The sequence below is a fragment of the Antechinus flavipes genome, chromosome 3, assembly GCF_016432865.1.
Source record: "Antechinus flavipes isolate AdamAnt ecotype Samford, QLD, Australia chromosome 3, AdamAnt_v2, whole genome shotgun sequence".
NCBI classification, from domain to species: Eukaryota; Metazoa; Chordata; class Mammalia; order Dasyuromorphia; family Dasyuridae; genus Antechinus; species Antechinus flavipes.
Window position 1 is genome coordinate 430,630,377 of NC_067400.1, and position 72,089 is coordinate 430,702,465.

Below are 72,089 nucleotides of genomic sequence, written 5' to 3' on the forward strand. Positions count from 1 at the left end.
TGTAAGCTGTTCTTTGTTTTTAAGCCTTGTTTCACTCATAGTTGTTATTTGGATGTGTTACCTCCTTAGTTGTCATGCAACAAACACTGTTCATCTTTCAATTCCATGTTATCTATAAGCAAGTACACATTCTTTGTACCAGTGGTGAATGAAATAATCTTTGCCAAAGCTTTTGCACTTTTTTATTTATCAACCACATAGTGATATCAACCACAATCTTACATAGTAAGACTTCTGCTTGCATGGTAAGCAGATCAGGTTAGGTTAGGGGAAGCAAACAATTTAGGGCATCTTTTTCAGCCCCTCCTTGATATCAATAGAAGAACAGCCTAATTCCTAAATCACATGTTTCCCATCTTAAAGGCCATCAGTTTTTTTTTTAATTTTATTTTATTTAATAATAACTTTATATTGACAGAATCCATGCCAGAGCAATTTTTTACAACATTATCCCTTGCACTCGCTTATGTTTTGATTTTTCCCCTCCCTCCCTCCACCCCCTCCCCAATATGGCAAGCAGTCCTGTATATGTTAGATATGTTGCAGTATATCCTAGATACAATATATGTTTGCAGAAGCAAACAGTTCTCTTATTGCACTTGTTGTTGGAGAATTGCATTCAGAAGGTAAAAACAACTCGGGAAGAAAATCAAAAATGCAAATAGTTCATATTCGTTTCCCAGTGTTCTTTCTTTGGGTGTAGCTGTTTCTGTCCATCATTTATCCACTGAAACTCAATTAGGTCTCTTTGTCAAAGAAATCCACTTCCATCAGAATACATCCTCATACAAAATCATTGTCAAAGTGTATATTGATCTCCTGGTTCTGCTCATTTCACTTAGCATCAGTTCATGTAGGTCTCTCTAAGCCTCTCTGTATTCATCCTGCTGGTCATTTCTTACAGAACAATAATATTCCATAACATTCATATACCACAATTTACCCAGCCATTCTCCAATTGATAGGCATCCATTCATTTTCCAGTTTCTAGCCACTACAAACAGGGCTGCCACAAACATTTTGGCACATACAGGTCAAGGCCATCAGTTTTAACTCAGATTAGAATCTTCATATTAATACAAATAATATTTTAGTCAAAAAGATAAAATGTTTTCTGTTGGAATCCTTACTAACTGCTAAGTAGAGTTGATCTAATCTTACAAGAAGTTGTTTTGGCCAGAACCTGAAACAAGGTACTAAGTAGAACTAATCAAGACAAGGCTTGTGTTCCCACCTTTATTCAAAGTCCACACCTTAAAGCTCTTTGGGCCAGAGAGCACTATGGGAGAAAACCCATAATCCCATTCTTTCAGAAGGTTCACATATAAGGCGAGACAGCCATTCCAGAATACATTTTTTCCTCTTGGCTGGCTGATTGCGCTAGACTCGAGAGAAACGACTCTGCTGCAGAGAACACTTTTGACGGACTTCAGTGGAGCTACGCCAGAAGCCCTCTCTCCGCGGCAAATTGGTGGCTGGGCCCCCCAGAAGGAGATAAGAGAGATCTTCCATCTCTGTTGGAGGCAGAAGAAGGCAGAGGCAGAGGCTGAAGGACAGAACCTTTGGATTTGGAGACATCCGAAGGGCTCTAAGCCTCTAAACCGGCTGTCCTCTGAGAACAAACTCCAACATTTGAACTCTAACATTTGGCGCCCAAGCGTGGGAACCAAGGACCCTACTTTCACTGAAGAAGTCTCCAGTGACCAGGAACTGAGTGAGTACAACCTTTTTTGGCTGAAATGGGACAGATCCTAGGTAAAGATTCTCCATCCCCCACCCCAACCCCAGACCCACCCAAGAGTGGTGCTATAGAAAGCCTGCTTAAGCTGATAGAAGATCAAGGGCTACTTGTAACTTGGGGACAGACAGCTAGACTTCTGGCTACATTAAAACGCACCTCCCCTTGGTTCTTAGAGGAAAAGCAAATCTCTCTAAAAAACTGGGCATTGGTTGGTCAACAGATGTCTGCATATAACAATGAAAACGGTCCTCGTTCAGTTTCCATTGCAGTGTTCTATTTATACAATACAATACAGATGGCCTTAAAATACCAGGATATCCAAAGGGGGAAGCCTGAGATAAAGGAGGAAGACAAAGAACAGATTAATGGCCATATCCCCACAGGGCAGGGAGACTTAAGTGAGGCTCAAGGGTGGGGTGAATCTGAGGCAGCCTCAGCCCCACCTGAGGAGCAGGTAATTGACTCTCCTTCATCAACTCCACCCTCCGGGATGGAGGGAGGAGGGGTAGTGGGGGGGCAGTGACAGCACCAGCACCTCCCCCCCAGCATCCAGCACCTCTCCCCCGGCATCCAGCACCTCCCCCCCAGCATCCAGCTGCTCCTTTGAGTAGATTGCAAAAGGGACTAATTAAGGCCAGAGAAGAAGGGAAAAATGTATTAGAATTTCAACACCACATTTTTCCTGTAATTCAACAGTTTAATTCTTCAGGTCAAGAAAGTAGAAGATACTCACCTTTTGATATAGAAATCCTCAAAGACCTGAAAAAAGCTTGCACTCTTTATGGGGCTACATCAGCTTATGTTAAGATGCTATTGCAAAATTTGTCTTTTGAAATCTTGACCCCTAATGACTGGAAATCGATAGCAAAAATATGCCTAGAACCTGGACAGAACTATTTGTGGCTTTCTGAATATAGTGAGCTCTGTAGGATACAAGCCCAACAAAATATTCAAAGTGGAGTTCATACTGCAATCACCTGTGACCTACTAACAGGTACAGGTCCTTATGCAGATGTCGCAGCACAAATTGGTTATTCTGTAGCAGCATATCAGCAAATTGCTGATAATGCTATCAAAGCATGGGCTTCTCTTCACAATAAAGACGACAAAGGGGGGGCCTTCACAAAAATAACACAAGGGCCAAATGAACCCTTCGCTGACTTTGTGGGACGCTTGCAGACAGCTATCATAAGAACAAATGGAGAAAATGCAATAACAGACATCTTGATAAGGCAACTTGCTAAGGAAAATGCTAATGAGGTTTGCAGAAGAATTATACTAGGACTGCGCAAGGATGCTCCTTTAGAGGAACTCATAAGACGCTGTGCCACAGTGGACACAGGTGCCTTTTATAGCCAGGCTATGATGCAGACTTCCCAAAATCCAAACATGAGAAGACAGAATCCCTCTTGGCAAGGGACTTCCAGAGAGACTCGTAGATGCTTTCAGTGTGGAAAAGTAGGACATCTGAAAGCTCAATGTTGGTATAGAGATAGAATGGGAAGACAAGGTGGGAGAACAAGACCCCAAACCCCATGTCCAAAATGCAACAGAGGCTTCCATTGGGCCTCAGAATGCAGACAGATTCAGGGAAACGGGATGAGGGGCCCAGCCCCAGGGCCCAAGGCAAAAAACACTTGGGGCATGATGGCAGCCAATGGTGCACCCAGAGAGTGCCTAGAAGTCCAGTACCCAGACATGACCAATCAACCAGAAAGCCATATGATGGGAGAAGGGGATTACACAGTCAACCAGCCAGGAAGCAACCTGATGGCAGAAGGGAATTACAATTGGGGAGAATAGAGCTGTATGCAGCTGGGACAACTGAGATACCCCCTGGAGAGGTGAAATCTGTTCCTCTCCAGCCTATGGATCCCTTACCTCCAGGCACAGTAGGCTTGACCATTTCACCTCCTTGTATGTACAAAACAGTGTCCATCCACACACTGATGTGGGAAACTGGGGAATGTGTAGATAATATCCCAGTCACTAATACAGGTAGTCAATGTGTGACTTATCACCCAGGAGACGTAGTAGCATCAGGTTTACTCATACAGGATCCTAATAAGCAGCCTCGTGATAGTCACCCAGGTTCTGACTCCAGACCACAAAAACCAGAAATATATTGGACAGCAACAGTAACGGCTGACCGACCTATGCTCACGATCTATATAAATGGCCTACCATTGGAAGGATTGGTAGACACAGGTGCGGATCGTACAGTTATTAGAGGTGCCAGTTGGCCCAGTCACTGGCCAAAGATTAAAGCAGATACCTATATGTCTGGAGTAGGAGGATCAATAGCAGCTGAAGTTAGTGCTGCCCCTATGAGATGGACTTTTGAAGGCAAAACAGGAGTTTTTACTCCTTTTATAGTTGAAAAAATCCCCATCAATCTGTGGGGAAGAGACGTTTTACAACAATTGGGGTTAAAAATGAGTACTTCGGTTTTTTAAGCAGGGCTGCTGTTGAAGGCCTGCCAACACTTTCACCTATTCCTATCCAATGGAAAACTGATACACCAGTGTGGATAGAACAGTGGCCCTTAAGTAGCGATAAAATTCAGGCCTTATTAGATATAGTACAGAAGCAGCTTGAACAAGGGCATTTACAACCTTCTCTAAGTCCTTGGAATTCACCAGTGTTCGTTGTAAAAAAGAAATCAGGAAAATGGAGGATGCTCACTGATTTAAGAAAAGTGAACGAACAGATGGAAACTATGGGAACTCTTCAGCCTGGACTTCCATCTCCTACTCAGCTTCCTAGAGAATGGCCTCTTTGGGTTATAGACATCAAGGATTGTTTCTATTCCATTCCTCTGGATAAGGAGGATATGAAGAGATTTGCCTTTTCGGTGCCCAGTGTCAATTTAGCTGAGCCTTATAAAAGATATGAATGGACGGTTTTGCCACAGGGTATGAAGAACAGCCCCACTATGTGTCAAATGTATGTTGCTGCTGCTCTTGCTCCAATAAGAAAAGCATTTCCAAAAGTTATGCTATTACATTATATGGATGATATATTGGGTTGTGCACCTGAGGAACAAATTCTAGAAGCATGTCTACAAAAAACCATAGAAACACTAAGATACTACAAACTTCATATCGCTACAGAAAAAATTCAAAGACATGCTCCTTTTCAATATTTAGGATATGAAATATATCCTAAGGCACTTACACTACAAAAACTGTCTTTAAGAACAGAGAGGTTGAACACCTTAAATGATTTCCAAAAATTAATAGGAGATATCCAATGGATGCGTCCAGTATTAGGTTTAACTACCAATCAATTGCAACCCCTATATGACATTTTAAGGGGAGACACTGCTTTAAATTCACCACGCCGGCTTACAAAAGAAGCTCAAGAGACCTTGAGAGAACTTGAACTGGCTTTATCCAATGTAGTTGAGAGAGTAACTCAAAAACCCTTGGAAATATCAGTTTTTGCTACGAAAGAAGCACCCACAGCAGTCCTTCATCAAGGAGACAGTGTGATAGAGTGGGTGAACCTCCCAGCACAACCAGAACAAAGCCTTACGCCTTACCCAGTGCTTGTGGCTAGAATTCTATTAAAGGCCATTAAGCGAGCAGTACAATTATCTGGGACAAGACCTGACAAGATATATACCTTCTATACAAATGCACAAATTAATGTATGCTGTGAAACCATCCCAGAGTGGCAGATTTTATTGGCCATGGCTCCAAATTTTGCACATGGATCTCCATTAAAGATAACCAGACTACTGCATAATTGGCAATGGATTTTTGAGGAGAAGGTTTCTAAGGTTCCTCTTGAAGGACCAACCATTTTTACAGACGCAGCCAAACAAAATATTTGTGCTGTATACTCTCATGATCTAACTGTAAAAAGAGTAGTCAGAACTCCTTTTCAGTCCACTCAGCAGAACGAATTATATGCGATCATGCTAGCTCTCACTTATTACCCAGGCGACATAAATATAATATCTGATTCAGCCTATTCAGTAGGTGTGGTACAAAGAATTGCCACAGCCCAAATAAAATTTGCAGCTTCTAATATATATCAGCTCTTTAAGGAACTTCAAGAGCAAGTGAGAAAGCATCCAGGAAAGATTTATATCCTGCATGTCCATTCACATAGTGGACTTCCAGGTCCTATTTTTGATGGAAATTCAAAGGCAGATAGCCTTTTAACTATGTTGGCCAGTACGCCTTTATTTCAGGAGGCCCAGGAATCCCATTCTAAATACCATCAGGCTGCTCGAGCTTTGCGTTTACAGTTTGGGATTACAAAAGAAGAAGCTAGGAGCATAGTGAAAAGCTGTACAGCTTGCCTTCCCTTCCATGCTCCTACACTGCCTCCAGGGAAGAACCCTCGTGGTTTGAGACCCAATGAAATCTGGCAAATGGATGTGACTCATTATAAATCTTTTGGTCGTCTGTCTTTTATCCACGTTGTGGTAGACACCTTTTCAGGATTCACTTTTGCCATACCAGCAGCAAAAGAGACAGCCCGAGTGGTCACTGAATTCCTCATTCAAGCATTCGCAATTATGGGTGTGCCACAAGAAATAAAAACAGATAATGGACCGGCATATACCTCCAAACATTTTGAACACTTTTGTGCACAATATAAGATTCTACACACTACTGGCATACCCTTCAATCCTCAAGGTCAAGCAATAGTAGAAAGAAGAAACAGAGACATTAAGACACTCCTCCAAAAACAAAAGAAAGGAGGAGCCACGGGTAACCCTAGAGAACTTCTAAATTTAGTTCTCTATACCATTAATTTTTTAATCTTTGATAAAGATGCACTGGCTCCAGCAGACAGGTTTTATAACCCACCAGAAGAGCAGTGTCCAGTGCGAGCAGCTCCACTATCTTTAGATAATCACCAGGTGATGTGGAGAGACCCAGAAAGTGGTGAATGGAAGGGACCAGATAGACTAACTGCTTGGGGGAGAGGATTTGCTTGCATCTCTACAGGTGGAGAAGGAATCAGATGGGTGCCTACGAGCCGCATTCGCCTTGTCCATCGCAGAAAGATGGAGCAGACCCTTGAAACAAAGGAGAAGACCCAAGAAATATCGGGTGGTTCTGTTGCTGATTGTGCTCATAAGAATTATTAGATTCCTGGCACATGAACTAATGGACAATGGAATCCTATTGGACTGTTTCTAGGACTTATGGACATGTGTAAATTTTCAGATTGATTCTTGTTATTTGTTACATTACTACTAGCCTGTGTTATATTGCTATGTGCTCATGTAAATTATGTATAATGCCTCCCATATTGATGGATTTATGTATACCATGTATATCTGTTACAAAGTTCTGGCCCATATTGATGGATTTATGTGTACCCCCTCAGAAACCCCCTATGTTTTAAAACAAAAGAAAGGGGGAGATGTTGGAATCCTTACTAACTGCTAAGTAATTAGAGTTGATCTAATCTTACAAGAAGTTGTTTTGGCCAGAACCTGAAACAAGGTACTAAGTAGAACTAATCAAGACAAGGCTTGTGTTCCCACCTTTACTCAAAGTCCACACCTTAAAGCTCTTTGGGCCAGAGAGCACTATGGGAGAAAACCCATAATCCCATTCTCTCAGAAGGTTCAGATATAAGGCGAGACAGCCATTCCAGAATACATTTTTTCCTCTTGGCTGGCTGATTGCGCTAGACTCGAGAGAAACGACTCTGCTGCAGAGAACACTTTTGACGGACTTCAGTGGAGCTACGCCAGAAGCCCTCTCTCCGCGGCAAATTGGTGGCTGGGCCCCCCAGAAGGAGATAAGAGAGATCTTCCATCTCTGTTGGAGGCAGAAGAAGGCAGAGGCAGAGGCTGAAGGACAGAACCTTTGGATTTGGAGACATCCGAAGGGCTCTAAGCCTCTAAACCGGCTGTCCTCTGAGAACAAACTCCAACATTTGAACTCTAACAGTTTTCTATTTCAATATTTCAAGTATTCAATTGACCAGACAGGGAAATGGGATATCTATCATTCATATGGTGTTCCACCCCAACTCTTTACATATTTAAATTATAATTCTTCTATACCTTAGTAAATATCCTCAATGAGTTTATGTGGCTAAAAAAGTGCATTACATGGTGACTAATTTTCTGTTGATGATTTGTCTCTCTGGATCTATTTAGACATTGGACTGCTCCTTTAATGATAGACACAAAATCTATCACTAATCAAAAAAACTGAGTTCATTAAATGCCAAGTACTCTACTAAACACTGGGGAGACAAAGAAATTAAGATACATGATTTCTATCCTCAAGGAGTTTACAAATAAGGCAACATAAACAGAACTATGAACATATAAAAATATGTTGATTGATAGATTTGATAGATAATGAAAGATATGTATATAGATAAACATGTACACAGTTTAACCGGAAGGCTGTCCCAGAGGGATGATACTAGCAGTTTCAAGGATTGAGGAATGGCAAGATCAAGAAAAGTACCTTGCAGAAAATGATCTTTAATTAAAACATTTCCAATTTGATAGAATCTGATAGCATTTTAGCTTCACTTATTTAGTCTTAGAAAATTTAGAATTAACTCTACAATGAGGCAATAGAATAACATTTTAATGGAATAACTTTTTTTTTTAATTGCTGTATTTGATCTTTGCTAATTTAAGGTTCCCAACCCCATTCTTATCATATTTTACTACCTGAAAGGAGAATATGACTTTCTTAGGCTTCAGTACCAAACTAGTCTAGGAACTGTACCAGAAATTACCAGTTATCCATGCAAGGAAAGAATGGATTTGTTTTTTGCTTGTTAACTGAATTTTAATTTATACCTCGCGTGGGGGTGGGGAACAACGTAAAATTCCACTTTCCCCTGAGCTTCAACTGTTTCTAAACTAATGCCATATGTATCAGAAACTTCAAGAGATTTGTTTATTTTCATGGGTAAGGGGAAAAGCCTAAAAATGATTGAATGACTGGTGTTAAAAATCTTTGGCCTTATCAGTGGTAGAGAATAGTGTTGATGAGGGAGCTTCTATTCCTTTATGGACTGATGGAGTTTGGGGAAAACAACACCAAACTTATTGGCAGAGTTTAAATCGTGCCTGATACTCTCTAATCATATAACTCCAGGTAAATCTCTATGAGTCTTGATTTTTTTCATCTGTAAAGCCTTATTTTAATAGTTCTAATACTTGATTAACCTGAAGGGAAAAGTTGAAACAAACAGACCAACAAGAAATCAAAGTTTTGCTAGTATCAAGGTATGAAGGAGAATATATTTATAAGGAGTAAACCTATTGAATTAAGTAAAATACTTCTATTTAACTTACTAATATTCAAGCTCTATTTGTAACTGAGTGATCTTTTCAAAGTGTTGGATATTATGCAACTGATTCCACCATCCTTCCTTTTTTGAATAACTGTTACACTATTTTGTATAACTATGTTTTGGACATTTTGAGTTTAAGGATGTCTATAGGATATCCAATTAGAAATATAAATAGTCCATTAGAAATGTGAGACTGAATGTCAGGAGAGTAGTAGGGACTAAACAAATAGATCTTAAATACAGCTTCATGGACATGATAACTAAATTCTCCAGAGTTGATGGAATTACTAAGAGAATATATAAGAAGAAGAAAAAAGAACCTAAAATAGAACAATCAAAGACACTCATAGTTGACAGATGTAACTTGGATGAAGATCCAGCAAAAGAGAATGAGGAGAAATCTGACAGAATAGAGTAGTTATGAATAAAAAAATGTACAAAAATATCAAAGAGGAGGCAGCTAAGTGGTGTAGTGGTTAGAGTACCAGCTGTGAAGTCAGGAGGAACTAAGTTCAAAATCTGGTCTCAGACACTTAACACTTCCTAACTGTGTGACCCTGGGCAAGTCACTTAACCTTAATTGCCTCAGGGGAAGTGTGTGTGTGTGTGTGTGTGTGTGTGTGTGTGTGTGTGTATGTACATATGCATATATATCTCAAAGAGAAGAGATTAATCAGTAATGTCTAAAGCTGGAAAGAATAATGAAGACTGAGAAAAGATCATTGCATTTGGCAATTAAGAGATCATTATCCACTTTGGATAGAATAGTTTAAGTTGAACTATGAAGTCAAAAAGCAGGTTGCTACTAGTTAAGAAAATTGTAAGAAGAAAGGAAGTGTTAGCACTGCTTGTAAATAACTTTCTCAAGGAGTTTATCCAGGAAGGGAAGAAAGATATAGGATGCATACTTAGCAAGAGTAGATGGATCAAGTGAGGGCTTTTTGTGGCTAGGGGAAACACAAGCACATTTGCAGGCAGTAGGAAAGCAGCCAAATGACAGGAAGAGATTTTAAGATTAAGAGCAAAGATCACAAAGAGCCACTCTGCTGGAAAAGAAAAGATGAAATGGGATCATTTGGACAAATAAAGGATTTTGTTTTGTCAAGAAGGATCAGTTCTTTATGTGATATGGAATGAAGGAATAGAAGGCATTTGAGTCTGATAATATGAGATGAGGAGGAGATGAGGGAATTCTCAGTAAATGATTTTACTTTTTCATGAGATATAAGGGAAGGTTTTCAAATGAGAGCATGAAAGGGTAGTCATGAAAAGTTTGATGAAGGATAAAATAATTTGGGAAAAAACTCTGAGTTGAATGGGATAATGAGCCAATTAGGGAGGTATAAAAAGATTGTAAAGGTGTAAAAAGGAGTCAAGAAAGGTTATGTAACATAAACTTGTAGTGAAATATATCTTCAAATTTTCATGATTTTCTCTAACTGTGCAGCTATAAGTGAATAGGAATGAACAGAGTAAAAAGAAGTAATCTAAGGTTGAATGAGGTTCAGCAGGGCAAAATCAATAATAAAAAAGCAGGAGGGAGATATGGCATAGGACATAAGAAAAGAGAGCAATGGGATCATCCATCATACAAATTGTTAAAAATTAGATTGTTGATGAAAGGAAACTACTTCAGGAATAATAATAGGCCAGAGAATTAGAAAAATCATGGTGTGTTACAATTTCATGTATATTTTTGAGTATACATATATACAGAGTATATAGTAGAACTAGAAGAATTTTCCAATTTCCTAAGGAAACTGAATCCAAGAGGTATTAAGTGACTTACTCAAAGTAATACAGGTATTAGTTGGAAAAATAGACTTCACTTCAAATTCACTGAGATCATAATCCTTGCTATATCACCCTATCATACTACCTCCATTGTTGGCTTTCAACATAGAGAATTTTCATACTATAAATTACAAAACTATTAAACATTGTGATAACTCCCAGAAAAAATATCAAGGTAAGGAGCCAACTGCAAACTATTGAAAGTGTCAAACTGTTCACTTCCAGAGTCTCTTCAAGGTAGGAGAGAATCATTATAGCTGATGACGTTTCTGACAATGTCACAGGTACAATTGAATATAATATAACACTTACAAAGAAAATATCACAGACCTATGAAACTGTAAAGGTTCTTAGCTTATTTTTGTAAGTGAGGCAAAAGTTACTAGTGAAGCCCAGAATAGATGAGAAAGAAAAGCAAAAGGATATTATAAACAAGTTCATATTTTAATAATGTCAGAACTGAACACTAAATGTGGTATCCTGTGGGCTTCTTGATTGTTTTTGAACAAAGTAATATCATTTTTATGTTTGAAAATATCAAGCAGTCCAGGCCAAAAGTCAAAGTGCAACTAGTCCCCCAAAACTTAGGGATATATATATATAATTTTTCCATTCTACATTGAAATCTAAATTTTACCTTACTGTGAAAAAATTTTCCATTGACATGCAAATAACCTCAAAGGTTGTTTGAATAATGTACCACTTTTAAATGTTTTATCAGAATTTCATGGTAACAATGTTCTTTTTCTTGAAACTAGTAGGAAAATAATTTTATCAATAAGCAAATGTTTGGCAGTAATACCATATATGCAAATTCATGGGCAAAGTACTTACTAAACCAGAAAATATTGAGGTAATATTATTTATCGATGCTTATAAGATTAAATCATTCCATTATCCTACTTCCTTTTTATCCCTTATTCCATCATTAAACAGTGCAAATGTTGTTGATATTATATCTTTACAAAGCATATTTATTAACAATGATCCCTTAAGATAGCTAATGCAAATATTTTTATTTCCATTTTTTTTAGATAAGGGTATTGAGACTCAGTGGAGGTCACACAGTAAATGGAAGAACAATGCATTGAATACAAGTCTCAAGACTCCAAGATCAGCCTGGTTAGCACTATATATGCTTCCTTTATATTAGCACTGGTTAGCACTTTATATGATTCCTTTAATATTAGCTGACATTTTACTTCTCAGATCTGTGGGAAAGGAAGGAATCTATAGCCAAAGAAGAATTAAAGAACATTATTAAATGTAAAATGGATAATTTTGATTATATTAAAATAATTTAATAAATTTTATTATATTAAAATAACAAAACCAATGCAGCCAAGATTAAAAGGGAAGCATAAAATTGAGGAAAATTTTACAACCAGTTTTTCTGATAAAGGCCTCATCTCTAAAATATATAGAAAATTGACTCCAATTTCTAAGAATTCCTTATTTTGTAAATGGTCAAATGATACTAACAGACAATTTTCAGACAAAGAAACTGGAAGTCATTTTATTCATATATAAAAAAGTTCTAAATCACTATTGATTAAAGGAATTTAAATTAAGGCAACTCTGTTGTACTACTTCGCACCTCTCAGATTGGTTAACATAACAGAAAGATAATAATGAATGTTGTAGGGAATGTGGGAAACTTAGGATGCTAAGGCATTGTTGGTGAAGTTGTAAAATGTTCTAACCATTCTGAAGAGCAATTTGGAAGTATGCCTAAAAGACTGTAAAATTGTGTCTATTGTGATCCAACAGGGTCTCTTCTTGGTCTATATCCCAAAAAGATCACAAAAAAGGGAAAAGGACCCACATATGCAAAAAAAAGCTCTTTTTGTAGTAGCAAAGAACTGGAAATCAAGTGGATGTCCATCAAGTGTGAAATGTCTGAATAAGTTGTAGTATATGAAAGTAATGGAATATTTTGTTCTAAAACAAATGATGAGCAGGCTGATTTCAGAAAAGCCTTGAAATACTTACATGAACTGATGTTAAGTGAAGTCAACAGAACTAAGAGCATATTGCACACAGTAACAACAAAATTGTGTGATGAACAAGTGTGATGGACTTGGCTATGTTCAACAATGCTGTGATTCAAGGCAATTCCAAGAGATTTGTAATGGAAAATGCTATCCACATGTGGAGACTGAATATGGAATTTGGAAAAATAAAATACTATTTAAATGTTTTTTTTTCCATTTAAAAAAATCTGACAGAATCCTTTGGGCTTTCCAAAGTTCTTTGTACCTAAAGATTAACCAAGGAAGCAGGAAATATTTATCAGTTACCTATTTTGGCCCAAGTATCATGTTAGGCACTGGAGATACAGAAACATAAAAGAACTTCCTTAAAAATTAGGTAGATTGTGATAAATAAATATATAGATAGAAATACACACATATATGTACATATGTGTTACATATACATATATATCTGTGTGTCTCTGTGTGCATGTATATATCTATATAATTGTAAACATATACATATGTGTATACACACATATATTAACAATAAATATGAGAAACTGGAGAGGAAGACACTGATAGCTAGTGTTCCAGAATGGCAATGTGGGAGGTGGCTTTTGACTTAAGTTTGAAGCAAAAATAGGGTTTCTAAGTGGTAGAGGAGAAGGGAGAATAAGTGTCCTTTACATCCTCTTGGTAGTGAGGTGATCAGTGGAATCATCCAAATGCTACACCTTTGTCAGACTTTGGACTACACCTCTCTTGGGCTCCCCCTAAGATTGATGGACTGGATTGACATCAGGAAGACATGCTTTAATCAGAGGAGTCTCCCTTATGTACTTTCCTATATATAGTCTTTAAGAATGATTATTTGTTACCTTTTCTAATTTCTACCTTTCTTTTAAAGTAATCCTGAACATATAGTAGGTAATGAAAAAACAGAGGAATATTGCAAGTAGTCCTGTACACATACTCACAAGACGGAATGGCAAATGGTTTCCTTTTATCAGAATTATTTAGCAAACTCTCTATGCTTGCCCACATGGCCTGAGAAAAGAGCTCCAGAGTAGAAAATAAGATCTCAGAATCTCATCTTTTCGACAAAGAAAGGGCATTTCTTTGGCTACAGTACTCTCAAAGGTAGTCTTATATGTAACTCCAAGTTCAACAGCTCTGGGATGCAGCTTAAAAAAGGCAAATTTCCTATGGAAATTCTTATGGGTAAATGAGGAGGTCATTGAAATGGTCCTAAATAGTTGAAGAAATAAGGAGAAGAGAATACAAGAAAGGGAATGGTGCTTTGTTACCTTTTCTAATTTCTACCTTTCTTTTAAAGTGATCCTGAACATATAGTAGGTAATGAAAAAACAGAGGTATATTACAAGTAGTCCTGTATACATACCCACAAGAAGGAATGGCAAATGGTTTCCTTTTATCAGAATTATTTAGCAAACTATCTATGCTTGCTCACATGGCCTGAGAAAAGAGCTCCAGAGTAGAAAATAAGATCTCAGAATCTCATCTTTCCAACAAAGAAAGGGCATTTCTTTGGCTACAGTATTCTCAAGGGTAGTCTTATATGTAACTCCAAGTTCAACAGCTCTGGGATGCAGCTAAAAAAAGGCAAATTTCCTATGGAAATTCTTATGGGCAAATGAGGAGGTCATTGAAATGGTCCTAGATAGTTGAAGAAATAAGGAGAAGAGAATACAAGAAAGGGAATAAGAATACATATAAAACTTACTATCTGTCCATCATAGGCGCATTTTTTTTTCAAATATCATTTCAAGGGACTATTGCAATGATATGGTAAAAAAATAACAGGAACTCTACGTGTCTTTTCTTCTTATTACATTGAATTATTTGAATGGTACTTAGAATTGATAGGAAAAAGTTTTCCTTTCTAGACAGTCTCAAGATTATTTCTTTTCTGGGAAAATCCACGCCTACAGAGATATTATGTAGGATAAAATACTCATGGGAATCCAAATTTTTGCATACCTTTATAAGTCTCTGTGGGAAAGAGGAATTTATTGGAATGTTGGTTATGACAATCCAAATTCAGTTCCTTCTAAATATAATTTCAACTGTAGTTGAAACTTAACTTAAAGGGTCTTTAAGTTTGGAGTGTCTTGGTATCTTGGGGAAAACTGAGGCTATAAATAAAATTGTATTGATTTAATTAAGGCTGTCCTGTATCAGAAAATGCATTTATCTTTAGTGTTTATATAATGGCTGGGGACCTTGTTATCCATAATTAAACATGAGGAATATTCAGAAACATTCCCAAGAAAACTGCAGTAAGTACTCAACAGGTTATACTTGCAATTCAATTTTGCCTAAGAAGTCTTTTAATAAATTAGTGGTTATGTTAGTTTAAAGTGCTTTGACCCCACATAGATTTTCAGCAAGAAAAACAGCAAGAAAATTATGTTAAAAGAATGAAAAAGAAACATGTCAGCGAAAACACTAAATTTTCCCTACTTTTCCCACTTTGTTCCATGAATTGTATGTTATATAAGTATGGTCCCTTTGTAGTTTATCCCTCCTTTTCTTATTGTGTTGGAAAGTAAGTGGAAAGACTGCCTCTGGGAGGATTATAAAATGATTGTTTGGGAAAATTCTTTTCCATAATTAAGTGTTTCCTTTAAAGATAAACACCATGTATTATGTACACAATTATACTCCCTTAAGCTCCTGCACCCCATTGGGTAAATCTGATTTCATACATACCATTATTTGCTACACCATTATTTGCTAAATAGAATAGAAATATTATCCAATTCAATATATATCAGGAAAATGTGTATTTAAATGCCCAAAAGCTGCATGAAAAAGAAGTTGACTCTAGCTATCATATGTTTTATACTATCCCATTTTCAAATATTATTCTTTTAAATTGTTAAAGATTAATTAAAACAGTCCATTTTGAGACATTATATATTAAACATTGCCTTAGTCCATATGTGTATTTATTTGTGTTTTGACAATACATAAATGCTAACCAGAAATAACAATGGCTAGGAATTTTCAGCATTGGACAAAGTGATCTCTAGCCTGAATGGTGTACAAATGCATGTATAAATATATAATGATATATAGCAAAGTAATTCAATGGAGAAATATAGCTAAAAGCAGACATGGTGATGGATGAGTAACTCAGACTTCTCTTCTCCATAACAGAAGATGGCAATTACTCCATTAACCCCAGTCTTCACTTCAGTAAAGGTTAGAGCTCTACTACCCTTTTTACTTCATATAGTGCATCAGGCTTTGAATAAAAAGTCTCCTCAGGTCTTCCAGTCCAGGAAAGATAACCCACTCAGTAATGGAGTCCTAGGTATAGCTAACCCAGATAAAGATGAACACCGTAAATGTGGCTTCAATCTCTATAAGCAGACTGTCCACTAGACTCCAGAGACCTCTCACTTTACCACCAAGATGAAAAAGTAAGCATCTGCTATGTCTAACTTTAAGCAATTATATGCTGTAATGAATATGAAATTGAAGAATTAATCTAAATTCTAAATTTTTGTGTAACTTTTGGTAAGTTACTTAAACTTTCTGAGCCTTATTTTTATCATTTATAAAGTGAGAGGGTTAAACCAAATTAATTCTAAGATTATTTTACAATTGTAAATTAGTTGTTCTAGATTTTTTCTACATCATGCAAGGAGAAAAATCTCCCCCCATTCTCAACAAGTTTTGAAGCTGTATGTATATATAATAATGAATGATGAACAGAAGTAAACTATAATTTTATTTCTATTGCCTCCTTATAAGCAGTATAAAGGGTAGATTGGTCATTTGAAAAGTTTAAGGATTTTTAAAGTTTTTTTTTTCTTTTGGGGAAGTTGAAAGCTCTACCATTGGCATTTAAAACAATTTAAAAATAAAGAAAGAAAAGAGCTGAACCAAAAAAATACAATAGAAATTGGCATTGAAGACACATTAAATATTTTCCTTTGTACTGGCTCTCTGAGATTTCATTCAAATCTACCATCAGGATGTGTTGTCTTTTCACCTTGCCAATTAAATCTAGAAAAGAATAGCTCATTTATCTGAATCTTGTTCTTTATAAAAATGTCACAACTTCTGAAATTAATATAATATAATATGTAGAAGTAAAAAAAAAATGGGTTCTTAGTATTACTACAGTTTGGCCTAGGAGTTCAAATTTAATACTGAACAGTTTTTCTAATTATCAATATAGTAATTAACTGATGATTTTTTTAAGATGTTAACAATAAAATTCAGAAACTATTTAGTATAACTATGGAATTATGCTCAGATTAGGGAAATAATTAAGAAGTCACCAGGTGATGAGTCAAACTACCTAGCCCACCCTCCTTCCCAATTAATTGAGGACTTATAACATATCTCACATATAATCTTCCAACATGAACAGAAATACTTAGTTACAGGAAGCTCATTATTTTATGTGCTAAACTGTTCTATTAGAGAGTTTTCTAATTATTATAAAACTCTTCTATTGATCTGTAATCTGTTTCCCTATAAATCCTATCCATTCATCCATTGAAAATTAAGGCCTATATCAACATTCTAAATTGGCAAATTTAAACTAATATAATCCTTGGCTCATTATTGTAATACTGGAAGCTAGAATCTTGATTCCTACTCTTCCTGGGAACTATTTATTCCCTTAAGTTCTACTTGTATATGCTGACTACCAAAATGATGGTTCTTGGTTCAAAACTGCAGTCTCTGGAATCTTGAACACATCTCAGTAGTAAATTAAATCTTGATGGCTGTTTATTTTTCATCCAAGGAATCCCAGGGAATATCTGAACTTGGCTTTTTTCCCAATTTTATGCTAGAGATTTTTAGTTCACCTACAAGCATCAGAATGTCAGCAATCATGTAAACACAGAATCAGTTTATTAAAAAGCATCAGAAAGGGAATTGTGTCCAAGATGAAGTAGCAATGGAAAAGCTATAGCCTATCTTCCAGTGAATTATATTTCTTTCTTCCTTTAGCCTCTGGTTTACATATCACAGTTCTATAAAATCTATTACAAAAATTATTCAAGTCTCTGCCTTGTGCAATATAGTAGTCTATAGGACTGATCAATTTTTACCTACCTTCTTTTATTTATTTATTCATTTATTTATTTATTTATTTAGTTAGTTTTATTTTAATTTTAATTTTTAATTTTTATTATTTTATTTAATAATAACTTTATATTGACAGAATCCATGCCAGGGTAATTTTTTATAACATTATCCCTTGCACTCGTTTCTGTTCCGATTTTTTCCCTCCCTCCCTCTACCCCCTTCCCTAGATGGCAAGCAGTCCTATATATGTTAGATATGTTGCAGTATATCCTAGATATAACATATGTTTGCAGAACCGAACAGTTCTCTTGTTGCACAGGGAGAATTGGATTCAGAAGGTAAAAATAACCCGGGAAGAAAAAAGATGCAGATAGTTCACATTTGTTTCCCAGTGTTCTTTCTTTGGGTGTAGCTCCTTCTGTCCATCATTTATCAATTGAAACTCAGTTAGGTCTCTTTGTCAAAGAAGTCCTCTTCCATCAGAATACTTCCTCATACAATATCGTTGTCAAAGTATATAATGATCTCCTGGTTCTGCTCATTTCATTTAGCATCAGTTCATGTAAGTCTCACCAAGCCTCTCTGTATTCATCCTGCTGGTCATTTCTTACAGAACAATAATATTCCATAACATTCATATACCACAATTTACCCAGCCATTCTCCAATTGAAGGGCATCCATTCAATTTCCAGTTTCTAGCCACTACAAACAGGGCTGCCACAAACATTTTGGCACATAGAGGTCCCTTTACCTTCTTTAGTATTTCTTTGGGATATAAGCCCAATAGAAACACTGCTGGATCAAAGGGTATGCACAATTTGATAACTTTTGGGGCATAATTCCAGATTGCTCTCCAGAATAGTTGGATTCTTTCACAACTCCACCAACAATGCATCAGTGTCCCAATTTTCCCACATCCCCTCCAACATTCATCATTATTTTTTCCTGTCATCTTAGCCAATCTGACAGGTGTGTAGTGGTATCTCAGAGTTGTCTTAATTTGCATTTCTCTGATCAATAATGATTTGGAACACTTTCATATGAGTGGTAATGGTTTCAATTTCATTATCTGAAAATTGTCTGTTCATATCCTTTGACCATTTATTGTTGGAATCCTTACTAACTGCTAAGTAATTAGAGTTGATCTAATCTTACAAGAAGTTGTTTTGGCCAGAACCTGAAACAAGGTACTAAGTAGAACTAATCAAGACAAGGCTTGTGTTCCCCCCTTTACTCATTGGAGTCCATAAGTATGCTAGCTTCACAAAGTACACTTTCTAACTTCAAGAGAGTCCACACCTTAAAGCTCTTTGGGCCAGAGAGCACTATGAGAGAAAACCCATAATCCCATTCTTTCAGAAGGTTCACATATAAGGCGAGACAGCCATTCCAGAATACATTTTTTCCTCTTGGCTGGCTGATCGCGCTAGACTCGAGAGGAACGACTCTGGTGCAGAGAACACTTTTGACGGACTTCAGTGGAGCTACGCCAGAAGCCCTCTCTCCGGGGCAAGTTGGTGGCTGGGCTCCCCAGAAGGAGATAAGAGAGATCTTCCATCTCTGTTGGAGGCAGAAGAAAGCAGAGGCAGAGGCTGAAGGACAAAACCTTTGGATTTGGAGACATCCGAAGGGCTCTAAGCCTCTAAACCGGCTGTGCTCTGAGAAGAACAAACTCCAACATTTGAACTCTAACAATTCTCTTACTTTAAATCTATTTTCTCCTATATAACTTATTCAATGTCTCCTTTAAAAATCTGGATGAACCTCTTTCTCCTATTGCTCTGAAAGGGTGATGTGTGTGTGGGGGGTATTGGAAGCCTCACTATATCTGCCTTTTTCAACTATAAGAACCTATTCACAGTAATCTTGCTTCTTTTAAGTACCTGTGCACATTTTTGATCTTTGGCTCCTAGTCTCTTGGACAAAAATAAGACTAGATTGTTAGATATATTTTGGAAGAGTCCAGAATTGGTGAACAAAAGTATCCTATGTAACATGTTACATAGTGGTAGTAGTAATGGCTTTCAACATCTTGTTCATCTAGTACTTGAAAAATGCTAGAATTTAGTTACTGTCAGACTTTTATCACCTGGCTGCGTTTTGAGAAGAAGAAGATCACAACAATTTATCAATTGGAGAATGGCTTGATTTCTTATAAATTTGAGTCAGTTCTCTATATATTTTGGAAATGAGGCCTTTATCAGAACCTTTAACTATGAAGATGTTTTCCCAGTTTGTTGCTTCCCTTCTAATCTTGTTTGCATTAGTTTTGTTTGTACAAAGGCTTTTTAATTTGATATAATCAAAATTTTCTATTTTGTGATCATTGCTGTCTATTTCTTCTTGCAGCTCTCTTAATTTCTCTTTTAAGAATTTAGATGCTACACTACTTGGTGCATATATGTTTAATACTGATATTGCTTCATTATCCAAGCTACCCTTTAGCAAGATATAATGCCCTTCCTTGTCTCTTTTAATTAGATCTTTTTTTGCTTTAGCTTGATCTGAGATCAGGATAGCTACCCCTGCTTTTTTTTGACTTCACCTGAAGCATAGTAGATTTTGCTCCAACCTTTTACCTTTAACCTGTATGTATCTCCCCACTTCAGGTGTGTTTCCTGTAAACAGCATATTGTAGGATTCTGGCTTTTAATCCATTTTGCTAACCACTTCCTCTTTATGGGGGAGTTTACCCCGTTCACATTTATGGTTAAAATGACCAATTCTGTATTACTTGCCATCTTGTTAACCCCTGTTTATGCTTTTCTCCCTTCTTTCCCCTTTACCCCCCTTCCCAGTATTAAGTTAGTGAGCACCACTTGCTTCTCATAGCCCTCCCTTTTTAGTATCCCTCCCCTCACCTTAGAGTTCCTCCCCCTATCTAACCCCTTTCCCTCCCAGTTCCCGTATTCCCTTCCACTTAGTTTATTCCTTCCCTTTTCACTTTTCCCTTCTCACTTTTCAATGAGGTGGGAGAAGTTTCACCATAAATTGAATATGTCTAAAATTTTTCTCTTAAAGCCAATTCTGAAGGCAGTAAGATACCCACTATATTCATCCCCCTCCATTCTTTCTCTCAGATATAATAGGTTTCCTTTGCCTCTTCATGAGATGTAGTGCCCCCACATTACCCTTTTTCTGGTATAATATCCTTTCCACATCTAGTTTCTAGTTCAAGGTATACATGTATTCTTTATACATCTTTATAGCCAAAATATAGTCCTCACGATTAATCTTTACCTTTTTTAGATTTCTTTTGAGTTCTATATTTGTAGATCAAACTTTTTGTAAAGTTCTGGCTTTTTCATCAAAAAAAAGTGAAATTCGCTTACTTTGTTGAATGTCCATCTTCCCTGGAAAAAGATGCTCATTCTAGCTGGGTAAGTTATTTTTGGTTGCATACCAAGTTCCTTAGCCTTTCGGAATATCATATTCCAGGCCCTTCGATCCTTTAATGTGGATGCTGCCAGATCCTGGGTGATCCTTATTGTGGCTCCTCGATACTTGAATTGGGTTTTTCTAGCCACTTGCAATATTTTTTCCTTTGTCTGAGGGTTCTGGCATTTGGCCACTATATTTCTTGGTGTTTTGATTTTAGGATCCCTTTCAGTAGGTGATTGATGAATTCTTTCAATGTCTATTTTACCCTCTGTTTCTATGACTTCTGGGCAATTCTCTTTGATAATTTCCTGGAAAATAGTGTCCAGGCTCTTTTTTTTCATCATACTTTTCTGGGAGTCCGATGATTCTCAGATTGTCTCTCCTGGATCTGTTTTCCAGGTCTGTTGTTTTCCCCAGAAGGTATTTCACATTCTTTTCCATTGTTTGATTTTTTTTTTTTTTTGGATTTGCTTGACTGATTCTTATCTCCTTGAGTCATTCAATTCCATTTGTTCAAACCTGGTTTTCAATGAAGTATTTTCTTCACTCACTTTTTAAAAATCTTTTTCTAATTGTCCAATTGAGTTCTTTTGTTCTATGGAATTTTTTTCCATTTCGCCAATTTTGTTTTTTAGAGAGCTATTTTCTGTTTCCAGTTCACTAATCCTATTTTTCAAGGATTTTATTTCTTTATCCATTCTCTCTTTAAGTGAGTGGGATGACTTCTCCAGCCTCTCTTGCCAAGCCTCCCTCTCCTTTTCCCATTTTTTTTCTGGCTCCCTTGTGAGAGCCTTTTTAACTTCTTCTATGAGGTTCATCTGTGCTGAGGAACAGATGATCTCCTCCTTTGGGGATTCACCTGGAGACAATCTGTTTTTAGTCTCCTCAGGATTTAGAGTCTGCTCTCTATCTGTATAGAAGCTGTCAAGGGTTAAAATCCTCTTCAATTTTTTGCTCATTTTGTCAAAGAATCAAAGACAAACTTTCTTGGTGAGTTTCAAGGATGTCTTCTCTTGGTAACTATTTGTGGGTTTTTTTTTCAGTCAAGCATTAATTCAGAGGCTTGTAATGAAATGGATAGTGAGAGAAAACACAGAGCTTACACAGCTGTGTGCCTCCTCTCTGCCATCTTGGCCAGAAGTCACCTACCTTCTTTTCTACTACCTTTTCCCCAGTTCCCAGCCACCACTGTGAAGTCTTTGAGAGCAGAAATAATGCTTTTGACTTGTTTTGGATTCTAAGTGTTTAGCACATTGTCTGGTGCACAATAAGCACTTATAAAATGCTTTTTTGATAGACATCAATATCAATATAATATAAAATGATTGTATTACCTATACACAAATTTCCTAATGTACTAATTAAAATATTAAGAAATTATTTTATAGATCCTAGAAGCATAATACATTTTCATTTAGCAGAACTTAAGATCTAGAAACTTAAGGGAAATAACAGGTGTGAAAGAAGCAAAAATAACAAACCATAATATCACCAGATTTCAAGCTCTTTTATAAAGTACTAGCCTAAAACATTTTGGTACTGTTGCAAGATGGAAAAAAGAAACATATGTGACAGAATAAAAAAGCAAGATTTAGAAAGCAATTGAATATAGAAGTTCTGCCCAGGATTCAATAAGTCTAAGAATATAAACTCTCAAGGAAAGGACTCATTGTTTGCTTGAGACCTGCTAGGAATGTTGGAAAGTAGTATGGAAGAAATTAATATTAGACCAAAATTTTGAAGTATGATTTTGTAGAAAGAGTATTGAATATGAAGTCTAGAGAATTTGGATTCACATCTTATCCCTGATGCTTAAATTCAAGATTACTTGTGGCCTTGAATGAGTCTTTTGGCCTCATTTTCCTCACCTGTAAAAATAATTGGTTGGTCTTAGCATGGTGAGGGCTCTCCTCCCACTGGGTACAGGTATAATTGTGTGACCTCCAAGGGAGACAGAACAGCCATCTCTAGCCTCTTCTTTTTTCTCTCTTTTCCAAGACTGTAATCCTTGCTATTAAAGGAAGCAGAAAGTTGACAATAAAGCTACTTTGCTCTCTTCAGAAGGAGAACACCTTGATAGAATTATATCTATCTTCTCCCTTAAATATTATTTGTCTAGAGGATATGTTTTCAAGCAAAATTCTGATTACTGTTTCCTTTTGGGAAGAGGGAAGTAGATCACAAACTTTATGTCCAAAGCTTTATGCCCTTCTTGTCAATAGCACTAGCCAAGAAAACTCATTTATCTGTACTAATAGGAGAAAAAACAGAAATTAGAGAAAGTATACATTGGAGAGTACATTCCAGACAATACAGAATGAAGCCCATTGGGTAATAGATGGGTAATAACCATCACAAAATATTAACAAAAAGACTGTCACAAAATTATTACAAAGTACAATCTTCCCCCACTTTATTCCTTTGCAGAAGTAAAGAATTGACTAATGTGGACTATAACATAATATTAGTTTTTAGTTTTTACCCAAGGAGAAGTTCTCTAAAGTCTCTAGTGTAGCAAGCTGGGGATAAGAATATGATGGATACTATGAGTCCCCCTGATGTTTTTATAGACTCTTTTCCTTTAGCAACTGAAGTGGGGATGGTGTCACTAATCTTCCCTCTCAAAGATGAAAATCAGAAGTGCCCCAGAGAATTCCAAGGCCCTAAGGAACTTGAAGCTTGAAAAGTCCCAAGAAAACTGAAGTACATAAAGATTTCTCACTCTGGACAACTGCCCTGCTCCTCATAAAAGGCAGAGCACTTATCTCCACAAGTAAGGAAAGAGACTCATACCTATGGGTCTTAAAACAAGAATTATATTAGAAAGCCTGTAAAACTCATTTCAGTTCAATATCTATGACTCTAATATCCTGAACACAAGAATCACCATAAATTCCCAGTGTAAAATGGAGTGAGCATGTAAAAAATAAGAGGAAAATATCTTTAATATATTTATAGTAGTAATAGCATTGAAGCATTGAAAAAGCATTGAAAGCATTGAAAAAAGACTAGTCATTTTCAATGATAAAATTTTTATATCTTCTACATTTTTCAGGGTATCCTTCCTCTTCCCCCTCACATAGAGCCATATCTTTCACAAAGAATAATTTTAAAGAGAAAAGAAAAAAAGAGGAGAAAAAAATTAGAAAAAGCAATTCATTTCTTTAAAAATGGCCTTATATTATATTCCACATCTACCAATCCCTCACTTGTGCAAAGAAATAGAGAGGTATCTTTTGTTTTGTTTTTTTTTTTTGGGGGGTCAAGCTGTGTTTTGTAATTTCACAACATTCTTTTTATGAATATTTTGTGATGATTCTTACAATTTGCATTACTTTAGTCACAGTTTGTGTACACAGTTTTCTTGGCTCTGCAAGGAAAGAAAAATTTTAAAATATATATTATTTATGAAACAAGAAGTGTGTACTATATGTGGGGGTTTCTTACATGGAGGTGGAGGAAGTCTTGAATTCCTGCTGACTTAGTCTATACCAAATTTATGTTATCTAATCTTAATTAGGATCTCCTTGAAACAAGGCAGTTTTTTTACTCCTCTCTAATTGATTCTCTATCCCACTCCTCACAGCATGTTACACTTTTTTTTCTTCTCTTCTTTGAAAATCTCATAGCACCCCATTTCCTTATCCATTCAGCTAAGGAATTTGACTCATAATTTACTAACAAAATTGAAAGCATTTCTCCTGAACTCTCACTTCCCCTTTTCTTCTCATCTAACAGCAACTTGACATAACCCCCTAGTAGCTTCTTCTTTATTCCAAACTCTAATGAAAAAATGATCTATTTTTTTTCTCTTTGTGTGCTCTCTATCTCATCTTATTCTATCGTCTTGAGCCCATTGATGCCACAATGATTTCTCAATCTCTATTTTAATTTTCTATCTAATAACTTTTTTCCAGTGCTTATGAGCATAAAATGATTCGTTTTGCTTGAAAATAAGAACCCCCATCAATTATTTCCATCCCACCTAGCTATGGTGTTATATTGCTTTTTCTCTTTCTCAACTGGATTATTTTTTTTTTTTTGGCTGAGGCATTTGGGGTTCAGTGACTTGCCCAGAGTCACACAACTAGGAAGTGTTAAGTGTCTGAGAACAGATTTGAACTCAGATCCTCCTGACTTCAGGACTGGTGCTCTCAACCAGGCTTTTTGAGGGAAAAAAAAAAAAAAACTATATTTAGTGTCTATACTTTCTCTGATCAAACTTCTCAGCTCTTTCAATTTGGCTTTTGACCTCATGAGTTAACTGAAGTTATTATCTTCAATGTTCCCATTGATCTCTTAACTGCAAAATATTATGGCTTTACCTCTGATTTCTATGTTGCTGGTTTAATCTATTCTTCTAGACAATCATTTAAGTCTCCTTTGATCTCATTAGCTCCTGAGGATTTAATTATTATTTCTATGCAGAACATAATGTGTGTATACGTGTGTGTGTGTGTGTGTGTGTGTGTGTGTGTGTGTATATTTCTGTTGGAGTATGGTTTCTGTGTATACATGCATGTATCCAGTCCTTCTCTCTCTCCTAAATTTCAATCCCTAGCCCTGCATAATCAAACTGACTAGGCATCTTAAACTCAGAATGTCCCAAACAGAATCCATTATCTTTTCTCCAAAGTCTATTCCTCTTCTAAAATTCTCTATTTCTGCAAGGATATCACCATCCTTGCAGACATTCAGGTTCCATGTGTCCAGTTTCGTAATCTGACTCAGCTTTATTATTTTCATATCCAAATAATTGACAAATTTGGGTTTTTACTTCAATTATTAAATATTAAAGTCTTGTTTTGCCATTTAAAGCTTGTTACAATTTGGCCCTGAACGACTTTTTTAATCTTGTTAACAATTACTATTCTCCGCATTCTATGATATAGCCATATTATCTTTTTTGGTCATTTTTCATATATATTATTCTATCTCATGTTTATTTCTTTACCTTTGTAATCATACCTATGCCTATAATATCCTCTCTCTTCACTTCTGTATCATGTCCTCCCTACTTTCCTAAAAAAATTTTAATTGAGGTGAGGACTTCTGATTGAGGCTTTTGCTGGTTCTCTGTATTATTGCCTTCCCTAATATTGTGTATCTGTTTTTTATGTGCTTTGTATATAGTTCTATGTGATTATACTGTTTCTTCTGATAAAATACAAGCTCCTTAAGTGAAGAAAAAAATTTTTCTTACCTTTGTGTCTTCAGTGCCTAGTACAGCTCCTGGCACATCAAATAACATCAAATGTCAACTGATTGTTGCAATGACAAATTTGGAGTAACTAAAATGGGAAGAGTACTGATGATTATGGGAATTTCCAAATGCCTCATGTAGAAGATGATACTTGAATAGAGCCTTAGAGGGACTAGGGCTTATAAAAAATAAAGATGAAGGAGTCTATGTCCCAATACAAACCCAGGGACTATATGAACACACTTAAAAAACACTTTTTCACACAAATAAAGCCAGATTTAAACATTTGGAAAATATCAATTAGTCATGAGTAGGTAGAGCTAATATAATAAAAATGACAGTTCTGTCTAAATTAATATATTTATTCAGTTTCATACCAATTAAATTGCCAATAGTATTTTATAAAGCTAGGAAAATAATTAAATTTATCTGGAAGAACAGCAAGAATAATGAGGTAATTAATGCAAAAAATGCAAAGGACAGTGGCTTACCCATACTAGACCTAAAACTATATTATAAAATGCCAATCATCACAACTATTTGATACTGGCAGATAAATAGAGTGGTAGATCAATGGAATAGGTAGGTACACAAGGTACAATAGTCAAATAGTAATCTACAGTTTGATAAACCCAAAGACTCCAGCTTGTGGGATAAGAATTCATTATTTGACAAAAACTTCTAGGAAAACTAAAAAATATCATGGCAGAAACTAGGTATAAATCAACATTTCATATTCTATATAAAGATAATGTCAAAATGGGTTCATGGTTTAGATATAAAGGTTGATACTATGACAGCAATGGATAGTTTACCTGTCACATTTTTGTAGAAGGTAGGAATTTATGATTTAGCAAGAGATAGAAAAATTACAAAATACAAAATGGATAATTTTGATTACATTAGAATAAAATACAGATTTTTTATAGGTAGCATTTCTGTCTTTCCTAAACATATATATGTGTGTGTGTGTGTGTATGTGTATGTGTGTATATATATATGTATATATACGTGAATACAAATCATTTCCCTATAGAAAACAGTCAAAGAATATGAAGAGGTAGTTTTGAAATGAAGAAAGTAAAGCCATCTATAGTTATCCGAAAAAAATAATACTCCAAATAACTAATTTTTTCTAATTTATTTTTATACACATTGCTTTATGAATCATGTTGGAAGAGAAAAAATCAGAATAAAAAGGAAAAATCATGGGAGAGAAAAAAAAAAAGAAGTGACTATAACATGTGTTGATTTAGATTCAATCTACACAGTTTTGTTTTGTTTTTTTTCTGGATGCAGATGGCATTTTCTGTCCAAAGTCTGTTACGACTGCTTTGGATCACTGAACCACTGAGAAGAGCCAAGTCTTTCAAAGTTGATCATCGCACATTCTTGCTATTATTGTATACAATGTATTCTTGGTTCTGCTTGTTTCTCTCAGTATCAGATTGTGTAAATCTTTCCAGACCTTTCTAAAATCAGCTTGTTCATCATTTTTATAGACCTTGCTTATAGTAACAAAGAATTGGAAAATGAGCAACTTACCCACAAAAGGATCTGCTACAAACATTTTTGTGCATGTGGGTCCTTTTCTCTCCTTTATGATTTCCTTGGGATACAGACCCAACAGTATCACTGCTGGGCCAAAGGGCCCAGTTTGATATATGCAGTTTTATAACCATTTGGACATAGTTCCAGATTGCTCTCCAGAATGGTTCAATCATTTCACAACTCCATCCATTTACCCTCCAACATTTATCATTATCTTTTCCTATCATCCTAGCCAATCTGAGAAGTATGAGTTGCTACCTCAAAGTTGTTTGAATTTGAATTTATCTAATTAATAGTGATTTAGATCATTTTATATGATTATATGGCTTTAATTCCATCATATGAAAATTGTTTGTTCATATATTTTGACCATTTATCAAAGGGGAATGATTTGTATTCTTTAATTTGATACAATGGTAATAATTTTTCTGATACTGAACCCACTCTGCATTCCTTGTATGAATCCCACTTGGCCATAATGTATTATGCTGCTAATAAGTTGCTGTAATCTCTTTGCTAATATTTTATTTAAAATATTTTGCATCAATATTCATTAGGGAGATTGATCTATAAATTTCTTTCTCTGTTTTATCCATTCTTGGTTTAGGTGTAAGTAGCATATTTGTGTCATAGAAGGAATTCAGCAGGACTCCTTGACCTATTTTCCCAAATAGTTTACATAGTATTGTACATAGTTTAAATGTTTGGTAGAATTTACTTGTGAATCCATCTGCTCCTGAAGATTTTTTCTGAAGGAGTTCATTAATGGCTTGTTCAATTTCTTTTTCTAAAATAGAACTATTTATATAATTTATTTCCTCTTCCATTAATCTAGGCAATTTACAGTTCAGGAAATATTCATCCATTTCATTAAGATTGTCGGACATCCTGCCATACGTTTGGGATAAGTAGCTCCTAAATATTGCTTTAGTTTCTTTTGCATTGGCAGTAAATTGACCCTTTTCATTTTTGATACTGGAGATTTTTTTTCTTTCTTTCTTTTTTCTAATCAAATTAACCAAAGATTTATCTATTTTGTTGACTTTTTCATAAATTCAAATCTTAAGTTTAATTTATTAGTTTAATAGTTTTTTATAGTTTCAGTTTTATTAATCTCTCCTTTGAGTTTCAGAATTTCTAATTTGTTATTTGAATGGATTTTTAAATTTGTTCTTTTTCTAGTTTTTTTTAGTTGCATGCTCAATTTATTGATCCCCTCTTTCTCTATTTTATTCATGTACCTATAAAATTTCCCCTAAGAACTGCTTTTGCTGAATCCCGTAGGTTTTGGTATGTTATTTCATTATTGTCAATTAGTTACATTTAGTTAGCCTGGATGAAATTAAGTTATTGTTTCTGAGACTGATGGTTTGACCCATTCATATTTTAGAATTAGATTATTTAATTTCAGTTGGATTTTAATCTATCTTTCCTTGCCCATTTATTGAATATATATATTTTTTGCATTGTGGTATGAAAAGGAAGCATTTACTATTTCTGCCTGTATGTATTTGATTGTGAGGTTTTTATGTCCTAATACTGGGTCAATTTTTGGGTAGATGCCATGTACTGCTGAGAAAAAAGTGCATCCCTTTCTGTCACTATTCAATTTTCTCCAGAGTTCTATCATATCTACCATTTCTAGGATACTATTAAATTCCCTAGTTTCTTTCTGTTTTATTAGATTTCTCTGTTTCTGAAAGGGGAAAATTGAGTTTCCCCACTAGTGTATTTCTGTCTATTTCTTTCTGTAACTGGATTAAAATCTTCTCTAGGAATTTGGCTGCTCTACCACTTGGTACATATACATTTAATATCTTTACTACTTAATTGTTTACAGTACCCTTTATCAAGATGTAATTTCCTTCCTTATCTCTTTTAATAAGATCTATTTTTACTTTTGCTTCATTTGTGATCAGAATTGCTTTTTTTTTTGCTTTTTATTTGCTGAAGCATAATAAATTCTGTTCCAACCTTTTACCTTTACTTTGTACGTGTCTCTTGTAAACAACATATTATAAGATTCTGTTTTTTAATCCATTCTTGCTATTCATCTCTGTCTCATGGGAAAGTTCTTCCCATTAATATTCACAGTTATGATTACCAATTCTGTATTTCCCTTCCTTTTATTTTCTTCCCTGTATATAATTTTGTTCTCTCTATCCTGTCCTTAGTAGTGCTTTTTTTTTTTAGCTCATCCATCTACCACCTTATTGCCTATCACCTCTTCCCCTTTTCTTAACAGTGTTTTTTAACCCATCTTTCCATCAACCTCTCCCTTCTCTTATCTTTTTTTCCCTAGTGTGTCTTCCCTCCCTTCTATCCTTTCCCTCCATTTTCTTCCCCTTTCTTCTCTTACTTCTTTAGAGGGATAGGACAATTTTAAAATGCAACTAAATGACTAAGTTATTCCCTCTTAGAGGCAAAACTGATGAAATCAAACTTCAGATAATGCTCATCTCCTTCCCTTCTTTCCCTCATTGTAATAAATCTTCTTACTTCTTTTTGTGATCTAGTTTGTCTCATTATACCTCCTCTTGCTTCTTCTTCCAGTACAAATCTTTTTTCCATCCCTTAATGTCTTTTTCTTAATATCATCACATTAGAGTCCATTCATAACCACACACTTAGACTACTTCATACTCCCTTCTGTCTGCCCCAGTAACAGATACAGTTTTCAAGACTTATGATGTCATTTTCTCAAATAGGGATGTAAACAGTTTAATCTTTAAATAATATGTTTTCCCATATTTTCTTTCTATGCTTCCCTTGAGTCCTGTGTTTGTAAATTATTTTTCTGTTTAGTTCTGTTTTGTTTTTTTTTTCAATAGAAAAGATTAAAAGTCTCTTACTTTTTTGAAGATCCATTGCCTCCCTGGAAAGAGGATGCTGAGTTGCTCGGGTAATTAATTCTTGGTTGTACCACCAGGTCCTTTGCCTTGCAGAATCTAGTATTTTAGGCCCCCTGATGCTTTATTGTAGAAGCTGCCAGATCTTTGGTAACCCTGACTGTTTTTCCGATATTTGATTTTTTTTGTCTGGCAGTTCGCAGTATTTTTATCTTGAGTTTGTACTTTTGCAGTTTTGCAACAAGGTTCTTGAGGCTTTCCTTTTGACATATTTTTCTGAAGGTGATTGATGCATTCTTTCTTATGAGTATTTCACCTTGCTGTTTCTAGAATATCAAGGGAATTTCCTTTGATCATCTCTTGAAAAATGCTATCCAGGTTCTTTTTTTGGTCATGGCCTTCAGGTAATCAATATTTTTTATATTGTCTCTTCTCCATCTAATTTCCAGGTTTGCTGTTTTCTAATGAAGTAGTTCATATTTTCTCCCATTAAAAAAAATTGTTTTAGTTTGTTTGATGAATTCTTCCTGTCTCATACATTCATTAAGTTCTACTTTCCCTATTCTAGTTTTTAATGTATTATTTTCTTCAATTAGCTTTTGTATGGCTTTTTCCATTTGGTTAATTCTACTTTTTTATTAAAGTTTTTTTTTTTCAAAACATATGCATGGATAATTTTTCAATATTAATCCTTGCAAAATCTTATGCTCTAATTTTTCCTGTCCTTCCCCTATTCCCTCCCCTAGATGCCAAGTAATCCAATATTTGTTAAACATGATAGAAATATATGCTAAATCCAATATATGCATACATATTTATATAATTATCTTGCTGCACAAGAAAAATCAAATCAAACAGGAAAAATAAGAAAGAAAAAATGTAAAGAAATAACAACAAAAAGAGTGCAAATACTATGTTGTGAACCATATGGTTCCTACACTCCATTCTCAGAGTATAGATGATTCTCTTCATCACAAGATCACTGAAACTGGTCTGAATCATCTCATTGTTGAAGAGAGATACATCCATTAGAATTGATCATTGCATAATCTTGTTGTTGACAGAACCATGTCCTGGTTCTGCTCATTTCACTTCACATCAGTTCATGTAAGTCTCTCCTCTCCAGGCCTCTCTGAAATCTAAAATCATCCTGTTGATCATTTGTTACAGAACAATAATATTCCATAAAATTAATATAACATAATTTAGCCAGGCATTCTCCAACTGATGGACATCCACTCAGTTTTCTGTTTCTTGTCACTACAAAATGGAGAGCCACAAACATTTTTGCACATGTGGGTCCCTTTTCCTCCTTTCAGATTTCTCTGTGACATAAGCCTAGTAAAAACACTGCTGATAACTCTTTGGGCATTGCTCCAAATTGCTCTCCAGAATGGTTGGAACCATTCACAATTCTACCAACAATGTAAGTCTTCACCTTTTGTTCTTCCAGATGAACTTTGCTATTATTTTTTCTAGTTCTGTAAAATAATATCTTAGCAGGTTGATTGGTATGGCACTAAATAAGTAGATTAATTTAGGTAGTATTGATATTTTTATTTTTATTGATATTTTTCCAATTGCTTAGATCTGACTTTATTTGTGTGGAAAGTGTTTTGTAGTTGTGCTCATATGCATCCTGACTTTCCCTTGGCAGATAGTTTCCCAAATATTTTATACTATCAACAGTTATTTTAAATGGGAATTTCTCTTTGTATCTCTTATGGTTAGATTTTGTTAGTGATATATAAAAATGTGATGATTTGTGTGGATTTATTTTGTATCCTGTAACTTTGCTGAAGTTGTGGATTACTTCTAATAGTTTTTTTTAGTTGATTCTCTAGGGTTCTCTAAGTATACCATCATATCATCTGCAAAGAGTGATAATTTGGTTTACTCATTATCTACTCATATTCCTTTTATCTCATTTTCTTCTTATTGCCAAAGCTAATACAATGGTGAATAGTAATAGTAATGGTAGACAATGTTGTTTCATCCCTGATCTTATTGGCAATGGTTCCATTTTATCTCCATTACATATGATGCTTGCTGGTGGTTTTAAAAAGATGCTCCTGAGTGTTTTAAGGAAAAATCCATTTATTCCTATATTCTCTAGTATTTTTTATGAAAATGGGTGTTAGATTTTATCAAATGTTTTTTCTGCATCTATTGAGATAATCATATGGTTTTTGTTAATTTGGTTACTGATGTAATCAATTATGCTAATAGTTTTCCTAATATTGAATCAGCCTTTCATTCCTGGTATGAATCTTATTTGGTGATAGTATATTATGCAAGGAATAATTTTCTGTAACTTCTTTGGTAATATTTTATTTACAATTTTTGCATCAATATTCATTAGGGAGATTGGTCTATAATTTTCTTTCTCTATTTTCATTCTACCTGGTTTAGGTATTGATACCATGTTTGTGTCATAAAAGGAATTTCGTAGAAGTCCTTCATTCCCTAATTTTTTTTCCAAATATGTAGTATTGGAGTTAATTGTTCTTTAAATGTTTAGCAGAATTTACATGTAAATCCATCTGGTCCTGGGAATTTTTTTCTTAGGGAGTTGACAAATAGCTTGTTCTAGGTCTATTTAATTTAAATAATTTATTTCCCCTTCTGTTATTCTGGGCAAGCTGTATTTTTGTAGATATTCCTCCATTTCACTTAGGTTGAACTTAGGTAGCATAAAGTTGGGCAAATTAACTCCTGATAATTGCTCTAACTTCCTCTTCATTGGTGGATAATTATCTCTTTTCATTTTTGAGACTAGCAACTTGATTTTCCTCTTTCCTTTTTCTAATCAAATTGATTAAATGTTTATCTATTTTGTTGTTTTTTCATAAAACCAACTCAGTTTTATTTATTAATTCAATAGTTTTTTTTTTTTTAGTTTCAATTTTATTGATCTCTCCTTTTATTTTTAGAAGTTCAAGTTTGATATTTCTTTGGGGGGTTTTAATTTGTTCCTCTTCTAGCTTTTTTAGTTTCAAGCCCAATTCATTGATCTTCTCTTTCTCTATTTTATGCAAGTAAATATCTGGAGACACAAAATTTACCCTTATTACCGCTTTGGCTGCATCCCACACATGTTAATATGTTGTCTCGTTATTGTCATTCTCTTGGATGTAATTATTGATTGTGTCTATGATTTGCTATTTCACCCATTCATTCTTTAGGATGAGATTATTTAGTTTCCAATTTCTTTTTGGTCTATTTTCCCCTGGCCTTTTATTGAATGTAATTTTTATTGTATTGTGATCTGAAAAAATGCATTTACTATTTCTGCCTTTCTGCATTTGATTTTGAGGTCTTTATGTCCTCATATATGGTCAATTTTTGTATAGGTTCCATGAATTTCCAAAAAGAAATGGTACTCCATCCTGTGTCCATTCAATTTTCTCCAAAGATCTATCATACTTAACTTTTCTAGTATCCTATTTACCTTCTTAACTTCTTTCTTATTTGTTTTGTAATTTGATTTATCTAGTTCTGAGAGAGCAAGGTTGAGATTTCCCACTATTATAGTTTTTCTATCTATTTCTTCTTGCAGCTCTCTTAATTTCTCCTTTAGGAATCTAGATGCTACACCACTTGGTGCATATATATTTAATATTGATATTGCTTCCTTATCTATGGTACCCTTTAGCAAGATATAGTTAGTTTACTTCCTTATCTCTTTTAATTTGATCAGTTTTTCTTTTTGCTTGTTCTGGGATCAGGATGGCTACCCCTCCTTTTTTTTTTTTAACTTCACCTAAAGCATAATAGATTCTGCTCCAACTTTTTACATTTACTCTGTATGTATTGCTCTGCTTTAAATGTGTTTCTTGTAAACAACATATTGTAGGAGTCTGGCTTTTAATCCAGTCTGCTATCTGCTTATGCTTTATGGGAGAGTTCATCCCATTCATATTTACAGTTAAAATGACTAATTCTGTGTTTCTTGCCATCTCATTAACCCCAAATTATACTTTTCTCTTTCCTTTTCCCCTTTCCCTTCTCCCACTATTTAACTTATGAGCACTACTTGCCTGAAGCAGCTCTCACCCTTTAGAGATCCACCCCTTTTATACCATTTCCAGTTGAAACAGACCTTTTTGGTCTGTTTCCTCCCTGTAGATGCTCTGCCATGCAGTCTGCACTGCCCCACAAAGTCCACACCACCCTAGAACTCTGTACTTTCTGCGCTGTTGTTTGTGCTCAGCTGCTTGTGCTGGCTGCTTCCAACCCATTTCTAATTGAAATGAGCCTTTTCTGGTTTGTTTCCTCCCTGTAGCTTCTCTGCCAAGTGGAGTCTGCACCACCAGATGGAGACCGCATATCCCTGGGACTCTGCACTGTCAGTGCTGGCATTTGTGTTCAGCTGCTTGTGCTGGCTGGCTGCTCCCTCCCATTTCTAATTGAAACAGACCTTTTTTTTTTTTTTTTTTTTTTGCAATCTTTGAAATTATCTTCTGCTGATAATTTGTTGCACTCCCAATATTTGTGGGTTCTGCTGGTCCAGAGCTAACTCAGAGGCTGGATTTGCTAATTATTAGTCTAAGGGTTGTAGGAAGTCAGAAAGAAACATTTGTCATCTTTGCCATCGTGGCTCCTTAACTTCTTTCTTATTTATTTTATGGTTCAATTTATGTAGTTTTTAGAGAGCAAGGTTGTAGTTTTGCTGTCTATTTCTTCTTGCAGCTCTCTTAATTTCTCTAGGAATTTGGATGCCATCCCAATTGGTGCATATATGTTTACTATTAATATTGCTTCATTAATTAGCAAGATATAGTTTTCTTACACATCTTTTTAATTAAATCTATTTTTTTTGCTTTTGCACAATCACTACTCCTACTTTTTTTTACTTCACCTAAAGCATAATAGCTTCTTCTACATCCTTTTATTTATTTTTTTTTCAGTATTGCAAAGGTTTTTATAGCATGCTAAGTGGTAAATGATTTTCAAAATCTACAAAATAGAAAAATGTCTCAAGTATTAAAATGTTAGCATTTTTCTAATGCAGTTCCATTTACATAGCATTTTAAGGCTTACAAAGATTTTTCCTTATAATAGCCTTTGAGGTAGATAGTTTTAAGCATTCATTTTAAAGTAAATGAAGAAACGGATAGGGGTTAATGGCCACATGCCTACAAATTTTAGAAACAAAATTTGAACACAAGTCTTCTGATCCAAGTCCTGTACATTTTCCATTACATTAGAAATGAACAAACTTTATTTTACAAAATTCATTTTATTTGCTTCATAACAATTTTACCTCATAAAAAAACAATTACTAAAATATACACAGTAGACCTTTAAAATAAAGAAGGGTAATAAGTGTCATGATATAAAATAAGGGAGACTATGCAAAGAAGCTGAATTCTCTATTTCAAGAGACATAAAATGTCTCAAATTCAGCCTAAAAGCACCTGAATTTTACTTACAAATTGTTTCATTCCAAAAGGAATTAGTATTCAGGGCATATTTTGGCTGATGAAAAAATGAATTAAAGCCAGTATATAAATATATACTGAATATATAAGCCAAAAGCACAAATTAAATAGGTTCAATTCTGCAAGTATGTTGTTCACACTAAAAACAATTAATTTTAAAATTTTTGTGTGTAAAGTTATGTATAGCTCCATTCTTCAAATCTATAAAGATCATGCACTGACTTCCAATTTATCACCTACCATTGTAGTACTGATATATTACCACCATGTACTTATCAGGCCTATTAAGTAAAGCCATTTGTTTAGGTAGTTTGTTACATTGCTATAGCCACCTAGAAAATCTCTGTTCTTGTATTGATAGCATTGCTCTGGTAGGTTTTGACTATTTTAGAATTTCTGGATATACAATGGTTTCCGGCTACTTAACCAAACAAGTCTCATGTAAAACACATAAAGTAATTTTCCCACAATGTGGTACCCATTTATTCATTTTTTTTAAAAAAAAACCTCTTCCTAAATCAGTCAACACAGCACTCATTCATATCCATTTTTAAACTCCTGCAAAATATAGAAATCCCAGGGGGAAAAAGCCACTATATTTAACAGTCACCAATCTGATGTTTGGTAGAGGTAATCTTTTGGGGGAAAACAATACCAAAAAAGTCTTTAAAAATAAGTCTTCAGTTCTGGCAACAGATTAGAACAAATGCTTAGAAGTTCACATTTTCTTCAAAAAATTTAAGGAGTTGAGCTTTTGTGCCATAATTCACATATTTTTCACCCAAAAGCTCCTGTAAACGTACCTCTCTCTTCAATTCATCATCTTTTTCCATACGATCATTTACTTTTTCTAAAAGCTTCACTCCCAGCCCCTGAATTACATCAGCTCTCAAGACTTCAATCTTTCTTCTGATTTTTTCAGAACCAGAAACAACAACTGGAGAAAGTTCTTTAAGCCCAAGTTCCTCTGAATCCTCTTCAACTTTCCCATGCAGAATTAGTGTAACTTTGTATTTTCGATGAAGTCTAAACTCTGACATGGGAAGAAGTTTTGGAAGATTCTCACAATTCTCTTTAGAATCCATTTTTCATGTCTGAGTCATCAGCTGTACCAAATCATTCATTTCATTTGTATGGCCTTTTCCTTCCTTGGAATCCCCATCTGACTTATCAGTTGAACTTGTAGAAGAACTTAACTCATCCTCAGACAGACAACAAACTAACTTCTTTTCCTGAGAGGTATCCACATCTGAAGATAACTGATGAGCAATAATGTGCTCATCTTCTATGTGCAACTTCATTCCCTCTGTATCCAGAGAACCTCTTCTCACTGAAGGACCTGAAATATCTCTTGTGACCTCTTTAATCTCCTCCGTTCTCTAGCTGACAAAGGTCAATCCTTTGAGGATGTTATCTCACTGCTTCTTGAATTATCCACAGATACCATTACTTCTGTGTTATGTTTATCAGCATCACTGTATGTCATCTTCTCAACTGTTTTAATAGCAATGGGAGGAGAAGGCAAAGGTCTAGAAGGAACTTCCTGAAACAGGACAACAGGAACAAATGGTACTAAGAGCTTTTCAGTGGAGTCCAAACTATCCTGTTCCATTGGCTTGAGATCCTTGTGTAAAGGCTGCAGAAGTTTCATCGCGTCATTCTCTTCATCAGTGATTTCAATAGAAGTCTGAGAGGGAGCTAGATTTTCAGGCTTAGTACTCAGTTGCTGCCTCTTTTCCTTCACTGGAGGCACATTTAATTTGGCTTCTGGCTCATCAAAAATATTAGAGTGTTTCGGTTTGTCATCTTGCAGTAAATTGTCACTCTTTGAGTTTCTCCTTTCAGTGGCAGGTAGGATGTTAATATCCACTTTGCTGATTGTTGCTAAAGTTTCTCCAAGACTGTGCACATCATTCTTGTTGGGACAACTTTTAGGACAGGCAACTTCTGAGAGGCAAGTATCCATGGGCTTACCTTGGGGTAGACATTTTTCTTCAGCCTCTGTAGGTATCTTGGAATGTTTTGAGAAACATTGCTGAGAAATGATTCCTTCATTTTCTGATTCAATTTTTATAGAAATAACTTCAGCAGCAGGTCTTATTTTAGAATTGCCCTTTTTAATATGACTTTTGGAAGTTCTCGCCTTTGTGACCTCCAAAAATAAAGAAATATGACATTTTATGTAGGGATGCCTAAGGATGCTTCTCACAGAGGGTCTTTCCTCAGGCTTCTTGCTCAACATAGTTCTTATTAGTTCTGCCAGTTGTGGGCTATAGTCCTTTGGCATTGGTGGCAGCATTCCTTCAATAATTCGATAAACTAAAGAATTCATGTCTTTTGCATTGAAAGCATGTTTCAGTGTAGCCATTTCATAAACACAGCATCCCAAAGCCCAAACATCAAACTTATAGTTGTAGGGTTTGTTTGAAAATAATTCAGGACTCATACAGTATGGTGTCCCAATGAGTATACTGGCCATGTCGTACTGATTTTCTAACACTTGGGCAATCCCCAGATTGCCTACTTTGATGATGTTTGTTCTTGTTAAGAAGACATTTTGAGTTTTCAGATCTCGATGAAGGATGTGTTTTTCATGTAAATACTGCAAGGCCATAGCGATCTGAACAAACCATTCCACGACATGGTTCTCAGGTAGAAGCTTGCCCTTTTGTTCTTTGAGTTTTCGATAGAGATCTCCTCCTTCACAGAAGCCCATAACTATATAGAGCAGGCCATCTTCTCCTTCCCAAAACTCTAGGTAGGAAACAATGTTGGGGTGCTTCAGTTGAGACAAAAGCTGGGCCTCGTGTTCAGCAGCTTTCCGCTCTCGGCTGGAGGCATGTTGGAGGTTTAGTTTTTTGATGACATACTGCTTGCCGTCCTGCCAGTGCCGGACAAGCGACACCTCCCCGTAGCTGCCCTTCCCCACAGCCCACAGGAAGCAGTAGGCAGCCAGGGGCATGGTCTCTGCAAGCGGCAGCCGTGGTGGCTGGAGGCCAGTCCGCCAGTCATTCCCCGGCAGGGGCGGCGGGAAGCCTAGGTGCTCATTCACAGGGCCGGGGAGGCAGCTGGGCCTAACGAAAGCCCTGCAGCCAGAGGGAAGCCAATGCCACAGCCGCTGCCATAGCGATTCCTCCATCCTTTTACTTTTACTCTGTATGTATCACTTTGCTTTAAATGTGTTTCTTGCAAACAACATATTGTAGAATTCTGGCTTTTATGTCAATTTTTTATCTGCTTCCATTTTATGGGAGAATTTATCCACTTCACATATACAGTTAAAATAACTAATTCTGTATTTCCTGTCATCTTCTGTATCCCCAAAGTTATGTTTTTCTCTTTCTTTTCTCCCTTCTTTTATCCCAAGGATTTTTCTTCTGACCACTACCTCCTTCAAACAGCCCTCCCTCTTTACAGTCTGTCTCCCTTTCTTGTACTTTCCCCCTACTATTTCTGTTTTCCCATCTATTAGCCTCCCCTTTCATTTCCCTTTTCCCTCTCGCTCCCTTATTATGAGACATGTTTCTCCATGAAACCAAATATGCCTGATAATCTCTCTTTGAGCCAAGTCTGATGAGAGTAAAATTTACACAATGCTCATCCCCCTTCCTTTTCCTCAATTATAATAGGTTTTCTTTGCCTCTTCATAAGATGTAATTTCCCTTATTTTAACTCTATTTTCCTGTTTCCAGTGCAATCCTCTTTCTACCTCTATTTCCCTTTTCATATTATTACAATAAAATCAAATTATACCTGTACTATCTAAGTATACCCATAACAAAGATATAGTTCTCAGGAGTTCTTTCCTTCTTACTTTTTTATGATTTTCTTGAGTTCTGTATTTGAAGATCAGGTTTGTTTTTTTTTTTTGTTTTTGTTTTTGTTTTTTTTTTGGGGGGGGTTTGTTCAGCTCTGGTCTTTTCATCAGAAATAAATGAAATTCATCTGTATCATTGAATGTCCATCTCCTTCCTTGAAATATAATACTCATTTTAGTTGGATAGTTTATTTATGGCTGCAATTGCAGTTCCTTTACCTTTCAGAATGCCAGATTACAAGTTCTTCATCTTGGGTAATTCTGATTGTGGCTCTTCAATATTTGAATTGTTTATTTCTGGCTGCCTTCAATACTTTTTTCCTTGATCCAATAATTTTGAAATTTTGCTGTGATATTCCTTAGGGTTTTCATTTTCTTTCAGGAGGTCATTGGTTAATTCTTTCAATAACTACTTTACCTTCTAGTTCTAGGACATCAGGACAGTTTCGCTTCATAATTTCCTGAAAGATTCTTAGGCTGTTTTTTACATTATGGGTTTCAGGTAGTCCAATAATAATTAAATTGTCTCTTCTATAACCATTTTCCAAGTCAGCTATTTTTCTAATGAGGTATTTCACATTTTCTTCTATTTTTGTATTCTTTTGATTTTATTTGAATGATTCTTGAAGTCTTTACTGAGTCTTTAACTTCCATTTGTTCAATTCTCATGTTTAGTGTATTATTTTCCTGATACTTTTTTAAAATTCCTTTTGTATTTTCCCAATTGAATTTTTAAATGAGTTGTTTTGTTCCATGGATTTTTTTTCCATTTCACAAATTCTATTTTTGAATGAAATGGTATCTTTTTCATGTCTATTTCATAAGGAGTTATATGCTTTTTCATTTTATCAAATCTATTTTGTATGGAGTAATATATTTTTTCCAATTTCATAATATCTAGTTTTTCAGGAGTTTTCTTCAGATAATATCTGTTTTTCCTTTTTCCAATCCTCTTGCAAAGATTTCATTTTCTTTCCCCATTTTTCTTCTAGCTCTCTTTTAAGATCTTTTTGGAAATCTCCCAAGAAAGCCTCATGAATTGAGGACAAGCAAATATCATCCTTTGGGGCTTCATCGGGATTTGATTTGCCTTTATGTTTGTTCTCAATCTCCTTAAAAGCTACATTCAAATTTTTTTTTTGCTCTTTTGCTCTTTTTTAAGGGTTTAGGTTTGCTTTTAAAGCAAAGGGATGACAGCCACTTTAATTTGCCTTGGGGCAGTTCTTCTGACTGACTTCCAGTCCTGGGTAATCCTGATCAGGTGCTACATTCTTCTAGGACTCAATGGCTTGCAATTTGGCTTTTCTACTTGTTTTTGGATGTTTTACAGAAAACTTGCTAAACCACTTGCTTGCAACCAGGACAGAGCAGCCTAAAAACCTCAAAATAAATTCCCACATGGGCTAATGCTCTGGCTCTCTACCCCAACTTTTTGCCCTGGCTTCCCTATGCAGTCTGGGCTTGGCAGACTATCCCCCTGCCAATTAATGGACTTGTTTTGAAGTTCAGCCAAAGTATCTTCTTCTGAAAAATGTGTTGTTCTCCAAAATTTTTATGTTCTTTCACTCCAAAACCAGTTTAGAGACAGTCTGCTGTTGGTTTGAGAGAATGTCAGAGGTCAGATGGAGAAATGTCTATTCTCTGCCATCTTCACTCCACCCCTCCAGTTAATTCTACTTTTGAAAATGGCATTTTCTAAAGTGGAATTTTATTTTATTTTATTTTTTTTGCGTTTGGCAAAATGGATTTTATATTACAGCTTTTTATTGACAGAACATATGCATGAGTAATTTTTCAACATTATCTCTTATAATCACTTCTGTTCCAACTTTTCCCTTCCTTCCCTCCACCCCCTCCCCTACATGGTAGGCAGTCTCATACCTGTTAAAGTATATCTTAAATACAATATATGTGTACATATTTATACAGTTTTCTTTTTGCAAAAAAAAAAATGGGTTTAGAAAGGTAAAAATTACCTGGGAAGAAAAACAAAAATGCAAGCAATCCACATTCATTGCCCAGTGATTTTCCTCTGAGTGCAGCTGATTCTGTTCATCATTGATCAATTGGAACTGAATTGGATCTTTTCGTTGACAAAGATATCGACTTCCATCAAAATTGATCCTCATATAGTATTGTTGTTGAAGTGCATAATAATCTCCTGCTTCTGCTCATTTCACTTAACATCAGTTGATATAAGTCTTCTCCAAGCCTCTCTCTATTCATACTGCTGGTCATTTCATACAGAACAATAATATTCCATAACATTCATATACCACAATCTACCCAACCATTCTCCAATGAATGGGCATCCACTAAGTTTCCAGTTTCTAGCCACTAGAAAAAGTGCTGCCACAAACATTTTGGCACATACAGGTCCCTTTCCCTTCTTTAACATCTTTTTGGGATATAAGCTCAGTACTATCACTGCTGAATCAAAGGGTATTCACAGTTTGATAACTTTTGGGGTATAATTCCAGATTACTCTCCAGAATGATTGGATCTGTTCACAACTCCACCAACAATGCATCAGTGTATCAGTTTTCCCACATCCCCTCCCACATTGTTCATTATCTTTTTCTGTCATCTTAGCCAATATGACAGGTATGTAGTGGAATCTTAAAGTTGTCTTAATCTGCATTTCTCTGATCAATAGTGATCTGGAACATCCTTTCATATGAATAGAAATAGTTCTTTGGTCACAAATTCCTTCTCTTTTAATTTATTTATAATCTCATTTTGTATGCCTAAATCATGAACCCATTTTGATCTTATCTTGGTGTACAGTGTTAAATGTGGGTCAATGCTTGGTTTCTACCATAGTAATTTCCAGTTTTCCCAGAAATTTTTGTCAAATAGAGAATTCTTATCCCAAAAGTTGAGATCTTTAGGTTTGTCAAACACCAGATTGCTATAGTTATTGACTATTTTTTCCTGTGAAGCTAAACTATTCCACTGATAAACTAGTCTATTTCCTAGTAAATACCAATGATTGCTGCTTTATAATATAGGTTTAGATCAGATACAGCCAGGTCACCTTCATTTGATTTTTTTTTTCATTAGTTCCTTTGAAATTCTTGACTTTTTGTTCTTCCATATGAATTTTGTTGTTATTTTTTCTAGGTCAGTAAAATAGTTTTTTGGGAATCTGATTGGTATAGCACTAAATAAATAGATTAGTTTAGGAGTATTGTCATCTTTATTATATTCACTCAGCCTATCCAGGAGCACTTAATATTTTTCCAGTTGTTTAGATCTGTTTTATTAGTGTGGAAAGTGTTTTGTCATTTTGCTCATGTAGTTCCTGACTTTCCTTTGGCAGATAGATTCCCAAATATTTTATACTATCAACAGTTATTTTAAATGAAATTTCTTTTTGTATCTCTTGCTGTTGGATTTAGTTGTGATGTAGAAAAAGGCTGAGGATTTATGTGGATTTATTTTGTATTCTACAATGTTGCTAAAGTTGTTGATTATTTCTAATAGCTTTTTAGTAGAATCTCTGGGATTCTGTAAGTATACTATCATATACTATCATATCATCTGCAACGAGTGATAATTTGGTTTCCTTCTTATCTACTCTAGTTCTTTTAATCCCTTTCTCAACTCTTATTGCTGAAGCTATCATTTCTAATACAACACTGAATAGTAATGGTGATAGTGGGTGACCTTGTTTCATTCCTGATATTATTGAGAATGGTTCCAGTTTATCCCCATTACTTATGATGCTTACAGATGGTCTTAAATAGATGCTCCTGACTATTTTAAGGAATAGTCAATTTATTCTTATACTCTCAAGTGTTTTTATTGATATGGTCAATTATGCTGATAGTTTTCCTAGTGTTCAACCAGCCCTGCATTCCTGGTATAAATCCTACTTGGTCATGGTGAATTATCTCAGGGATGATTTTCTGTAATCTTTCTGCTAATAATTTATTTAAGATTTTTACATCAATATTCATTAGGGGTATTGGTCCATAATTTTCTATCTCTGTTTTCAACCTACCTGGTTTAGGTATCAGTACCATGTCTTTGTGATAAAAGGAATTTGGTATGACTCATTCCATCTGTTTTTTCAAATAATTTATATAGCTTTGGTGTTAATTGTTCTTTAAATGTTTGGTAGAATTCATATGTAACTTCATATGTAAATCCATCTGGTCCTGGGGACTTTTTCTTAGGGAGTTAATTAATAGCTTGTTCTATTTCTTTTTTTTTCCAATGGGACTGTTTAATTAATTTACTTCTTCCTCTGTTAATGTGGGCAAGCTAAAGTTTTGTAGCTATTCTGCCATTTCACTTAGGCTGTCAAATTTATTGGCATAAAGTTGAGTAAAGTAACTCCTGATAGTTGATTTAACTTCCTCTTCATGGATGGATAGTTCTCTCATTTCATTTTTGAAACTAACAACTTGATTTTCCTCTTTTCTTTTTCTAATAAAATTGACTAAAAGTTTATCTATTTTGTTGTTTTTTTCAAAAAACCAACTCTTAGTTTTATTTATTAATTCAATAGTTTTTTTTTTAGTTTCACTTTTATTGATCTCTCCTTTTATTTTTAGAAGTTCAAGTTCAATATTTCATTGGGGGGTTTTAATTTGTTCCTCTTCTAGCTTTTTGAATTGCAAGCCCAATTCATTGATCTTCTCTTTCTCTATTTTATGCAAGTATGTGGTGAGCTTTTTCTTCTCAAAACACAGTCAGGTGATAAAAGTTCAGATCTTTTATTATCTCCAATATAGCCCAGTTAGCTTCGAGGTCTATCTCTCTGCTTGGTTCCAAGAGCTCCCTCCGAATGTCGCCAAATCCAAAGGTTTTGTCCTTCAGCCTCTGCCTCTGCTTTCTTCAGCCTCCAGCCCGCTCCACTCTTCATGTCATTCCGGTGAAATCTGATCAAGAGCCTCTGTCTGTTTCTTTTATACAAGAGGGAGGAATTGTGGGATATGAGAGAGAGGGATTATGGGTTTTCTCCCATAGTGCTCTCTGGCCCAAAGAGCTTCAAGGGAGCTGTGAACTCACAAAGTTACAGAGTTTACTTTGTGAAGCTGGCATACTTGTGAACTCCAATGAGTAAAGGTGCAAACACAAGCATTGTACTAATTAGTTCTACTTAGTACCTTGTTTCAGGTTCTGCCCAAAACATCTTCTTGTAAGATTAGATCAACTCTAATTAGTTAGCAGTTTGTAAAGATTCCAACATCTCCCCCTTTCTTTTGTTTTTGGAACATAGGATGGTCATGACCTCCCTGATTTCTCAAGGAGGTGAGAACCCCACCTAAAAGGTGATCATGCCTTCCCTGACATCTCAAGAAGGGAGATGAAAACACCAAAGGAAATAGGAAATCAAATCAGATTAGTGGGTTTCTGAAGGGGTACACATAAATCCATCAATATGGGCCAGAACTTTGTAACAGATATACATTGTATACATAAATCCATCAATATGGGAGGCATTATACATAATTTACATAAGCACATAGCAATATAACACAGGCTAGTAGTAATGTAACAACATGAATCAACCTGAAAATTTACACATGTCCATAAGTCCTAGAAATAGTCCATAAGCAATCCATTGTCCATTAGTTCATGTGCCAGGAATCTAATAATTCCTGTAAGCTCTGAAGTACTGCAAAAAGTCTCATCAACAATTTTTCATCTCAAGGAACCCAATGATTCTTGCTGGTTTTTCAAGAACTAAAACAGTTTCATCTTGTGTTAGGAAATCCAATGATTCCTGAAGATTTTAAAAGTCTTTTTAACAGTCTCCTTGTCAGCTATGCTCTTTCAATGGTGAGCACCATCAGCAACAGAACCACCCGATATTTCTTGAGTCTTCTCCTTTGTTTCAAGGGTCTGCTCCATCTCTCTGCGATGGACAAGGCGAATGCGGCTCGTAGGCACCCATCTGATTCCTTCTCCACATGTAGAGATGCAAGCAAACCCTCTCCCCCAAGCAGTTAGCCTATCTGGTCCCTTCCATTCACCACTTTCTGGATCTCTCCACATCACCTAGCGATTATCTAAAGATAGTGGAGCTGCTCGCACTGGACACTGCTCTTCTGGTGGGTTATAAAACCTGTCTGCTGGAGCCAGTGCATCTTTATCAAAGATTAAAAAATTAATGGTATAGAGAACTAAATTTAGAAGTTCTCTAGGGTTACCTGTGGCTCCCCCTTTCTTTTGTTTTTGGAGGAGTGTCTTAATGTCCCTGTTTCTTCTTTCTACGATTGTCTGACCTTGAGGATTAAAGAGTATGCCAGTAGTGTATAAAATCTTATACTGTGCACAAAAATGTTCAAAATGTTTGGAGGTATATGCCGGTCCATTATCTGTTTTTATTTCTTGTGGCACACCCATAATTGCGAATGCTTGAATGAGGAATTCAGTGACCACTCAGGCTGTCTCTTTTGCTGCTGGTATGGCAAAAGTGAATCCTGAAAAGGTGTCTACCACAACATGGATAAAAGACAGACGACCAAAAGATTTATAATGGGTCACATCCATTTGCCAGATTTCATTGGGTCTCAAACCACGAGGGTTCTTCCCTGGAGGCAGTGTAGGAGCGTGGAAAGGAAGGCAAGCTGTACAGCTTTTTACTATGTTCCTAGCTTCTTCTTTTGTAATCCCAAATTGTAAACGCAAAGCTCGAGCAGCCTGATGGTATTTAGAATGGGATTCCTGGGCCTCCTGAAATAAAGGCGTACTGGCTAACATAGTTAAAAAGCTATCTGCCTTTGAATTTCCATCAAAAATAGGACCTGGAAGTCCACTATGTGAGTGGACATGCAGGATATAAATCTTTCCTGGATGCTTTCTCACTTGCTCTTGAAGTTCCTTAAAGAGCTGATATATATTAGAAGCTGCAAATTTTATTTGGGCTGTGGCAATTCTTTGTACCACACCTACTGAATAGGCTGAATCAGATATTATATTTATGTCACCTGGGTAATAAGTGAGAGCTAACATGATCGCATATAATTTGTTCTGCTGAGTGGACTGAAAAGGAGTTCTGACTACTCTTTTTACGGTTAAATCATGAGAGTGTACAGCACAAATATTTTGTTTGGCTGCGTCTGTAAAAATAGTTGGTCCTTTAAGAGGAACCTTAGAAACCTTCTCCTCAAAAATCCATCGCCAATTATGCAGTAGTCTGGTTATCTTTAATGGAGATCCATGTGCAAAATTTGGAGCCATGGCCAATAAAATTTGCCACTCTGGGATGGTTTCACAGCATACATTAATTTGTGCATTTGGCGCCCTGTTTGGGCGCCAAAATGTGGTGAGCTTTTTCTTCTCAAAACACAGTCAGGTGATAAAAGTTCAGATCTTTTATTATCTCCAATATAGCCCAGTTAGCTTCGAGGTCTATCTCTCTGCTTGGTTCCAAGAGCTCTCTCCGAATGTCGCCAAATCCAAAGGTTTTGTCCTTCAGCCTCTGCCTCTGCTTTCTTCAGCCTCCAGCCAGCTCCACTCTTCATGTCATTCCGGTGAAATCTGATCGAGAGCCTCTGTCTGTTTCTTTTATACAAGAGGGAGGAATTGTGGGATACAAGAGAGAGGGATTATGGGTTTTCTCCCATAGTGCTCTCTGGCCCAAGGAGCTTTAAGGGAGGTGTGAACTCACAAAATTACAGAGTTTACTTTGTGAACCTGGCATACTTGTGAACTCTAATGAGTAAAGGTACAAACACAAGCATTGTACTAATTAGTTCTACTTAGTACCTTGTTTCAGGTTCTGCTCAAAACATCTTCTTGTAAGATTAGATCAACTCTAATTAGTTAGCAGTTTGTAAAGATTCCAACACAAGTAAGCATCTAGAGATATAAAATTTCCCTTTATTACTGCTTTGGCTGTATCCCACACATTTTGATATGTTGTCTCATTATTGTCATTCTCTTGGATGAAATTATTGATTGTATCTATGATTTGCTGTTTCACCCATTCATTCTTTAGGATGAAACTATTTAGTTTCAATTACTTTTTCATCTACTTTCCCCTGACTCTTTATTGAATGCAATTTTATTGCATCATGATCTGAAAAAATGCACTCATTATTTGTGGCTTTTTTGCATTTGAATTTGAGGTCTTTGTGCCCTAATATATGATCAATTTTTGTATAGCTTCCATGACTTCCAAGAAGAAAGTGTACTCCTTTCTGTCTCTATTTAGTTTTCTCCAAAGATCTATCATATCTAATTTTTCTAGTATTCTATTTACTTTCTTTCTTATTAATTTTGTGGTTTGATTTATCTAGTTCTGAGAGTACAAGGTTGAGATCTCCTACTATTATAGTTTTACTGTCCATTTCTTCTTGCAGCTCTATTAACTTCTCCTTTAATAATTTAGGTGCTACATCTCCTGGTGCATATATGTTTAATATTTATATTGCTTCATTTTCTATGTTACCTTTTAGCAAGATATAGTGCCCTTCTTTATCTCTTTTAATTAGATCAGTTTTTGCATTTGCTTGTTCTGAGAGCAGGATGGCTACCTTGTTTGTTTGTTTTTTTTTTACCTCACCTGAAGCATAGTAGATTCTACTCTAGCCTATTACCTTTACTGTGTATTACTGTGTAATACTGTGTATTACCCTTCTTCAAATATGTTTCTTATAAAAAAAATTTAGGATTCTGAATTTTAATCCAGTCTGCTATCTGCCTCTGTTTTATGGGGGAGTTTATCCCATTCGTATTTAGGGTTAAAATTATTAATTCTGTATTTCCTGACATCTTGTTAACCCCACATTATTCTTTTCTCTTTTCTTTTCCCTTTATTCCCCTCCCCAGTGTTAAACTTGTGAGCATCACTTGCCTCATACAGCCCTCCCTCTTTAGTATCCCTCCTCACACCTTAAAGTCCCTCCTGTTTTCTTAAAGTTTTTCCTTACTATTTCTGTATTCCCTTCTATGTAGCTTACTCCTTCCCTTTTCCCTTTTCCCCTCCCACTTTTCAATGTGGTGGAAGAAGTTTCTCTTTCAATCGAATATATCTAATATAGTTCTCTTTGAGCCAATTCTGATGAGAGTAAGATATACACTATGTTCATCCCTCTCCCTTCTTTCCCTCAGATATAATAGGTTTCCTTTGTCTTTTTATGAGATGTAATATCTCCCCTTTACCCCTTTTTCTGGTACAATTTCCTTTCCACCTCTAACTTCTTTTATATATTATAACAGAAAAACCAAATTATTACATGTATTCTTTATGTATATTCATGACAGCAATATAGTTCCCAAGATTTCTTTTTACCTGTTTATGTTTCTCTTAGGTCCTATATTTGAAGATCAAACTTTTTGTTTTGTCCTGGTTTTTTCATCAGAAATAGATGGAATTCACCTATTTCATTGAATCTTCATCTCCTTTCCTAGAAAAAAAAATGCTCATTTTGGGTGGGTAAGTTATTCTTGACTGCGTAAGTTATTCTCGACTGCATACCAAGTTCCTTAGCCCTTCAGAATACCAGATTCCATGCCCTTTAATCCTTTAATGTGAATGCTGCTAGATCCTGAGTAATCCTTATTGTGGCTCCTCTGTATTTGAATTGTTTTTTCTAGGTGCTTGTAGAATTTTTCTTGATCTGATAGTTCTGGAATTTAGTCACAATATTTTTTGAAATTTTGATTTTGGGATCTCTTTCAGTAGGTCATCCATGAATTCTTTTAATGTCTTTTTTACCCTCTGTTTCTATAACATCTAGGCAGTTCCCTCTGATTTCCTGGAAAATAGTGTCTAGGCTCTTTTTTTTTAATCATAATTTTCTAGAAGTCCAATAATCCTCAGATTATCTCTCCTATTTCTATTTTCCAGGTCTGTTGTTTTCCCAAGTTTGTATTGAATATTTTTTCCTATTTTTTCATTTTTTTTTGTTTTTGCTTAACTGGGTCTTGGTGTCTCCTTAAGTCATCCATTTCCATTTGTTCATGTCTCTTTTAATGGATTATTTTATTCATTTAGTTTATTTTTTTATTTCTTTTTGTTATTGTCCAATTGTGTTTTCAAATGAGTTGTTTTCTTCTATGGAATTTTTATCCATTTTGCCAATTTTATTTTTTTAGAGAGCTATTTTCTTTTTCCACTTCACTAATTCTGTTTTTCAGGAAATTGATTTCTTCATTCATTCTATATTTTAATGACTAGGATGACTTATCCAGACCATCTTGCAAAGCTTCACTTTCCTTTCTCCATTTTTCTTCTAGCTCTCTTGTAAGAGCCTTTTTACTTTCTTCTATGAACTCCTTGTGTGATGGGGTCCAGATTATATCTCCTTTCAGTGTTTCATCTAGAGACAATCTGTTTTTAGTTTCCTCAGGAGTTGAAGTCTGTTCTCTATCAGTATAGAAGCTATATATACTTAGAGCCTGATTTAACTTTTTATTCATTTTGACAAAAAAAGAAACAAACACACAAATAAACAAATAAAAAACTGTGGTCTGCTTTTTGTTCTATGTGGTATTACTCCTCTACAGACAATAGATAGTACCCATAAAGCAGCAGAAGGACAGCAAAGGCTGTACTAGGATCAGCAGTTGCCTTCTGAGATCATGCTGAGTCACTCTGAATATTGGGTGGGTGTGGCCAGGTCCTGAAAGACCCTAGCCTATTGGGGTTATATTCTTTACCCTTTCTGTTTATAGCTTTTCTGCTTATCTACTGGCTTGCTGCAAGACCAAAGTAGTTCACACTGTGGTAAAGTACTCTCTGAAAATTTTCCACTGGCTGAGATCACACCCTACTCTCTTCCAGTCAACTCAGCATGAACTTCCTTCTCTGGGCTCACTACATATTTGCCTGAATCTGTGCTTAGCCTAACAATCCCTGCCCATGAGAAAAAATAGACCTTTTCTGGTGAATTTGGAAGATATTTACTGTTGATAATGTGTTTTACTTCCAATATTGGTGGGTTTTGACAGTCAAGCACTAATGGCGAAGCTTTTCTTAAAAGAAATAGACTGATGGTAAGGAAGAGCTTAGATAGATGGGTGTGTCCTCTCCATCATTTTGGCTCCACCTCCAAAGCATTTTTTTAATTATAACTTTTTATTGACAGAACCAATGCCAGAGTAATTTTTTTTACACCATTTTCCCTTGCACTCACTTCTGTTTTGACTTTTCCCCTCCCTCCCTCCAACCCCTCCCCAAGATGGCAAGCAGTCCTAAACAAGTTAAATATGTCACAGTGTATCCTAGATACAATATATGTGTACAGAACCAAACAGTTCTCTTGTTGCACAGGAAGAATTGGATTCAGAAGGTAAAAATAATCTGTGAAGAAAAACAAAAATGCAAGCAATTTGCATTCATTTCCCAGTGTTCTTTCTTTGGGTGTAGCTGCTTCTGTCCATCCTTGATCAATTGAAACTGAGTTAGATCTCTTTGTCGAAGAAATTCACTTCCATCAGAATACATCTTCATACAGTATCATTGTTGAGGTATATAATGATCTCCTGGTTCTGCTCATTTCATTTAGCATTAGTTCATTGAAGTCTTGCCAATCCTCTCTGTATTCATCCTGCTGGTCATTTCTTATAGAACAATAATATTCCATAACATTCATATACCACAATTTACTCAAGATTCTCCAATTGATGGGCATCCATTCATTTCCCAGTTTCTAGCCACTACAAACAGGGCTGCCACAAACATTTTGGCACATACAGGAGCCTTTCCCTTCTTTAGTATCTCTTTGGGGTATAAGTCCAGTAGAAACACTGCTGGGTCAAAGGATTTGCACAGTTTGATAACTTTTTGAGCATAGTTCCAAATTGCTCTCTAGAATGGCTGGATGCATTCACAATTCCACCAACAGTGTATCAGTGTCCCTGTTTTTCCACATCCCCTCCAACATTCCGCATTATCTTTCCCTGCCATTCTACCCAATCTAACAGGTGTATAGTAGTATCCCAGAGTTGTCTTAATTTGCATTTCTGTGATTAATAATGATTTGCAGCATATTTTCATATGGCTATAAATAGTTTTAATTTCTTCAACTGAGAATTGTCTGTTCATATCCTTTGATCATTTATCAATTGGAGAATGGCTTGATTTCTTATAAATTAGAGTCAATTCTCTATATATTTTGGAAATGAGGCCTTTATCAGAACCTTTGACTATAAAAAATGTTTTCTGAGTTTATTGTTTCCCTTCTAATCTTGTCTGCATTAGATTTGTTTGTACAAAGTTTTCAATTTGATATAATTAAAATATTCTATTTTGTAGTCAATCGTGATCTCTAGTTCTTGATCATAAATTCCTTCCTCTTCCACAGGTCTGAGAGGGAAACTATCCTATGCTCTTCCAATTTATTTATAATCTTATTCTTTAGGCCTAGGTCATGAAGCCATTTTGACCTTATTTTGGTATACAGTGTTAAGTGTGGATCAGTGCCTAGTTTCTGCCATACTAATTTCCAATTTTCCCAGCAACTTTTGTCAAATAATGCGTTTTTTTTTTCCCAAAAATTGGGGTATGTGGGTTTGTCAAACACTAGATTATTAAAGTTATTAGCTGTTTTTTTTCCTTTGAACTTAACCTATGCCATTGATCAACTAGTCTATTTCTTAGCCAATACCAGTTAGCCAATGGTTTTGGTAGCCACTTCTTTATAATATAATTTTAGATCTGGTACAGCTAGGGCACCTTCATTTGATTTATTTTTTCATTAATTCCCTTGAAATTCTTGATCTTTTGTTTTTCCATATGATCTTTGTTGTTATTTTTTCTAGATCATTAAAATAGTTTTTTGGGAATCTGATTGGTATAGCACTAAATAAATAGATTAGTTTAGGTAGTATTGTCATCTTTATTATATTTGCTCACCCAATCCAAAAGCATTTAATATTTTCCCAATTGGTTAGATCAGACTTAATTTATGTGGAAAGTGTTTTGTAGTTTTGTTCATAAAGTTTCTGACTTTCCTTTGGTAGATAGATTCCCAAATATTTTATGGCATCAACAGTTATTCTGAATGGAATTTCTCTTTGTATCTCTTGCTGTTGGGTTTTGTTAGTGATATATAAGAATGCTGATGACTTATGTGGGTTTATTTTGTATCCTGCAACTTTGCTAAAGGTGTGGATTTTTTCTAATAACTTTTTAGTAGAATCTCTGGGGTTCTCTAAGTATACCATCATATCATCAGCAAAGAGTGATAATTTGGTTTCCTCATTGCCTACTCTAATTCCTTTAATCTCTTTCTCAACTCTTATTGCCAAAGCTAGTATTTCTAAGACAATATTAAATAGTAATGGAAATAGTGGGCAACCTTGTTTCACTCCTGATCTTATTGAGAATGGTTGCAGTTTGTCCCCATTACATATGATTCTTACTGATGGTTTTAAATAGATGCTACTGATTATTTTAATGAAAAGTCCATTTATTCCTATATTCTCAAGAGTTTTTAATAGGAATGGATGTTGGATTTTATCAAATGCTTTTCCTGCATCTATTGAGATGATCATATGGCTTTTGTTAATTTGGTTATTAATATGGCCAATTAAACTGATAGTTTTCCTAATATTGAACCAGCCCTGAATTCCTGGTATAAATCCTACTTGATCGTGGTGTATTATCCTGGGGATAATTTTCTGTAGTCTTTTTGCTAATATATTATTTAAGATTTTAGCATCAATATTCATTAGGGAGATTGGTCTATAATTTTCTTTCTCTGTTTTCAACCTACCTGGTTTAGGTATCAGTACCATATCTGTGTGATAAAAAGCAATTTGGTAGGACTCCTTCATTCCCTATTTTTTCAAATAGTTTATAAAGCATTGGGACTAATTGTTCTTTGAATGTTTAGTAGAATTCACATGTAAATCCATCTGGTTTTGGGGATTTTTTTAGGGAGTTGCTTAATACCTTGTTCTATATCTTTTTCTGAAATGGGATTATTAAGCAATATGTTCCATATGAACTTTGTTGTTCTTTCTTTCTCCTCTGTTAATCTGGGAATGGGAAGCCTATATTTTTGGAGGTAGTCATCCATTTCGCTTAGGTTATCAAATTTATTGGCATGTAGTTGGGCAAAGTAACCCCTTATTATTTTTTTTAATTCCTCTTCATTGGTGAAAAGTTCTCCCTTTTCATTTTTAAGACTACTAATTTGATTTTCCTCTCTCCTTTTTCTTATCAGATTTACCACAGGTTTATCAATTTTATTGTTTTTTTTTCATAAAATCAACTCTTAGTTTTATTTATTAGTTCAATAGTTTTTTTTTTTTACTTTCAATATTATTAATTTCTCCTTTTAATTTTAGAATGTCAAATTTAGTAATTGATTGGGGGTTTTTAATTTGGTCTTTTTTTTAGCTTTTTGAGTTGGAAGCCCAATTCATCAATCTTTTCTTTCTCTATTTTAATCAAGTAAGCCTCTAAGGATATAAAATTTCCCCTTATTGCTGCTTTGGCTGCATCCCATAAATTTTGGTATGATATCTCACCATTGTCATTATCTTGAGTGAAATTATTAATGGTGTCTATAATTTGCTGTTTCACCCAATCATTCTTTAAGATGAGATTATTTAGTTTCCAATTACTTTTTGGCTTATTGACACCTAACTTTTTGTTGAATATAGTTTTTATTGCATTGTGATCTGAAAAGAAAGCATTTACTATTTCTGCCTTCCTGCATTTAATTATGAGGTCTTTATGTCCTAATATATGGTCAATTTTTGTGTTGGTTCCATGAACTGCTGAGAAGAAAGTATACTACTTTCTGTCACCATTCAGTTTTCTCCAGAGATAGATCATACCTAATTTTTCTATTATTCTATTTACCTCTTTAATTTCTTTCTTATTTGTTTTGTGATTTGATTTATCTAAATCTGAGAGTGCAAGACTGATATCTCTCACTATTATAGTTTTGCTGTCTATTTCTTCTCACAACTCTTTTAACTTCTCCTTTAGGAAGTTAGATGCTATACCACTTGGTGCATATATGTTTAATACTAATATTGTTTCATTATCTATAGTACCTTTTAGCAAGATATAGTTTCCTTCCTTATCTCTTTTAATTAGATCAATCTTTGCTTTTGCTTGATCTGAGATAAGGATGGCTACCCTTGCTTTTTTGACTTTACCTGAAGCATAATAGATTCTGCTCCAGCCTTTTGCCTTTACTCTATATGTATCTCCCTGTTTTAAATGTGTTTCATGTAAACAACATATTGTAGGGTTCTGACTTTTGATCCAGTCTGCTATCCACCTCCTCTATATGGGAAATTTCATCCCATTCACATTTATGGTTAAAATTACTAATTCTGTATTTCCTGCCATCCTAATATCCCCAGATTTTGTTTTTCTTTTTCTTGCCCCCTTTCTCCCTTTCCTTAGTATTAAACTTATTGGTCCCCCTTGCATCACACAGCTCTTCCTCTTTTGGATTCCCTCCCTCCTCCTCTTCCCTTATTACTCTTTTTCTTTTTCCCTTTTCCTCTCCCACTTTTTAGTGAGGTGAGAGAAGATTCTCTGTAAAACAAATATGTCAATTATTTCCTCTTTGAGCCAACTCTGATAAAGTAGGATTCACAGGTTTCCTTTTCCTCATCGTCACAATTAGTTTCCCTCTTTTTATCTCCCCTTTTCCCTTTTTCTGATACTATCCCCTTTCCATTTCTACTTTGCTTTTTTATGTTATATCAGTAAAATCAAATTATACATGTCAGTTTTATGTATATCCACAACAGAAATACAGTTCTCTTTTACCTTTTTCTACTTCTCTTGAGTCCTGTGTTGGAGATCAAATATCTTGTTAAATCTGTTTTTTTTTCCTTAGAAACCAATGGAAAAATATATAAAGAATTGACTCTAATTTATAAGAAATCAAGCCATTCTCCAATTGATAAATGATTAAAAGAAATGAACAGACAATTCTCAGACAAAGAAATTAAAACTATTTTAGCCATATGAAAATATGCTCCAAATCATTATTAATCAGAGAAATGCAAATTAAGACAACTCTGAGATACCACTACACACCTGTTAGATTGGGTAGAATGACAGGGAAAGATAATGTGGAATGTTGGAGGGAATTTGGGAAAACAGGGACACTGATACATTGTTGGTGGAATTGTGAACACATCCAGCCATTCTGGAGAGCAATTTGGAACTATGCTCAAAAAGTTATCAAACTGTGCATACCCTTTTATCCAGCAGAGTTTCTACTGGGCTTATACCCCAAAGAGATACTAAAGAAAGGAAAGGGACCTGTATGTGCCAAAATGTTTGTGGCAGCCCTGTTTGTAGTGGCTAAAAGCTGGAAAATGAATGGATGCACATAAATTGGAGAATGGTTGAGTAAATTATGGTATATAAACGTTATGGAGTATTATTGTTCTGTAAGAAATGACCAGCTAGATGAATACAGAGTGGACTGGAGAGACTTACATGAACTGATGCTAAGTGAAATGAGCAGAACCAGGAGATCATTATATATCTCAACAATGATACTGTTTGAGTTTGTATTCTGATGGAAGTGGATCTCTTCGATAAAGAAAGCTAATTCAGTTTCAATTGATCAAGGATGGACAGAAGGAGCTACACTCAAAGAAAGAACATTGGGAAATGAATGCAAACTGCTTGCATTTTTGTTTTTCTTCTCAGGTTATTTATACCTTCTGAATCCAATTCTCCCTGTGCAACAAGAAAACTGTTCGGTTCTGCACACATATATTGTATCTAGGATATACTGTAACCTATTTAACATATAAAGGACTGCTTGCCATCTGGGGGAGGGGGTGGATAAAGAAGGGGAAAATCGGAACAGAAGTGAGTGCAAGGGATAATTCTGTAACAAATTACCCCATCAATAAAAAGTTATTTAATTATTAAAAAAGAAAGAAAGAAAGAAACAAATGGAATTCCTCTGTTTCATTAAATGTCCATCTTCTTCCATGGGAAAAAAATGCTCAGCTTAGCTGGGTAGTTTATTCTTGGCTGCATTCTAAGTTCTTTTGCCTTTCAGAATGTAAGATTCCAGGCCCTTCGATCCTTTAATGCTAAGGCAGCCAGATCTCATGTGACCCTTATTGTGGCACCTCGGTATTTGAATTGTTTTTTCCTGGCTGCTAGTAATATTTTTTCTTTACTCTGAAAATTCTGAAATTTGGACACAATATTCCTTGGAGTCTTCATGTTAGGGTCTTTTTCAGAAGGTGTTCGTTGAATTCTTTCAACACCTATTTTACCTTCCGGTTCTATGACTTCTGTGCAGTACTTTTTGATGATTTCCTGTAAAATAGTATCTAGGCTCTTTTTTTCATCATCATTTTCAGGTAGTCCAATGATCCTCAGGTTATCTCTCTAGATCTATTTTCCAGGTCTGTTGTTTTTCCAAGTAAGTATTTGACATTTTTTTTCCCCAATCTTTCATTTTTTTTGGGGGGGAGGCGGGGGGGTTTGCTTGACTGCTTCTTGATATCTTACTGAATCAGTCATTTCTATTCATTCAGTTCTGATTTTTAGTGAGTTATTTTCTTCATTAGCTTTTTTTTACTTCTTTTTGTATATGTTCAATTGAGTTTTTAAATGAGTTATTTTGCTCTATGGAATTTTTTCTCATTTCAATATATATATATTTTTTTAGTGAGTTATTTTCTTTTTCCAATTCACAAATTCTGTGTCCCTGCTCTTCTGGGAAGTTTTTTTTTTACTTTTTCCAATTCACATTTCTGGAAGTTGTTGCTCTCTTGCATAGCTTCTCTTTCCTTTCCCCATTTTTCTTCTAGTTCTCTTTTAAGGTTTTTAATAGTCTCTTCTAGGAGAGCCTTTTGTATTGGGGACCAACAATTGTCTGGAAACTGCCTGGGTCTCATCAGGGTTGAAGAGTTGCTCTCTTTCTGTATAGAAACTATCAATCGTCCTTTTGATTTTTTGTACTCATTTTGTTAAAGCTTGTAGGGTCTGCCTTCAGAGCTAGGAGGTTACCAGCTTCCTCTGCAGAGCAGTGATAGATGTATGGACAGGTAGCTGTCCTGCCAGCCGGCTACAAAAAGCAGCGAGGTACTGGAGTGCTCTGGGAAATAGTTCCCCACCCGGAAGTAATTCAGGCCTGCAGGGCTGAGCTGGGAAAGTGCCCTGCAAAAAACCCCCACTGTGTAGGATAAAGACTGCCCTTGGGCTAGATGCTGAGCAGTGAAAGTTTCACTCTCAAACCAAATCCCACTCTGGGGCTGTGGGTGTTAGCAGCTTAGCAGTGAATGGCCCTGCAGGGACCAGAAGTGTCTCTGTCCCGGGAAGCACAGTCTGCTGGGGAAGTTCTATTGCCCCAGGCTGAGACCCCCACTGTGCTCTTTAGAGGCTGCCCTGGGCTGTGCCCGCCTGCCTTGCAGATTTGTACCTGCCCCCACAAAAGCCCCAAACTGCAGGATGTGGCTGCAGGGCTGTGTTAAAGTCTGCCTGAGTCACTTCTGTATTTGAGTGGTTACAACCAGATCTTGTTAGGTTATGGGTTTTTTAGAGTACCCTCTGTTTTAAGCTTTAATTTCTCTGCCAGTTTACTGCTTTGTAATCAAGGCGGAGCAGTTAGCCTATAGCAGAGTTGTCTCTATAACTTCTCTAGCCACAGAGATCACCCCTGCCCCTGGTCTGCTCAGGACACTAGTCTCTCGCTGCCTGTGCTAGTCTGTTCCTGGCCCTTCAGGACAAACCTTTCCTGGCGATCTTCCAGATTATCTTCAGCTATTAAATTGTAGTGCTTCTAATCTTCATGAATTTAAGCAGTGAAGAGCTATTTTTGAGGCTGAATTTAATAGTTGGTTGTGAGGGGAATGAGAGAAGCTTAGAAAGTCATGTGAGGGGGACTTCCGGCCAAGATGGCGGAGAGGAGACACACAGCTGTGTAAGCTCCGTGTTTTCTCTCAGAATCCATTTCATTACAAGCCTCTGAATTAATGCTTGACTGAAAAAAAAACCCACAAATAGTTACCAAGAGAAGACATCCTTGAAATTCGCCAGGAAAGGTCTGTTTTTGCTCGAGGTCGGGGATGGTTTTAGAGCGGGCCCAGGCTGAGGGCAGGCAGCGGCAGCGAGAACAAAAGAGGCAGCTCTCAGCCAAGCAGACTGGAAGGGGGGGTGTGATCTCAGATGTCTCTGTGGGGGGAGCTTTGCGGCAGAATTGGATACTTTGCCCTGGCAGCAAGTCAGTAGCCCAGCAGAGAAGCTAAAAACACCGGGGGTGGAGGGGTGGGGAGGGTGAAAAGAGGGGGGGGGGAGTGGGTGAAAAATACAACCCCAAACAGCTGGAATCTCTCAGGATCTGTCCACCCCTCCCCCACAGTATCTCAGCACGCTCTCGGAGTCTCAGAGCGCAGGTGCAGCACAGTCCTGCTAGTGCCTCTCTGCTGCCCCCGCAGTCTGTAGAGGAAGCTCGGTAACACCACCCAGCCCCTCCCCCTCAAAAAAGCAGACTCCATTTAGGGTTTTTTTCTTTTTGCTAGTTTGTCTTTGATTCTTCTCTGACAAAATGAGCAAAAAATTGAAATGGACCTTAATCACTCACAGTTTCTATATCGATAGAGAGCAGACTCTAAACCCTGAGGAGAATTAAAACAGACTGTCTCCAGGTGAATCCCCAAAGGAGGAGATCATCTGTTCCTCAAGACAGATGAATCTCATAGAAGAAATTTAAAAGGCTCTCACAAGAGAGCTAGAAGAAAAATGGGGAAAGGAGAGGGAGTCTTGGCAAGAGAGTCTGGAGAAGTCATCTCACTCATTTAAAGAGAGAGTGGATAAAGAAATCAAATCCTTGAAAAATAGGATTAGTGAACTGGAAACAGAAAATAGCTCTCTAAAAATAAAATTGGCGAAATGGAAAAAAATTCCATAGAACAAAAGAACTCAATTGGACAATTAGAAAAAGATATTTAAAAAGTGAGTGAAGAAAATACTTCATTGAAAATCAGAATTTCAAAATGGAATTGAATGACTCGAGGAGACAGGAAGAATCAGTCAAGCAAATCCAAAAAAAAATCAAACAATGGAAAAGAATGTGAAATACCTTCTGGGGAAAACAACAGACCTGGAAAATAGATCCAGGAGAGACAATCTAAGAATTATTGGACTCCCAGAAAAGTATGATGAAAAAAAGAGCCTGGACACTATTTTCCAGGTAATTATCAAAGAGAACTGCCCAGAAGTCATAGAAACAGAGGGTAAAATAGACATTGAAAGAATTCATCGATCACCTACTGAAAGGGATCCTAAAATCAAAACACCAAGAAATATAGTGGTCAAATGCCAGAACCCTCAGATGAAGGAAAAAATACTGCAAGTGGTTAGAAAAACCCAATTAAGTATCGAGGAGCCACAATAAGGATCACCCAGGATCTAGTAGCTTCCTGATTTCTCCATTCCATCTTGGCTCCACCTCTAAAACTCTCCAATGTTATTTTGTCTAAATAACTACTGATAGAGAAATACATCTAAAAAAACTGAGGTATCACTTCATACCTCTGAGATTGGTTAAAATGGCAGAAACAGAAAATGATTAATGTTGAAATGCTTGGGATATTAATACATTGTTGGTGGAGTTGTGAATTTATCCAGCCATTATTGAGTATTTAGAACTATGACCAAAGGGCTACAAACCTGTTCCTACTTTTCAATTCAGCAGCATCATTCTTAAGTCTTTATCCAAAGAAATCATAGAAAAAGAGAAAAGGACCCATATGGGCAAAAAATATTTATAATAACTCTTTTTGTATTGATAAGGAATTAAAAATGGAATGGATGCCCATTAATTAGGAAATGACTGAATAATCGTGGCATATGCATGTAATGGAATATTATTTTTATAAGAAATAATAAGCAGGACTTCCGGTTAAGATGGCGGAGAGGAGGCTCACAGTTGCATAAGCTCCGCGCTTTCTCTCACTATCCACTTCATTACAAGCCTCTGAATCAATGCTTGACTGAAAAAAACCCACAAATAGTTACCAAGAGAAGCCATCCTTGAGATCCGCCAAGAAAGGTCTGTCTTTACTGGAGGGCTGGGGCAGTTTTAGATCGGGCGCAGGCGGCGGGCAGCGGCAGTGAGAGCACGGAAGCAGAGCTGAGAGGGGGTGGGGAGTGATCGTAGCCGTCTCTGCGGGGAGAGCTTCGCTACAGGTTTGGAACCTGCAGCAAGTCAACAGCCCAGCAGAGAAGCTAAAAACACTGGGGCTGAAGAATACAACCGCAAACAGCTGGAGTCTCTCAGGACCTGGCCGCCCCCCCCCTTCCCCCCCCTCAGTGACTCAGCACGCTCTGGGATCTCAGAGCGCAGGCGCAGCACAGTCCTGCTAGTGCCTCACTGCTGCCCCCTGCAGTCTGTAGAGGAAGCTCGATAACACACCCAGCCCCCCCCCCAAAGAAAGACTCCAGTTTTTTCTGTTTTTCTTTGGTAGTTTGTCTCTGATTAATAGACAGAATGAGCAAGAAGCTGAAGAGGACTTTAACCCTTGACAGCTTCTATACAGATAGAGAGCAGACTCTAAATCCTGAGGAGACTAAAAACAGGCAGTCCCCAGGTGATTCCCCAAAGGAGGAGATCGTCTGTTCCTCAGCACAGATGAACCTCATAGAAGTGATTAAAAAGGCTCTCACAAGGGAGCTAGAAGAAAAATGGGGAAAGCAGAGTGAGGCTTGGCAAAAGGAGAGGGAGGCTTGGGAAAAGGAGAGGGAGGCTTGGCAAAAGAGCCTGGAGAAAGTTAAAGAGAGAGTGGATAAAGAAGTAAAATCCTTGAAAAATAGGATTAGTGAACTGGAAACAGAAAACAGCTCTCTAAAAAACAAAATTGGCGAAATGGAAAAAAATTCCACAGAACAAAAGAACTCAATTGGACAATTAGAAAAAGATTTTAAAAAAGTGAGTGAAGAGAATACTTCACTGAAAATCAGAATTGAACAAGTGGAATTGAATGACTCGAGGAGACAAGAAGAATCAGTCAAGCAAATCCAAAAAAATCAAACAATGGAGAAAAATGTGAAATACCTTCTGGGGAAGACAACAGACCTGGAAAACAGATCCAGGAGAGACAATCTGAGAATCATTGGACTCCCAGAAAAACATGATGAAAAAAAGAGCCTGGACACTGTCTTCCAGGAAATTATCAAAGAGAACTGCCCAGAAGTCATAGGAACAGAGGAAAAAATAAACATTGAAAGGATTCATCGATCACCCACTGAAAGGGATCCTAAAATCAAAACACCAAGGAATATAGTGGCCAAATGCCAGAACCCTCAGATGAAAGAAAAAATATTGCAAGCGGCTAGAAAAACCCAATTCAAGTATCAAGGAGCCACAATAAGGATCACCCAGGATCTGGCAGCATCCACATTAAAAGATCGAAGGGCCTGGAATATGATATTCCGAAAGGCTAAGGAACTTGGTATGCAACCAAAAATAACTTACCCAGCGAGAATGAGCATCTTTTTCCAGGGAAGAAGATGGACATTCAACGAAGTAAGCGAATTTCATCTATTTCTGATGAAAAAACCAGAACTTAACAAAAAGTTTGATCTACAAATATAGAACTCAAGAGAAATCTAAAAAGGTAAAGATTAATCTTGGGAACTATATTTTGACTATATAGATGTATAAAGAATACATGTATACCTTGTTCTAGAAATTGATGTGGAAAGGACATTGTACCAGAAAAAGGGTAAAGTGGGGGTAGTACATCTCATGAAGAGGCATAGGAAACCTATTATATCTGAGAGAAAGAATGGAGGGGGATGAATATAGTGGGTATCTTACTGCCTTCAGAATTGGCTTTAAGTGAAAAATCTTAAGACATATTCAATCTATGGTGAAACTTCTCCCATCTCATTGAAAAATGAGAAGGGAAAAGTGGAAAGGGAAGGAATAAGCTAAGCGGAAGGGAATACGGGAACTGGGAGGGAAAGGGGTAAGATAGGGGGAGGAACTCTAAGGCGGGGGGAGGGACACTAAAAAGGGAGGGCTGTGAGAAGCAAGGGGTGCTCACAAGCTTAATACTTGGAAGGGGGGGAAAGGGGAAAGAAGGGAAGAAAGCATAAACCGGGGTTAACAAGATGGCAAGTAATACAGAATTGGTCATTCTAACCATAAACGTGAACGGGGTAAACTCCCCCATAAAGAGGAAGCGGTTAGCAGAATGGATTAAAAGCCAGAATCCTACAATATGTTGTTTACAGGAAACACACCTGAAGCGGGGAGATACATGCAGGTTAAAGGTAAAAGGTTGGAGCAAAATCTACTATGCTTCAGGTGAAGTCAAAAAAGCAGGGGTAGCCATCCTGATCTCAGATCAAGCTAAAGCAAAAATTGACCTAATTAAAAGAGATAAGGAAGGACACTATATCTTGCTAAAGGGTAGCATGGATAATGAAGCACTATCTATATTAAACATATATGCACCAAGTGGGGTAGCATCTAAATTCTTAAAAGAGAAACTAAGAGAGCTGCAAGAAGAAATAGACAGTAAAACTATAATAGTGGGAGATCTTAACCTTGCACTCTCAGAATTAGATAAATCAAACCAGAAAATAAATAAGAAAGAAGTCAAAGAGGTAAACAGAATACTAGAAAAGCTAGATATGATAGATCTCTGGAGAAAATGTAATGGAGACAGAAAGGAATACACTTTCTTTTCAGCAGTTCATGGAACCTATACAAAAATTGACCATATATTAGGACATAAAAACCTCAAACTCAAATGTAGTAAGGCAGAAATAGTAAATGCATCCTTTTCAGACCACGATGCAATGAAAATTACATTCAACAAAAAAGCAGGGGGAAGTAGACCAAAAAATAATTGGAAACTAAATAATCTCATACTAAAGAATGATTGGGTAAAACAGTAAATCATAGACATAATTAATAACTTCACCCAAGAAAACGATAATAATGAGACATCATACCAAAATGTATGGGATGCAGCCAAAGCGGTAATAAGGGGAAATTTCATATCTCTAGAGGCCTATTTGTATAAAATAGAGAAAGAGAAGGTCAATGAATTGGGTTTGCAATTAAAAATGCTAGAAAAGGAACAAATTAAAAACCCCCAGTCAAACACTAAACTTGAAATTCTAAAAGTAAAAGGTGAGATCAATAAAATTGAAAGTAAAAAAACTATTGAATTGATTAATAAAACTAAGAGTTGGTTCTATGAAAAAACCAACAAAATAGACAAACCCTTAGTAAATCTGATTAAAAAAAGGAAAGAGGAAAATCAAATTGTTAGTCTTAAAAATGAAAAGGGAGAACTCACCACTAACGAAGAGGAAATTAGAGCAATAATTAGGAGTTACTTTGCCCAACTTTATGCCAATAAATTCGACAACTTAAATGAAATAGAAAAATACCTCCAAAAATACAGCTTGCCCAAACTAACAGAGGAAGAAGTAAATATCCTAAACAGTCCCATCTCAGAAAAAGAAATAGAACTATCAATCAACTCCCTAAGAAAAAATCCCCAGGACCAGATGGATTTACATGTGAATTCTACCAAACATTTAAAGAACAATTAACTCCAATGTTATATAAACTATTTGAAAAAATAGGGATTGAAGGAGTCCTACCAAACTCCTTTTATGACACAGATATGGTACTGATACCTAAACCAGGTAGGCTGAAAACAGAGAAAGAAAATTATAGACCAATCTCCCTAATGAATATTGATGCTAAAATCTTAAATAAAATATTAGCAAAAAGATTACAGAAAATTGTCACCAGGATAATACACTATGACCAAGTAGGATTTATACCAGGAATGCAGGGCTGGTTCAATATTAGGAAAACTATTAGCATAATTGACTATATCAATAACCAAACAAACAAAAACCACATGATCATCTCAATAGATGCAGAAAAAGCATTTGATAAAATCCAACATCCATTCCTAATAAAAACACTTGAGAGCATAGGAATAAATGGACTTTTCCTTAAAATAGTCAGGAGCATATATTTAAAACCATCAGTAAGCATCATATGCAATGGGGAAAAACTGGAACCTTTCCCAGTAAGATCTGGAGTGAAGCAAGGTTGCCCACTATCACCATTATTATTTAATATCGTATTAGAAACACTAGCCTCGGCAATAAGAGTCGAGAAAGATATAAAAGGAATTAGAGTAGGCAATGAGGAAACCAAACTATCACTCTTTGCAGATGATATGATGGTATACCTAGAGAACCCCAGAGATTCTACCAAAAAGCTATTGGAAATAATTCATAATTTTAGCAAAGTAGCTGGCTACAAAATAAATCCCCATAAATCCTCAGCATTTTTATACATCACCAACAAAACCCAACAGCAAGAGATACAAAGAGAAATTCCATTCAGAATAACTGTTGATACCATAAAATATTTGGGAATCTATCTACCAAAGGAAAGTCAGGAATTATATGAGCAAAATTATAAAAAAGTCTCCACACAAATAAAGTCAGACTTAAATAATTGGAAAAATATTAAGTGCTCTTGGATCGGCCGAGCGAACATAATAAAGATGACAATACTCCCTAAACTAATCTATTTATTTAGTGCTATACCAATCAGACTTCCAAGAAAATATTTTATTGATCTAGAAAAAATAACAACAAAATTCATATGGAACAATAAAAAGTCGAGAATCTCAAGGGAATTAATGAAAAAAAAATCAAATGAAGGTGGCCTAGCTGTACCTGATCTAAAATTATATTATAAAGCAGCAGTCACCAAAACCATTTGGTATTGGCTAAGAAATAGATTAGTGGATCAGTGGAAAAGGCTAGGCTCACAAGACAGAATAGTCAACTATAGCAATCTAGTGTTTGACAAACCCAAAGCCCCTAACTTCTGGGAAAAGAATTCATTATTTGATAAAAACTGCTGGGATAATTGGAAATTAGTATGGCAGAAATTAGGCATGGACCCACACTTAACACCATATACCAAGATAAGATCAAAATGGATCTACGACCTAGGCATAAAGAACGAGATTATAAATAAATTAGAGGAACATAGAATAGTTTATCTCTCAGACTTGTGGAGGAGAAAGAAATTTGTGACCAAAGATGAACTAGAGACCATTACTGATCACAGAATAGAAAATTTCGATTACATCAAATTAAAAAGCCTTTGTACAAATAAAACTAATGCAAACAAGATTAGAAGGGAAGCAACAAACTGGGAAAACATTTTCACAGTTAAAGGTTCTGATAAAGGCCTCATTTCCAAAATATATAGAGAACTGACTCAAATTTATAAGAAATCAAGCCATTCTCCAATTGATAAATGGTCAAAGGATATGAACAGACAATTTTCAGAGGATGAGATTGAAACTATTACCACTCATATGAAAGAGTGTTCCAAATCATTATTGATCAGAGAAATGCAAATTAAGACAACTCTGAGATACCACTACACACCTGTCAGATTGGCTAAGATGACAGGAAAAAATAATGATGAATGTTGGAGGGGATGCGGGAAAACTGGGACACTAATGCATTGTTGGTGGAGTTGTGAACGAATCCAACCATTCTGGAGAGCAATCTGGAATTATGCCCAAAAAATTATCAAAATGTGCATATCCTTTGATCCAGCAGTGTTTCTATTGGGCTTATATCCCAAAGAAATACTAAAGAAGGGAAAGGGACCTGTATGTGCCAAAATGTTTGTAGCAGCCCTGTTTGTAGTGGCTGGAAACTGGAAAATGAATGGATGCCCATCAATTGGAGAATGGCTGGGTAAATTGTGGTATATGAATGTTATGGAATATTATTGTTCTGTAAGAAATGACCAGCAGGATGAATACAGAGAGGCTTGGAGAGACCTACATGAACTGATGCTAAGTGAAATGAGCAGAACCTGGAGATCATTATACACTTCGACAACGATATTGTATGAGGACATATTTTGATGGAAGTGGATTTCTTTGACAAAGAGACCTGAGTTTCAATTGATAAATGACGGACAAAAGCAGCTACACCCAAAGAAAGAACACTGGGAAACGAATGTGAACTATCTGCATGTTTGTTTTTCTTCCCGGATTATTTATACCTTCTGAATCCAATTCTCCCTACGCAACAAGAGAACTGTTCGGTTCTGCAAACATATATTGTATCTAGGATATACTGCAACATATCCAACATATAAAGGACTGCTTGCCATCTAGGGGAGGGGGTGGAGGGAGGGAGGGGAAAAAAAATCGGAACAGAAATGAGTGTCAATATAATGTAATTATTAAAAAAAAAATTTAAAAAAAAAAAGAAATAATAAGCATGTAGATTTCAGAAAATCCTAGAAATAAGTACAGGAACTAATGATGAGTGAAGTGAAGAGAACCAGGAGTACAGGAACTGCAACCTTGTGAGATGATCAACTTTGATAGATTTTGCTTTTTCAGCAGTACAATGATCCAGGACAATATAGATGGAAAATGCCATACATATCCAGATAAAGAACAATGGATACTACCTGCATCCTTCTTTTCATGTTTTTGTTTTGTTTTGTTTTGTTTTGTTTTGTTTTCTTTAATTTGTTTTTTTTTCCCTTTTTTTTTGATTTTTCTTTCACAAGATGATTGATATGCAAATATGTTTTAAATGATTGTACTTATATAACCTTTTTCAGATTGCTTGCTATCTTGGGGAGGTGTGGGGAAGGGAAGGAGAAAAATTTGGACCTCACAATCTTACCAAAATGAATGTTGAAAACCATTTTTACATGTAATTGGAAAAAATTTGGTGAAAAAATTGGAAATAGTATTATTTAATAATTATAGTTTAATTATACTAATAGTATAATTTAATACTATTAAGTAGAAGAAATAATTTTTTAAAAAGTAAAGAAGGAATATGCCAGTTGTAGTATTGACTATCTAGTACTACTAGATTCTTTCTGCTACTGTCACCTTCCTGAAAGGGGTGGACTTTATACTTTCCAGTTCTTTTCTATCTTCTTTTGTCGTTGGGGGGAAGAGGAAGATTTTTTTAGGGTGTTTTATTAGGTCAAATTCCTATATGTATTCATTTTTAAATCAATGAGTGGGTGTAGCTTCATCAAAACTGTTAAAGATCTTTGCTTGAAAAGGCCAAAGTCATTCAATGCATCCAGGACTATCTTCAGTTATCCTGTCTATATCTGGCTACAGGATCAAGAAGAAGAAAGTGAGGCAGGTGACATATCACAGCCCTCCCTTATTTAAATCAAATTCCCTTGAATGTCAAGGCATCACCTCCCTCATGTTGTGGTCATCTTCAAGAAGGAAGGACAAATAACAACAACTGTCTTCTCTAACCTCTTTATTTCTAGAGATTTAATAAGCTTCAGCCTCTTAAAACAATTAGCTTTTTTTTTTCCATTTGAGGGTATGTAATATAATTATGTATGGATGGGTATGTAATATAATTCCCTTCAGGTTCCTTTCTATATTTTATTAGAGAAAAATTTAATAATATACTTCTAAGAAGTCATATCTCCCATGGGAAAGACAGTGGGTTTTGGCTCTATTTTTTGTGAAGTTTTGTTTCCTTCCAGATACTCTTATTTTCATTTGAGGCAAAGATTAGGACATGGGGAACTTTTGTGCAAAAGAAGCAAGTTATGTATATTGCAATATCTGTTAATAGGCAGACATAAGGAGGCAACAGATTGGGGGGAAATGACCTTTTTTGGAACTTTCCTAAATTTTTGAGGAGGTGGATACAACTACTATCTTCAGCCTGAGTCATATGTTCCAAGATGCATTTAGGTTTACAATGGCCCTCCTCAATATCTCCCATCCCTGCTGTAATCCATTTCTCCTTTTACTTCCCTTTTCAGTTTTTCCCTTAGTGTGTCATGTCTGAGCTTCTAATTCTTTTCAACTTAGTTTACTAAATTCTGGACAGGGCTAAATACATTGTCACTTGTGCTGTGGTTGTGGCTCAGTTTTTGCAGTTTCTACTTTCTCCATTTCTATTTCTCACAAATATGTATTTGATTTTAAGATCTCCGAGGTGCAATTCATGTCTACCTACTAGCTAAAAAATTATCATGATTAACCATTGTTTGTTTGTTTTTCTTTAGCTGAAACCTAATAAATTTTACTTCATTTTTAAAATTTTAACTCCATGTGAATTTTTATGTTTCAAATGTGTTTCTTGCAACAACATAATTTTGGATTCTACTTTCTAATACGGTCTCTGTGATCCTTTTCCATATTATGTAGAAATGTATTCACATTTTAAAAAATCTTTAATACTATATTTCTATGTGATTCTTTAAATCTTTTCCCTCTCTTTCCTTCCCATGCTCCTTACAAAAAAAAGAGTAGTGAGTCAGGAGTGTGTTCAATAATAATGTTCTTTGCTTAATCCAAACTGTTTCTGATCTTCTGTGCCCCCTCTCACCATCCCTCAAACATTTCTTCCTGCCTCACTGCTTTCCTCCCTTCTTCCTTCCTTTCTTCCTCCCTCTCTCCCTTCTTCCCTCTTTTCCTTCCTTTTTTCCTTCTTTCCTTCCTTCCTTCAAAATTCACTTCATTATTCACATACCATAATTAAAACTTGAAACAGAAAGATTCAAATAGAGTTAAAATAGGGGGCTGAAGCAGAATCTATTATGTTTCACCTAACATAAAAAAGAAATTATCAAAATTACCAATTTTGATCTCATGAAAAGCAAAATCAAAAATAGATATAATATAAAGAGAGAAACCAGGAAATTATATACTTTACTAAAAGAAACTATAAGTAAATTAATTCTGTAAGTAAAATAAAATTCTGAAAATATATGTACCAAATTACATAGCTTCTAAATTTTGGGGAATAAAAGGTTAAATGAATTATAGGAAGAAATAGTAAAACTATAATAGTTGGGGACCTCAACTCACCCCTCTCAGTCCTAGATAAATCTAACCATCAAATAAACAAGGAGAAGTTTAGAAGAGGAAAATAATTTTCAGAGATGTTTTCTCAGATATGCATAGCCCACATGCATGCACATATACACACACATACAAACAATGTTCATGTATTAGGGCATAAAAGCTCACAAATAAATACAAAATATTAAATGAATCTTTTTCTGACTATAATGCAACATAAATTACATTCAATAAAGGTACTTTGAAACATAGATTTAAAAATAATTAGAATTCAAATAATTCAAGAATGTGTGAGTTATACTCCATGATTAGAATTTCTTTTGTTTATGACTAATCCTCCCCACTATAGGGTCTCTTTTTTACTACTCTTATCTCTCATTCAATTTTCATTCTTCCACTTGCCTGTTAAAAAATATTGCATTTCCAAAGACAACTCTGAGCTATCACCACACACTTTTCAGATTGGATGACAGAAAAAGATCATGATGAATGTTGGAGAGGATGTGGGGAATACATTGTTGGTGGAATTGTGAAGTGATCCAACCATTCTGGAGAATAATTTTGAACTATGCCCAAAGTGATATCAAAGTATGTATGCCCTTTGATCCAGCAGTGTCTCTATTGGGCCTGTATTCCAAAGAGATCATAAAAAAGGGAAAGGGACTTATATGTACAAAAATTTTTGTAGCAGCTCTTTTGGTAGTGGCAAGAAATTAAAAACTGAATGGATGCCCATCAATTAGAGAATGGCTGAATAAGTTTATTGTTCTATAAGAAATGATAAAAAAAATAAAAACAAAAAGAAATTATCAGTAGGATGATTTCAGAGAAGTCTGGAGAGGCTTACAAGAACTGATGCTAAGTGAAGTGAATAGAACCAGGAAAACATTGTACACAACAACAAGATTATATGATGATTGATTCTGATGGATGTAGCTCTTTTCAACTGCAAGATGATTCAGGGCAGGTCCAATAGTCTTGTGATGAAGAGAGCTATCTGCATCCAAAGAGAGGACTGTGGAATCACAACATAGTGTTTTCACCTTTTTATTGTTTGCTTACATTTTGTTTTCTTCCTCATTTTTTTCCTTTTTGAAGAATTGCACATGTTTAATATATTGTATTACTTGCCATCTAAAGGAGGGGATAGAGGAAGGAAAGGGAAAAAATGGGAACACAAAGTTTTGCAAAAATAAATATTGAAAATTATCAATGTTTTAAAAATAAAAGGCTTTAATAAAAATAAATAAATAAAAATAGAAGACTAGGAAAGAAAAAATAATGCATTTTCCACACCATTTTTTCTCTCTCTCTCTTTCTCTCTCTCTCTCTCTCTCTCTCTCTCTCTCTCTCTCTCTCTCTCTTTCTGTGTGTGTGTGTGTGTGTGTGTGTGTGTGTGTGTGCATGCTCCTGCTCACATGTGCACTTTACCAACTTATGACTGGTTCATGATGTGGTCCTGAGTAACTAGAGGGGATTGGTAGAGAGAGCCTGAAATACTAATAAAATGATTTCCTGAGACAAGCAGAGAAGGACATGGAAGGGCACAGTTCTACTTTCTGTGGAAGTCATATGTAGCCTCACCTTGCAGTATCCAACCAGAAATCTAAGTTATTTCAAACCCATGAGGTTATATTTCCCCTCTAAAACTATCCATGGTCCATCTCAGTGAACCCTTTTTGGGCCAGTCTGCCATACCATTCTGCCTTATGGTATTTTTCTCCTCATCTCTCTCCCATGCATTATGATGTCTTTCCTTTCATTGCCCACCATGCTTCATGGTATATTTCTCCTTCTTATAGTTAACTAACTTTTTTAGTGTATTAAACTCTTCTATGGATTTATCCTGCCAGCTATCCTCATAGTATGTTCCCTTTCTCCTAGTTAATTATGAGTTCTATTAGGGGACTTGTCTCTTCCATTGTTAAATATTCTTATTAATTATTCCTGGTGTTTATTTTATCTCTTCATTTTTTCTGTTATCTCTTCTCATAAATAAAAACCTACTTTTTGCCAAAGAGAAAGGACATTGTGAATTTTTCATATGACTGAATCTCAACATTTGGTGCCTACATCAATCTAACATTTGGTGCTAAACCCCAAACAAATCATTCATAACTAGAAATTGCTACCCTAAAAACATTATATT

General features: G+C 35.7%; 1 protein-coding gene and 1 pseudogene across 1 annotated transcript; one reads left to right on the forward strand and one right to left on the reverse strand.

Annotated features, from left to right (window-relative positions):
- The first annotated feature begins 15,996 nt into the window (after window positions 1–15,996).
- On the forward strand, window positions 15,997–19,931 carry LOC127557300 (protein kish-A-like; annotated as a pseudogene).
- Window positions 19,932–36,816: 16,885 nt separating this feature from the next.
- Window positions 36,817–41,582, reverse strand: LOC127554607 (serine/threonine-protein kinase Nek4-like). The gene is given in 2 exon segments (XM_051986256.1): window positions 36,817–37,663; window positions 37,666–41,582. Coding segments are annotated over 2 exon segments (2,427 nt in total). The 5' UTR covers window positions 39,455–41,582; the 3' UTR covers window positions 36,817–37,025.
- Window positions 41,583–72,089: the final 30,507 nt, after the last annotated feature.